The sequence below is a fragment of the Hordeum vulgare genome, chromosome 2H, assembly GCF_904849725.1.
Source record: "Hordeum vulgare subsp. vulgare chromosome 2H, MorexV3_pseudomolecules_assembly, whole genome shotgun sequence".
Taxonomy (NCBI): Eukaryota; Viridiplantae; Streptophyta; class Magnoliopsida; order Poales; family Poaceae; genus Hordeum; species Hordeum vulgare.
In genome coordinates, this window is record NC_058519.1 from 168693566 (window position 1) to 168765654 (window position 72089).

Genomic DNA, 72089 nt, shown 5'->3' on the forward strand with positions numbered 1-72089 from the left:
TCACAAAGCACATACCTTGATAAAGTTTTGAAGAGGTTCAAAATGGAACAGTCCAAGAAAGGGTTCTTGCCAGTTTTACAAGGTACGAGTTGAGTAAGACTCAGTGCCCAGCAACTGATGAGGATAGAGAGCATATGCACACCGTCCCCTATGCTTCAGCCATAGGTTCTATCATGTATGCAATGTTGTGCACTAGACCGGACGTTAGCCTGGCCATAAGTATGGCAGGTAGGTTCCAGAGTAATCCAGGAGTGGATCACTAGACGGCGGTCAAGAATATCCTGAAGTACCTGAAAAGGACTAAGGAGATGTTTCTCCTGTATGGAGGTGACGAAGAGCTCGCCGTAAAAGGTTACGTCGATGCAAGCTTTGACACAGATCCGGACGACTCTAAGTCCCAAACTGGATACGTATTTATTCTTAATGGGGGTGCGGTAAGCTGGTGCAGTTCCAAGCAAAGCGTCGTAGCAGATTCTACATGTGAAGCGGAGTACATGGATGCCTCGGAGGCGGCTAAGGAGGGTGTCTGGATGAAGCAGTTCATGACGGATCTTGGAGTGGTGCCAAGTGCACTGAATCCAATAACCTTGTTTTGGGACAACACGGGTGCCATTGCGTTAGCAAAGGAACCACGGTTTCACAAGAAGTCCAGACACATCAAACGACGCTTCAACCTCATCCGCGACTACGTCGAAGGGGAGGACGTAAATATATGCAAAGTGCACACGAATCTGAATGTAGCAGACCCGCTGACTAAACCTCTTCCACGGGCAAAGCATGATCAACACCAGAACTGTATGGGTGTTAGATTTATTACAATGTAATTCGCATGATGATGTGAGGGCTAGATTATTGACTCTAGTGCAAGTGGGAGACTGTTGGAATTACACCCTAGAGGCCATAATAAATATAGTTATTATTATAATTCCTGTATCAAGATAATCGTTTATTATCCATGCTATAATTGTATTGAATGAAGACTCATTTACATGTGTGGATACATAGACAAAACACTGTCCCTAGCAAGCCTCTAGTTGGCTAGCAAGTTGATCAAAGATAGTCAGTGTCTTCTGATTATGAACAAGGTGTTGTTACTTGATAACTGGATCACGTCATTAGGAGAATCACGTGATGGACCAGACCCAAACTAATAGACGTAGCATGTTGATCGTGTCATTTTGTTGCTACTATTTTCTGCGTGTCAAGTATTTGTTCCCATGACCATGAGATCATATAACTCACTAACACCGGAGGAATACTTTGTGTGTATCAAACGTCGCAACGTAACTGGGTGACTATAAAGATGCTCTACAGGTATCTCCGAAGGTGTTCGTTGAGTTACTATGGATCGAGACTGGGATTTCGGGGCCCACTCGGTAATACAACATCACACACAAGCCTTGCAAGCAATGTGACTTAGTGTAATTTGCGGGATCTTGTATTACAGAACGAGTAAAGAAACTTGCCGGTAAACGAGATTGAAATAGGTATACGGATACTGACATTCGAATCTCGGGCAAGTAACATACCGAAGGACAAAGGGAATGACATACGGGATTATATGAATCCTTGGCACTGAGGTTCAGACGATAAGATCTTCGTAGAATATGTAGGATCCAATATGGGCATCCAGGTCCCGCTATTGGATATTGACCGAGGAGTCTCTCGGGTCATATCTACATAATTCTCGAACCCGCAGGGTCTGCACACTTAAGGTTCGACGTTGTTTTATGCGTATTTGAGTTATATGGTTGGTTACCGAATGTTGTTCGGAGTCCCGGATGAGATCACGGACGTCACGAGGGTTTCCGGAATGGTCCGAAAATGAAGATTGATATATAGGATGACCTCATTTGATTACCGGAAGGTTTTCGGAGTTACCGGGAATATACCGGGAATGACGAATGGGTTCCGGGTGTTCACCGGGGGGGCAACCCACCCCGGGGGAGCCCATAGGCCTTGGTGGTGGCGCACCAGCCCTTAGTGGGCTGGTGGGACAACCCAAGAAGGCCCTATGTGCCATAGGAAGAAAATCAAAGAGGAAAAAAAAGAGGAGGTGGGAAAAGGGGGAAGGATTCGTCCTTCCAAACCTAGTTGGACTCGGTTTGGAAGGGGAGGGTTGCCCCCCTTGGCTCGGCCGACCCCCTTGAGGGTCCTTGGACCCCAAGGCAAGGCTCCCCCTCTTCCCCCTATATATACGGAGGTTTTAGGGCTGATTTGAGACAACTTTTCCACGGCAGGCCAACCACATATCTCCACGGTTTTACCTCTAGATCGTGTTTCTGCGGAGCTCGGGCGGAGCCCTGCTGAGATATGATCATCACCAACCTCCGGAGCGCCGTCACGCTGTCGGAGAACTCATCTACCTCTCCATCTCTCTTGCTGGATCAAGAAGGCCAAGATCATCGTCGAGCTGTACGTGTGCTGAACGCGGAGGTGCCGTCCGTTCGGCACTAGATCGTGGGACTGATCGCGGGACGATTCGCGGGGCGGATCGAGGGACGTGAGGACGTTCCACTACATCAACCGCGTTTCTTAACGCTTCTGCTGTGCGGTCTACAAGGGTATGTAGATCGAATATCCCCTCTCGTAGATGGACATCACCATGATAGGTTTTCGTGCGCATAGGAAAAATTTTGTTTCCCATGCGACGTTCCCAACACTCCATCATCACCTGCGCCGCACCATGATCTCCATCATCAAGATCTCAATTATCATGCCGCCATGGAGGTGGATGTGCTATCTATGGTGTTACTACTAAAGCTACTGTCTAGCGATACAACAAGAGCATATGCAAGCGCAAAATAAATTCAAAGACAACCCAATGACTTATGTCGGTTGTCGTCGCATGGATGTGCAAGTCAATATTTTAGTATTACAACATGATCATCTCATACATCGAATATATCATATCATGTCATTGGCCATATCATATCTGAAGCATACCCTGCAAAAACAAGTTAGACGTCCTCTAATTTGTTGTTGCATGTTTTACGTGGCTGCTACGGGTATCTCGAATGATTGCATCTTACTTACGCAAATCAACAATAGTGTACGCAAATTTCTATTTAACCTTCTCCAAGGACCGCCTCAGTCAAATCCGATTCAACTAAAGTTGAAGAAACAGATACCCGTAAGTCATCTTTATGCAACAAGTTGCATGTGAGTCGATGAAACCGGTCTCTCGTAAGCGTACGAGTAAAGTTGGTCTAGGCCGCTTCAATCCAACAATGCCGCTGAATCAAGAAAAGACTAAGGAGGGCAACAAATTGAACATCAACGCCCACAAACTCTTTTGTGTTCTACTCGAGATATCATCTACGCATGAACCTTGCTCATGATGCCACTGTAGGGGAACGTTGCATAGGAACCAAAAAAATTCCTACGCACACAAAAGACCTATCATGGTGATGATCATCTATGAGAGGGGAGATCGGATCCACATACCCTTGTAGATCTCTAAGTGAGAAGCGTTACGCGGTTGATGTAGTGGAACGTCTTCGCGATCCAAATCGTTGTCGTCCCACGATCCGTCCCGATCTAGCACCTAACGGACTGCACCTTCGCGTTCAACACACGTACAACTCGGCGATGATCTCCGCCTTCTTGATCTAGCAAGAGGGGGTGGATAGGTAGATGAGTTCTCTAGCAAAGCGATAGCGTGACGGCGATGGTGGTGGATCTAGTCCAGCAGGGCTTCGCCTAAGCATGTGGTGGTGAAACTAGACTAGAGGAGAATCGGATCTAGAGAGAGGGCAGCATGTGGCTCATTGTTGTCTCTCAAAACCCTCAAAACCTCTAGTATATATAGGAGGAGAGGAGTGGATGCAGCATTGGCCCCTACTCCAAGGAGAAGAGGTCGGCCGAACCAAGGAAGAGTCCACCTTCCCTTGTGGGAATGTGGACTACTTTGGGAGGACTCCTCCTTCCCTTCCTTTTAAAGGTCTTTTACCTTTTATCTCTTCTCTGTTGGGGCTCAAGGGAGAAATTCAAAAAATTTCCTACAAAACACCAAGATCAATCTAGAAGATGCTAGCAACGAGCAACGAGTAGAGCATATTCATACCTTTGAAGATCGCTAAGCGGAAGCGTTACTATGAACGCGGGTGATGGAGTCAGTCTCGCAGCGATTCAGATCGTGGTAGTTGGGATCCAAAGCGCCGAACAACGGTGCCTCCGTGTTTAACACACATGCAGCCCGGTGACGTCTACTCTACCTTGAGCCAGCAAGGGGAGTGTCGGGGGGATAACCCCGGGGTAGGCTCATCGAGCCTGCTCCTTCATCTCCTGCCCAAAAGGAATGACCAAGTATAATTCTCCAAGACCAAAGTCCTCTGGCCGGCTAGGCTGCGCCTACCGGCTGGAGGACAAGACGGCCAACTCTCTGGCCGGCCAGGAAACCCCTGCCGACTAGAGATGAGACGGATACCTCTTCCTAACCACCTTGGCCAAGCCAGCCGGCTAGGAACGAGGTGGCCGTGCCCAAGCCGGCTAGCCAAGCGGGCTAGCCGCCCGGGGACCTCAAGTCACATCAGATCGTAGGTCATGACGAGTCCCTACGATTAAAGGTGGCTACGCGTCAGCAAAGGTACTGGATTGGTGTGCACGGCAGGTACCAGCGTCGGTCGCCATGCGGCTGACCTACCCCGGCTCTGATCCATCACCCAGCATAGTGTCGGACCGTCAAACTCCCACTCCATTACTGCACTCGGCGTGGAAACAGTGGAGGCGGCCGTACCGTGTGCCCATGATGAATCTCGCTGGATGACGCCGGACGTACCGCGCGTGCCCTGCGTCAACCTTACGCGAGAGCTCCATCGGCTAGCCGGCGGGTCCCATGGCGAGACGGAACCTCGCAGCCGGCGGGCCCCTCAAGCGACAAGACAAGACCCTCGTGGGCCCCTCGCCAGCCGGCGAGGCTGCCAGCCGGGTCCCACACTTGTACCCTTTATCCATATTGTAGGCCGGTGGGTTCGTCTATAAAACCCCCCGGCCCCCCTCCATGCAGAGGGTCGAACAACAGATCACACACACACACTCACCAACCACATAGAGAGAGGCAGAGACGAGTCGGGTCCTCCCCTCTTCCTCCTCCTCAACAGAGCTCCAGGAGCAACCTTGTAATCCATCCATATACATCATACAATCCGGCAGGACTAGGGGTATCATCTCTATGGAGAGCCCTGAACCTGGGTACTTCGTGCGTTCCATGCTTTCACCAACCTCGCCCCCAGCGCCCTCCGTTGCCACTTCGGTTCTCATCGACTTTAGCCTACCTATGGCATATGTTGTGAGTATTCACCGACATTTGGCGCACACCGTGGGGCCGATCGCGGCATCGGCTGGCTTTACGCGATGGGCGGGGCCCCGCACCTTCACCACCGGGTGCATCGCGTCCGGGTCGATCTGCATGCCCGTGGAGCCCGCTTTCGATGAGGCAACACCGATGATGATCGACGTCCCCGTCTGCCATGCGGATTCGGACGAAGATTCCAATGACGAGGCGCCTCCTAGCATCGTTGTCGCTGCTATGGAAAACCTCAGCGTTCTCTTTAGCGACCTGTGTCTCAACGATCGTCCTCCCTACTTCGGCGAGGACTTCGATGTTGAGGCGCTGTGCGCCAGCTTCAGTAGGCTCTCTATCACTGAGATGCTTGCACGTGACGTGTACCACATCAACGTGCTCGTTTTCGACGGCCCTCCACCGTCGGTGGGGTTCTTCACCCCGTACCATGTCGCCACCGTCTCCAACGTCGTGGAGGTGATGGTCATCGGTGCTGGCACCAGCACGGCTTATGGCAAGGCATCAGCAGACGCTGGTGAGCATGCTGTTGTCACCGCTGACACTCTTCAGGACGCGCTTGTCGGCATGAAAACGCCCATCGCTGCCTCCACGAATCCTAACAACGACCGAGCCTCGCTGGAGGAGGCTCGCAAGCAGATCTTGGAGGAGGGCATTGCCGTCGCCTCGGCAAAGCGATGGATGGAGGCCACGCAGCGCGAGTATAACTCCGCATACGGCCTCACTCCGATTTCCGAGGCCCCTAGCCGGCTTGGATCGGTCCGCGGCCGCGGCCAGTTGATTGCCGAGATCCTAGGTGGCAACCAGCCCGTCTACAAGACCCCTGCAACCAACTTGCGAGCGGCGTAGGCGACCATGGAAGAAATGTCGAGCTTGGAGGGCGAGGAGCGCGCCTTCCAGGAGAAGAGGGTCAAGGATCCACTTAACGCTGCCAACGAGCAGCAGACACGGCTTGACCCCGGTAAGGCCCAATAAGAGTCTCCGGGACCCAACCCCGGAGCGTGCCGCAACCCTAGCGGTCATCACCATGCGGAGGGATCTTCCTCGCATCGCATCTCCGGCCGGAGGGGCGAGGGAAGTCAAGACAGGCGCTACGAGCGCCAGAGCGAGCATACTTCAAGCAGGCGTCGCGAAGGCGATGAGAGCGACTCGGTGTATGAGGTTCCTCGTCCGGGGAGGACCCATGCCACCGGTTCGCAAGGTGCCCTTCCAATCGCAGCTTGGATAGGCGCTCGTGTTCCCTAGGGCGACTAGGACGCCCGGAGGCGTCTCAACACCCTGGCCCAGTCAGCCCTCCTAGAGGAGGACGGTCCCATCGGTCCGGCCTGTTTCGGCCCCCGGATCCGAGGGCAGCCGTTTCCCCGAGGCTTTACCTTTCCTCGGGACACTCCCAAGTACAAGAGCACCGCCAAGCCAGAGGACTGGCTGATTGACTACACCGCCGCCATTGGCATTGCTAGGGGCAACAAGCAGGTAGCAGTCCCCTACGTGCCACTCATGTTGGCCGGCTCGGCTCGGACTTGCCTCAACAGCCTTCCAGCCGGCAGCGTCAACTCATGGGTGGACTTCGAGGAGGCTTTCGTCTGTAACTTTACTCGCACCTACAAGCGCCCTGGCCGGCCTCGCGAGCTGGCCATGTGCGTCCAGAGGCCCGACGAACCCCTTCGCGACTATGTCAGTCGCTGGACGGAGCTTCGCAACTCCCGCAAGGGGGTGCATTAGGTACAGGCCATCCAGTACTTCATCGACGGTTGCCGAGACGGCACCCTCCTCAAGCACAAGCTCATGTGCTCCGAGCCCACCTCTCTGGCGGTGATCATGTCCAAGGCGGACAAGTACGCCACGGCCGACTCGGCGATGTGAGTCAAGGTGACCGCCTCAGACAAGGTTTTCCCCAAGCCGGCTGGGGACAGTCCAGGCGGACAGAACAACAGCAAGCGCAAGGCGGATCAGCTAGATTCGCACGCCAACAACAAGTTGGTGGCCAGCATGGAGGGTGAGGCATCGGCTTCTCAAGCGAGCTCTCAACGGAAGCGGCCCAACAGGGGCAACACAAACTGGTTGCCCAAGCAGACCTTCGAGCACCTGCTTGACGCCCCGTGCAAGATACATTCTGGGGCACAACCTTCTACCCACACCCTTCGATAGTGCAATTTCGCACGATGGCTGTCGCAAGGGGAGGGCCTGCCGGCTGCCCCAGGTGCGCAGTCTGCGCCTCAAGCCCCAGCTCCTGGTCCTGCTCCGGCTCCACCGCCGCCGCCTCGTGACGACGGCTGCCTCCACGACGACTACCCCCATCAAGACGAAGCATTCGTCGTCTTCACCAGTGAAGGTGACAACAAGCATAGCCTGCGCCAGAGAAGGCGTGAGGTGAATGCCACGGTTCCCCTGGTTCCCCAATACATGCATTGGTCCGACAGACCAATCACATGGAGTCGGGTAGACCATCCTGCGGTGATGCCCAACCCGGGCTCACATGCGCTCGTCCTCGACCCCACCTTCGCCTCCAAGAGGCTCACCTGCCGGTTCTCCCGGGTGTTGGTTGATGGCATCAGCAGCATCAACATCCTCTACCTCGACACTCTTCGCAAGCTCGGGCTCAAGGAGACGGACGTCTTGCCGACCAACACTGTCTGCCACGGCATCGTGCCTGGGCAGTCCTGCTCGCCTATCGGCAAAATCCATCTGGACGTCCTCTTCGGCCACAAGACTCACTTCCGCCGCGAGTCCATATGGTTCGAGGTAGTGGACCTCAGCTGCTCGTATCACGCACTACTGGGCATACGGCTCTGGCCAAGTTCATGGCTATCCCGCACTACGCCTACATGAAGATGAAGATGTCGGGTCCGAAGGGTGTCATCACCATTGCCGGCGACTACAAGAAGTCGCTCGAGTTTGCCCAAGACAGCAGCCGCCTGGCTGACGCCATGGTGATTGCTGAGGAGAAGAGACAGATCGACCGGCTCATGGCTCGGGCTACCGAGAAGCCGACGATCCCCTCTCCTCCGTCCCAGTCAGCCGGCGAAGGCTCCTTCAAGCCGTCCAAAGAGACCAAGTAGGTGCCACTCGACCGTGCAAACCCCAAGCAGTGCGTCACCATCGGGGCTGGCCTCAGCCCCAAATAGGAAGGCGAGCTCGTCGACTTCCTCCGTGAGAATCGGGACATGTTTGCATGGTCCCTCAAAGACATGCCCGGTGTTCCGAGGAAGTACGCCGAGCACAAACTTCACGTGCGACCGGATGCAAAGCTAGTAAAACAACCTTTGCGCCGCTTTGCCAAGGGGAAGCAACGCACAATTTGAGAAGAGATCACCTGGCTCCTTGCAGCCCGCTTCATCATGGAGGTTTTCCACCCGGACTGGTTAGCCAATCTAGTCCTGGTGCTGAAAAAGAACAATACCTGGCAAATGTGTATTGATTACACTAGCTTGAATAAGGCCTGTCCGAAATACCCTTTCGTGTTGCCTAGGATAGATCAAGTGATCGACTCCACTGCGGGCTGTGAAATGCTGTCGTTTCTGGATGCTTATTCAGGCTACCATCAAATCAAGCTAAATCTATCTGATCGCCTGAAGACCTCCTTCATCACGCCCTTCGGGGCCTACTGCTACACCACCATGACATTCGGTCTGAAGAGCGCTGGTGCGACGTTCCAACGTTGCATGCAGCAGTGCCTACTAACACAGATTGGCAGAAACATCCACGTCTATGTGGATGACATCGTCGTCAAGACAAAGCAGCACTTCAGCCTCCTCGATGACTTGCGGGAGACGTTCGCCAACCTGCGCGAATACAAGATCCGGCTCAACCCGGAGAAGTGCGTCTTTGGGGTTCCAGGCGGCAAGCTCTTGGTGTTCTTCGTGTCTGCTCGTGGCATCGAGGCGAACCCCGAGAAGATCGGCACCATCGAGCGGATGGTGCGGCCGGCTCGTATCCTAGACGTCCAGAAGATCGTCGGCTGCCTGGCGTCCCTTAGCTGGTTCATCAGCCGGCTCGGCGAGAAGGCCCTACCACTCTACCAGCTCATGAAGAAGACGATGAAGTTCGAGTGGAACGAATAGGCGGATGAAGCCTTCCGCGACCTCAAGCGGGTCATCTCGAGCCTGCCAATCTTGGCAGCGCCGGCTGAAATGGAACCCAGACTCATATACATTGCAGTGACCACTCTCGTGGTTAGTCTAGTGTTGGTAGTTCAACGCAAGGAGGAGGGCAAGGTACTGTTAGTGCAGTGCCCTGTCTACTACCTCAGCGAGGTCTTGTCCGCCTCCAAGAAAAACTATCCCCACTAACAAAAAATGTGTTATGGTGTTTACCTTGTTGCAAAGAAGTTGAAGCAATACTTCCAAGAGCAATACTTGCAAAGAAGTTGAAGTAATACTGCTCCACTTTCAAAAATCATGGGCAACCGTGATGCAATGGGCAGGATCGCCAGGTGGTCCATCGCCATGGCGGACCATAATATCCGCTACGAGCCTCGCACCGCCATCAAATCTCAGGTGGTGGCCGACTTCTTGGTCGACTGGCCCGAAACCCAGTTCGAGCCACCACCTCCAGACTCTACGCATTGGCGTATGCACTTCGACGGCTCAAAGATGCGGACTGGTCTGGGAGCCGGCATCGTCTTGACGTCTCCAAAAGGAGACCAGCTCAAGTATGCTCTCCAAATCCACTTAACCACCTCCAACAACGTCGCCGAGTACGAAGCGCTCGCTCATGGCCTCCGGCGCGCCAAGGAGATTGGCATACGTTGGCTCATCTGCTTCGGCGACTCAGACCTAGTGGTGCAACAAGTTTCTGGCGAATGGGATGCCAACATGGAAAGCTACCGCTTCCTCATCCAGCAGCTCAGCGGGCCCTTCGAGGGTTGCGACTTCCACCATGTTCCAGGGCAGACAATGAGGCGGCTGATACATTGGCCAATATTTGCTCCATGAGACGAGATATCCCAGCCGACGTCTCCCTCGAGCAGCTCCACAAGCCGTCTATCAGGTCGTCTCCAGAGTCGGCATCGATCTTCGTGCCGAGTGATTCTTTGGTTCAAGCACCGTCGGCTCCACCAGCTACGCCGGGTACATCTCCTGTGCCGGCTACGCTGGCTCTGCCGACTCCAACTGCGGCACCGGCTGAATCTTCGGTACAAGCATCGTCGGCTCCACCAACTACACCGGCTACAGCTCCTGTGCCGGCTACGTTGGCTATGCCGACTCCAATTGCGGCACCGGCTAAATCTTCGATGCAAGCGCTGCCGGCTCCACTAGCTACACCGTCTACAGCTCCTGTGCCGGCTACGCTGGCTTTGCCGACTCCAATTGCAACATCGGCTACAACAGCAACTCCGGCTCCGCCCTGTCTCGAATCCTGTCGTCTCGACACCCAGTGGGTGGACGTAATGGAGGTACACTGTGAGCCAGCCGCCACGACGACATCAGAGACACCTTGTCTCGAGCCCACGACTACTGCTTCATCAAGCGCGGGGGCTGCAGAAGCCCCTGATAGTGAGGTCGAGACGGAGCCAGCCCTTGTGTTGGCTCTGTCATGACCTCAACCCATCCTGGCCTTCCTTCTTCGCGGCGAGCTTCCTCAAGACGAGGCGGAGGCGAGGCAGATCCAGCGCAGATCTGCAGCCTATGCCATCATCAATCGCGAGCTGGTTCGGCGCAGCGTGACTGGCGTGTTCCAGCGCTGCGTCGAATCAGAAAAGGGACATGAGATCCTCAGAGACATTCACCAGGGGGAGTGCGGGCATCATGCCGCCTCTAGAACCCTGGTGGCCAAGGCGTTCCGCCATGGATTCTACTGGCCCACGACCCTCGAGGAGGCCGTGGATCTGGTTAACAAATGCGAGGGCTGTCAATTCTTTGGCACACAGAGCCACATGCCGCCTTCGGCCCTCAAAACCATCCCCTTGTCATGGCCTTTCGCCATCTGAGGGCTGGACATGGTGGGGCCTTTCAAGTCGGCTCGTGGTGGCATGACTCGCCTCTTGGTAGCCGTCGACAAATTCACCTAGTGGATCGAGGCTAGGCCCATCAAGAAGCTTGATGGCCCCATGACTGTCAAGTTCATCGCGGACATCTCTGTTCGATATGGCGTCCCCCACAGCATCATCACTGACAACGACACTAACTTCGCCAAGGGCGCTTTGGCGCTCTACTGCTCCAAGGTAGGCATCCGGCTCGACTTGGCATCACTGGCACATCCCCAGTCCAATGGCCAGGTGGAGAGGGCCAACGGCCTGATCTTGGCCAGCATCAAGCCAAGACTGGTGGAACCACTTGTCAGGTCAGCCGGCTGCTGGATCGAAGAACTGCCAGCTATACTGTGGAGCCTCCGCACCATGCCCAACCGGTCAACCAGCTTCACTCCGTTCTTCCTTGTTTACGGGTCCGAGGCCATTATCCCTACGGATATCAAGTTCGACTCGCCTCGGGTCACCTTGTACACGGAAACGGAAGCGAAGGAGGCAAGAGAAGACGGTGTGGATCTCCTCGAGGAAGCACGGGACTTGGCCATGAGCCAGACGGCCATCTATCAACAGAAGCTGAGATACTACCACAGCAAGAAGATCAAGCCTCTCTCTTTTAGAGAGGGAGACTTGGTGCTCAGAAGAATCCAGCACACCACCGGCCAGCACAAGCTCTCATCCCCATGGGAGGGACCCTTCATCATCAGTAGGGCATTGCACAACAACGCATACTACTTTTGTGCATACTACTTGATCGATGCCCAGAAGCCAAGGAAGCGCGGGAGGGATGACTCCGGCCAGGAGACGGAACGTCCATGGAACGCGGCGTTGCTTCACCCATTCTATTGCTAAAAGGAAAGTATCAAATACGGAAAGAGAATGCACATATGTATCTTTCTCCCTCTTCAGGGATACCTAACGAATGCAATGAAGAGAGCATGCCTTATGCTTCTTTTTAAATTCATATCTAGAGTGCTCACTCTGTGAAGCCCCTTGCTGGCTCTAATAAGCTCGAGGGCTCGCTAGCCGCCCGGACGCCTTCCTTATGTTGTAGAAAAACATAGAGTGTACACCGGACCGATCCCTGGTCACCTCGTAACAGCTACGGACCGGCTACTGGCTGTCCGGCTAGCGAGTCGACGCCAGGTAAGGCCGGATGCATGCAAAGTTCGACTACAAAAAGGTTGCCGACTCGGGTTGGCTTGATCTATTTTATGATCTCATTCTAGCCGGCCTCTGCTGGTTTATGTCCGAATCTTTAAGTCTTGATAACTTCGAAAAATCTAAGTCTTATATTCTCAAATCAGAAACCTTGACCCAGTCACAGACCGGCTCCCGGCTGTCGGGCTGGCGTGGTGGAAGCTTGGGGGGTACAAGAATTGGAGAAAAAGAAGTCAAACAGGAGTCAAAGGATAAAGATATAAAACAACACGCATGGCAATACGAATATAATGTTGAATCCATATATTCAAAATGCATTGGACCACGGCCGAAGTTCATTACACCCCCAAGTGGGTGGAACTGTTGGACTCACAAGATAATTTAACACAACAAAAAGAAAAAACAGGATCGGCTAAGGGGCTGCGGCCTCATCGGTCACCCCGGCGGCTGCTCCTGAAGTGGTAGCTTCACCATCGCCGACTGCTCCCGAGGCGGTGGCGCCGTCTCCTCCGTGAGGGCTTCCGGCACTGTCCGCACCGGAGTCGGCGAATGCCGCGTCGCTGGAGGTGGCAGCACTCTCCACCTCATGGGCCGCCTCGTCGGAGCTGCCATCGGCGTCATAGGGCTGAAGGCCATGCAGATCCTCAGGGATCACATTGCTGCCTTCGCCTCGCTCCAAGTTGAGCTCATCCCAGGCGGCGTACGTGGCGATGTCGCTGGCCCTCACGCGCAGCACCTCCTCCACGGCCTGCAGCTCCAGCTCCGAGCTGTCGCACTGAGCGACGAGCTTGCCCAAGTCCTGGTTTCGGTACAAGGACTTGGCCAAGCGCAGGGCCATGTAGGCTCCGGCGCGTGCAGCCGAAGCGCGCGAGGAGTCAAGACGGTCCTCGCCAGCAGCAAGCCAGCGGGAGAGCCGGCTCATCGACGCCAGCTCCACGCAATCAGGCCACAGGGCTGCCACCATCGACGAGCCTGTGATCTGGAGCCGATCCACGGACTGTCCCAAGAGGTGCAGGCGGGCCCTAAGGCTCACCCCGATCTCCTCCACGCTCCAGCCGGAGGTAGCATCTACCTCCTGCCCGACCGCACGGCGCTCCTCGCGGCTCACCTCGACGGTCGTGTCGGTTGCGCCCTATGTCTCAAGGAAGAGGCCTCAGACAGGGGAGGGGGTGCAAAAAAGAGTAAGAAGAGGAGACGACGAAGAAAGTTCAAGACAAAACAAAAGAAGATTCAGGATTGAAGTCGCTATCAGTCTCATGGGCGCTCTCGAGGGCCTCGAGCTCCCGCACCTTGCTCGCTTGCGTGAGGCATGCGACTTCGTCCTAGAGGGCCGCCGCCGAGTCCAGGGCCTTGGCCAGCTGCATCTGCTTCTGGACCAGGGCGTCCTCCTTCTCCTTCAAGGCAGCGTCCTTGAGCTTCATCTCCCCGAGATGAAGCGTCTTAAGACGTTCCACGTCGACAGTATGGGAGGCGTCCTTCTCCTGCAGAGAGGCGTGCAACTGCTCCAGTTCGGCCCGGTTGGCCACCTCGAGCTCCTTCTTCTCCGTCTGGAGAAGAGTCAGCTGCTCCTGGAGCCGTTCGTCCGCGTCACGCAGGGCTTCCCGCTCCACGACAACCTCGCCCAGCCGGGCTTGAAGCTCGGCAATCCGGCCATCAGCCGCCTGGTTCTGAGCCCGCAGCATGTTGTAGGCATGCACCTGGGCATCATAAAGATCCTACAAAGCAAGGAAGAAGCAGAAGTAAGACTCGTCCTGGTTAAGTCATAACCAGCCCGATTCTCGGGGGCTACACCAAGTGGGTGCGCTAGCGCGCCCCCACTAAAGAAGCAAATCAAGAGAAGAAGCTCAAAACAGATTCGTCCCGGCCGATGCTCGGCCGGCCCGCCTCTCGCGGGCTACACCTAGTGGGTGCTCTGGCGCGCCCCCACTGATTCAAGAAGAAGAAAAGAAAAACCAAAGACAAAGATGAGGCACTTACCCTGGTGCTCTCCTCGAAGCGCTCCAGGTCGCCGCCCACCATGCGGGCCGCCTGGTTCACCTTGAACCGGCTGCTGGCAAACATCGACACCAGCTCCGGGATGTCGTGGAGCGCGGTGCCTGCGGGGACCTTCGAGCGCGCCATGTTGGCCGCTCGCCAAGTCTTCATGGGCCGGCTCCCGACCCTGGCATCGGCCCCTAGAGCAGCCGGACCGTTGTGGGAGACGATGATGGTGTCGTCTCCACGTGCCTCCTCAGTCCTTGGGGCGCCCCTCGAGGACGCCTTGCTAGTTGGCTCCTCCATGCGAGCACGCGTGGAGGGGTCATGTCTAGCCTTAGTACGCTTCTCCACCGGCTTCTCGGCCCGGCTGGGGCGAGACTGGCCCTCGGCCGTCTTCCCCGCGGCCGCATCCCACTGGTGTTTGGACTGCACCTTGAGCTCCTTCTGGGCAGCATCAGCCGCTGTCCAGCCGGCCCGTTCGGCTGCGGAGGCGGTGTCTTCCTCCACGTCTTCCGCCTCCCTGTCGGGCGATGTTTTGAGCAATGAAGCTTCACACAAGACAAAATAAAAAGAAGGAGAGGAACCCTTACCCTGCGACGATGGGCACCTACCTCCTGCCGCCACCACGGCGCTTCTTAGCGCCGCCTACTCGTGCTCCGGTTGGAGGACCCGTCGCCGGGCGCTTAGGGGCTGGCTTGGAAGCTGTGGCACCCTTGCCCTTCTTCCTGGCCGTCTCGTTAGGTCCGGTCGCCTCGTCCCTATGACGCCGTCCACGCGTCAAAGGCTGGCTGGTAACCTCCTCCACCCCGTCGGAGTCTTCCTCGAAGGCTGCATCAGATAAGGAGGAAGGAGTCTCATCATCATTCGTCCAATCTACGATGGAGGGCCGCAGATGCTCACCAGACGGCTCTGTCCCTTCCGACTGCAGCACATTCTCCGAGCCTTCAAAGGAGGTAGAGCGGGACTCGATCATGCCCTTATCCTTGATCTCTGAGGCGTCTGACATCACCACGTCAGGGGCAGGCGGGTTGAGTGCTGCCTGCAGCTTCTCGAACATATGAGTGAAGGAGTTTATGGCCGGCTCAGCGAGACGGCCGGTCGCAAGACAAACAGCAAGAACAAAACAAAAAAGAGTGCTTACCACCGGAGTCGGTCGGGACCTGCAGTAAGGGGTCATCCCCCACGACCAGTTCCCACTGTCGTCCATGCGGGCGGTGGAAATCTGGTTCACCACCCACGACACCGCGCTGGGGGTGAATCTATTGGTGGATGTCCGTCAGGGGTCGTGCCGGCCGCTCATCTAGCAGACCAGATGGGGCCGCCTCTGCAGCGGCAGAATCCTGCGGGTAACCATGGTGGTGAGCAGGTCGCGGCCAAGGAGGCTGCCTTTCTCAAAAATGTCGAGGTGGGCGCTGATCTGCGCCACCACGGGAATCGTCTTTGGGAACTTCGCCCCCCTAGTTCAACTTCGTCAGAGGGTTAATGTTCAACGGGGGCATGTTGAGGGTGTCGCGGGCAGGGTCGGCATTCTTCACGTAGAAGAAACCCTTCTGCCATGGCTTGATGGACTTCTGCAGCGGCAGCTGGGGGAAGCCGGATTTCGAACGATGATGCACCAGTGCGGCTCCGCACGGCGTCATCGGGCATGGCCCGACGTGCTTCTCCAGCATAGCCTTGTCCATTGCAATGGACTGCTGCTTGAAGAAAAACAAGCTTCGCCAGAGATCGAGGTGGGGCTCAATCCCCAGGAAGCCCTCGCTCAAGACCACGAAGGCCGACAGCTGCAAGATGGCGTTCGACGCTAGGTGGTGCGGCTGCAGGCCGAAGAAGTGGTGCCATTCGGAGAAGAAGGGGCTCATGGGGAGCCCAAAGCCCCTGTAGAAGTGCTCGTCGAAAACGACGATATCTCCCTCTACCAGTGTTGGCGCGGTCTCGTCGCCAGGAATCCGCACCAGCACCTGGTAGGCCGGGGGCAATAGCCGGTAATGGCGGAGCGCCTCGATGTGGCCTTCGCAGATCTCACTGCCAAGCCAAGCTCCCTGCGATGAGGTCTTCTTCGAGGAGGAGCCGTCGGCCATGACTGTGAGCGACATAAGCTCGGGAAGGCTGGTGGCTCGACGGCGGCGAAGAAGAAGAAGACGGAGAGGACGGGCTCTTTCTCTCTGGGCTCGGGGAGGAAGAGAGCGTCGATGCGGGGCGAGAAGGGGGCGAGTGGCCTCCTCGGAACCCCCACATCCCATTTAAATCCCATGAAGCATCGTTGGAAGGGGATCCGGTGCGCAAGGAACCGCACTAACCCCGTGTATTACGGGCAGTAACGCTTCCCGAAGCCCAACCATCGCGGAGTAAATCCGCAGAGGATCTTCTGCGCGGAGGCCGAGGGGCGTCGTGGCAGGACCCAGGGACCAGGCCATATCCCGTCACCAGTAATAACCATCATTATGTCAGGCCGAGCCTGGCATGTGGCGCGCTCTACGCGGCCTACGATGAAGCCAAGGCGTCACTTTGAAGCCAGCCGGTTTCGGAGCTCGCGTTTCCCTGCCGCGGATGGCCACAGGAACACAAAGATAAAAAATCAAGCCGGTGAGGACACCCGTCCGCAGACAGCGGGCCTCTCCAGCTTCGGGGACTACTGTCGGGGGGATAACCCCGGGGTAGGCTCATCGAGCGTGCTTCTTCATCTCCTGCCCAAAAGGAATGACCAAGTATAATTCTCCAAGGCCCAAATCCTCTGGCCGGCTAGGCTGCGCCTACCGGCTGGAGGACGAGACGACCAAGTCTCTGGCCGGCCAGGCAACCCCTGCCGGCTAGAGGCGAGACGGCTACCTCTTCCTGACTGCCTTCGCCAAGCCAGCCGGCTAGGAACAAGGCGGCCTTGATACATCTCAAACGTATCTATAAGTTTTGATGGTTTCACGCTGTTATCTTGTCATCTTTTTTGGGACTAACTTATTAATTCAGTGCCAAGTGCCAGTTCCTGTTTTTTCTGTGTTATTGACTCTTTTCAGATCTGATTTTGGAATGGAGTCCAAACGGAATAAAAACCCCGAAATGATTTTTTCCCGAACGGAACAAGATCAAGGGGCCTCTGGGCCAAGCCAGGTGGTCTCTAGGGAGCCCACAAGCTCCCACCCCGCCACCAGGGGGACGCGGCGGTGTCAGGGCTTGTGGCCTCCTTGGCCGCCCCCTGACCTAGATCCTTGGCCTATATATTCCCAAAAATTCAGCAAAAAATCACGGGAGCCTCGAAAATACTTTTCCACCGCCGCAAGCTTCCATTTCCGCGAGATCTCATCTGGAGACCCTTCCCGGCGCCCTGTCAGAGGGGACTTTGGAGTTGGAGGGCTTCTTCATCATCATCATCGCCCCTCCAATGACTCTTGAGTAGTTCACTTCATACCTACGGGTCCGTAGTTAGTAGCTAGATGGCTTCTTCTCTCTCTTGGATCTTCAATACAAAGTTCTCCATGATTTTCATGGAGATCTATTCGATGTAATCTTCTTTGGCGGTGTGTTTGTCGAGATCCGATGAATTGTGGATTTGTGATCAGATTATCTATGATATATATTTGAGTCTTTGCTAATTTCTTTTATGCATGATTTGATATCCTTGTAAGTCTCTTCGATTCTTGGGTTTTGCTTGGCTAACTAGATCTATGATTCTTGCAATGGGAGAAGTGCTTGGTTTTGGGTTCTACCATGTGGTGACCTTTCCCAGTGACAGTAGGGACAGCAAGGCACACATCAAGTAGTTGTCATCAAGGGTAAAAAGATGGGGTTTTCATCATTGGTTTGAGATTATCCCTCTACATCATGTCATCTTGCTTAAGGCGTTACTCTGTTCTTATGGACTTAATACACTAGATGCATGCCGGATAGCGGTCGACGTGTGGAGTAATAGTAGTATATGCAGAAAGTATCGGTCTACTTGTTTTGGACATGATGCCTATAGATATAATCATTGCCATAGATATCGTCACGACTTTGAGCGGTTCTATCAATTGCTCGACAGTTATTTATTCACCCACCGTCTACTTGCTTTCATGAGAGCAGCCACTGGTAAACACTGCGGCCCTGGGGTCTATTCACATCGATCATTTACACCTCCTGTTTTACTTTGCTTTGTTACTTTGTTGCTTACAGTTCTCACTTGGCAAACAATCTATAAGGGATTGACAACACCTTCATAGCGTTGGGAGCAAGCTTTTTGTGTTTGTGCAGGCTCTTGTGATAATCCTCCACTGGTTCGATACCTTGGTTCTCAAACTGAGGGAAATACTTACCACCGCTACGCTACATCACCCTTTCCACTTTGAGGGAACACCAACGCAAGGCTCCAAGGCCACGGGGGAAATCCTTTGCATACTTGACTAGGAAGTCCCCTAAGGAGTAGCCGCAACAGAAGTATTTCTGAGGAGGATCAAGTCAAGTATTCTCCCGTAAACGTGCCTATTTCTGGCGCTAATGGAAGGTCTTTTGTTGCAGTAGGAGAAGTATTTCTGGCACCGTTGCCAGGGAGGAGAGATCAAGATCTATCCAAGTAGTTCTCACAAACTCATGTCTTGCATTTACTTTTTTGCCAGTTGCCTCTCATTTTCCTCTCCCCCACTACACATTTGTCGTTTTCATTTGCCTTTCTCCTTTTCCTTTTTTGTTTTCCTTTTTCGTTTGCCTTTTCGTTCGCCCTTTTCTCTCCCTTGCTTTCTGTTCGCTTGTGTGCCATGTGCCTACAATATGCTTACATCTTCGCTTGCTGAAAATCTATTGATATGGATCCTCATCCACTAGCTAGTCTCTTTAAGAGACCCACTATTGTTGAACGAATTGCTAGTGAGTTGAGGACACTTGACTATCTTTATGGAGATTTTCTTGAGATGTGTGAATCTGAAAATTGTGTGGAAGAAACTTATGAAGTGATTCGCGAGGGCTCCTTGGATGAAAAGCATGATTGCAATGATTTCACTATAAATCCTATTAGTGACAATCATGCTAAAAATATGCAAAACCCTAAGCTTGGGGATGCTAGCTTTGCTATGTCCACTACTTGTTGCAATGATCATGAATGGGGTGACGATTTTTCTTATGATCTTGAAAAGCCTCATGATGAATATGATATTTGCAATAATATTGAAAGTGGGTTTGGAGAAGTCATGACTTTAGTTGATGATAATCCCACTATTTTTGAAGAGCGTCAACTTTGCATGCATGTGGATCATGAAAAGAATATCCTTTGTGATAGCTATTGTTGAATTTGATTATGATCCCACATGTAATTGCTATGAGAGAGGATCATATGCTTCTACTTATTGCAATAGTATCAAGCTTCCTCTCCATGTTTTGAAATTTTTGAAGCTATGCTTGTTTTGCCTTCCTATGTTAGTTGATTGTTGCTTCAACAATTTGTTTGTTCGCAAAATCCCTATGCATAAGAAGTGTGTTAGACTTAAATTTGCTAGCCATATGCTCCATGATTCTCTCCTTGTACTTCAATCCTTATCTTTTATGTGAGCATCATTGAATGTCTAGCTAAGGGCGTTAAACAAAAGCGCTTGTTGGGAGGCAACCCAATGAATCTATCCTTTTTTTATGTTTTGTATTTTCCACACTTTCATATTTCTGTTATGATTGTGTCTTTTGTGTTTCTTTTTGCGTTTGTGCCAAGCAAAACCGTTATGATTAGTCTTGGGGATGATCGTTTGGTCATGCTGGAAAAGACAGAAACTTTCTTCTCACGAAAAGAATTTTCATTTTTTTTCTGTAAGAGATTTTGAGTTGATTCTTTTTGCTGATTATTGGTACGAAAATTCTTCATACGTTCGTAATTGTTCAGAAATTTTGAAGTAACATAAGTATATGAAATATACAGATTCCTACAGACTCGTCTACTGTTAACAGATTGTGTTTTTGTTGTGTTTGTTGCTTATTTTGATGAAACTATGGATAGTATCGGGGGGTATTAGCCATGGAAGATTGAAAGTACAGTAACCCAACATCAGCACAAGTAGAATTTAAGTTTGCTACAGTACCTAAGGAAGTGGTGGTTTGCTTTCTTGTACTAATGTTATCACGAGTTTCTGTTTAAGTTTCGTGTTGTGAAGTTTTCAAGTTTTGGGTGAAGTTCTTATGGACAAAGAGATAAAGAGTGGCAAGAGCTCAAGCTTGGGGATTCCCAAGGAACCCTAAGAGATTCAAGGATGCCGTAAAATCCCAAGCTTGGGGATGCCCCGGGAAGGCATCCCCTCTCTCGTCTTCAATCCATCAGTAACGTTACTTGGGGCTATATTTTTATTCACCACATGTTATGTGTTTTTGCTTGGAGCGTCTTGTATCGTAGGAGTCTTTTATTTTTGTTGTGTCACAATCATCCTTGCTTCACACCTAGAGAGAGATACATGCACACACCGTGATTTTGTCGAGCTTCACTTATATCTTTTGGTAGACAATTCAGCTCACATGTGCTTCACTTATATCTTTTGAGCTAGATACTTTTGCTCTATCTGCTTCACTTATATCTTTTTAGAGGGAAGCGGTGCGTGTCTTGGTAGTTTATCTATGCTTTGAAAGTAGTCCCAAAAGGGGTATTTATCCAAAGGGATACGAAAACTTCCACCTTCATGTGCATTGAATAGTTAGAGAAGTTTGATTCATCTCAATTAGTTTTGAGTTGTGGTTATGTTAATATTGAAGTCATGCTAGTAAGGTGTTGTGGATCTAGAAATACTTGTGTTGAAGTTAGTGATTCCCGTAGCATGCATGTATGGTGAACCGCTATGTGATGAAATCTGAGCATGATTAGTATATTGATTGTCATCCTTTGCGTGGCGGTCGGGATCACGTGATGGTTTATACCTACCAACCCTTCCCCTAGGAGTATGCGTTGAATGCTTTGCTTCGATTACTAATAAAACTTTTGCAACAAGTATATGATTTCTTCATGACTAATGTTGAGTCCATGGTTTAGATGCACTTTCACCTACCACCATTACTATCTTCTTAGTGTCGTGCAACTTTCGCCGGTGCACAAAACCCACCATTAGCCTCCCTCAAAACATCCACCATACCTACCTACTATGGATTTTTCAAAGTCACTCCGAGATATATTGCCATGCAACTACCACCATGACATGTGCCACCACGTCTACATTGCCATTGCATGATCGTAAGATAGCTAGCATGATGTTTCCATTGATGTCTATGCCATGCTAGATCATTGCCACAGTACACTATCGAAGGCATTCCATATAGAGTCATAGTTGCTCTATGTTTTGAGTTGAAAGTGTGATGATCATCATTAATGGAGAATTGTCCCATGTGAGGAAATAAAATAGGCCAAAGAAGCCCACCAAAATAAATAAAAAATAAAAAAAGAGGCCAAAGAGCCCACCAAAATAAGAGAGAAGGGACAATGCTACCACTTTTTCCACACTTGTGCATATTAAGCACCATGATCTTCATGATTGAGAGTCTCTCGTTTTGTCACCACCATATAGCTAGTGGGAAATTTTCATTATATAACTTGGCTTGTATATTCCAATGATAGGCTTCCTCAAAAGTGCCTTAGGTCTTCATGAGCAAGCAAGTTGGATGCACACCCACTAGTTTTCTTTAAGAGCTTTCACATACTTGTAGCTCTAGTGCATCATTTGTATGGCAATCCCTACTCATTCACATTGATATCTATTGATGAGCATCTCCACAGCTCATTGATATGCCTAGTTAATGTGACTATCTTTTCCTTTTTTGTCTTGCAACCTCCACCACACTCCATACCATCTATAGTTCTATAACCATGGCTCACGCTCATGTATTGCGTGAGAGTTGAAAAGGTTTGAGAAAGTAAAGGTGTGAAACAATTACTTGGCCAATACCGGGGTTGCATGATTTAAATTCGTTGTGCAATGATGATAGAGCATAGCCAGACTATATGCTTTTGTAGGGATAACTTTCTTTTGGCCTTGTTATTTTGAAAGTTCATGATTACCTTGCTAGTTTGCTTGAATTATTATTGTTTCCGCGTCAATGGCAAACTATTGTTTATAATCTAATGGATCTGAACATTCACGTCACATAAGAGGAATTACAAAGGACACCTATGCTAGGTAGCAAGAAAGCATCAAAAATTCATTCTTTATCACTTCCCTACTCGAGGACGAGCAGCAGTTAAGCTTGGGGATGCTTGATACGTCTCAAACGTATCTATAACTTTTGATGGTTTCACGCTATTATCTTGTCATCTTTGGATGTTTTATGTACCTTTTATATCTTTTTTGGACTAACTTATTAATTCAGTGCCAAGTGCCAGTTCCTGCTTTTTCTGTGTTTTTGACTCTTTTCATATCTGATTTTGGAACAGAGTCCAAACGGAATAAAAACCCCGAAATGATTTTTTCCTGAACGGAAGAAGATCAGGGGGCCTCTAGGAGCCCACAAGCTCCCACCCCGCCACCAGGGGGAGGCGGCGGTGTCAGGGCTTGTGGCCTCCCTGGCCGCCCCCTGACCTAGATCCTTGGCCTATATATTCCCAAAAATTCAGCAAAAAATCAGGGGAGCCTCGAAAATACTTTTCCGCCGCCGCAAGCTTCCGTTTCCGCGAGATCTCATCTGGAGACCCTTCCTGGTGCCTTGCCGGAGGGGACTTTGGAGTTGGAGGGCTTCTTCATCATCATCATCGCCCCTCCAATGACTCGTGAGTAGTTCACTTCAGACCTACGGGTCCGTAGTTAGTAGCTAGATGGCTTCTTCTCTCTCTTGGATCTTCAATACAAAGTTCTCCACGATCTTCATGGAGATCTATTCGATGTAATCTTCTTTGGCGGTGTGTTTGTCGAGATCCGATGAATTGTGGATTTGGGATCATATTATCTATGATATATATTTGAGTCTTTGCTGATTTCTTTTATGCATGATTTGATACCCTTGTAAGTCTCTCCTAGTCTTGGGTTTTGTTTGGCCAACTAGATCTATGATTCTTGCAATGGGAGAAGTGCTTGGTTTTGGGTTCTACCATGTGGTGACCTTTCCAAGTGACAATAGGGGCAGCAAGGCACACATCAAGTAGTTGTCATCTAGGGTAAAAAGATGGGGTTTTCATCATTGGTTTGAGATTATTCCTCTACATCATGTCATCTTTCTTAAGGCGTTACTCTGTTCTTATGGACTTAATACACTAGATGCATGCTGTATAGCGGTCGACGTGTCGAGTAATAGTAGTAGATGCAGAAAGTATCAGTCTACTTGTTTTGGACGTGATGCCTATAGATATAATCATTGCCATAAATATCGTCACGACTTTGCGCGGTTCTATCAATTGCTCGATAGTAATTTGTTCACCCACCGTCTACTTGCTTTCATGAGAGAAGCCACTAGTAAACACTACGGCCCCCGGGTCTATTCACATCCATCGTTTACACCTCCGCTTTTACTTTGCTTTGTTACTTTGTTGCTTTCAGTTCTCACTTGGCAAACAATCTATAAGGGATTGACAACACCTTCATAGCGTTGGGAGCAAGCTTTTTGTGTTTGTGCAGGCTCTTGTGATACTCCTCCACTTGTTTGATACCTTAGTTCTCAAATTGAAGGAAATACTTACCACCGCTACGCTACATCACCCTTTCCGCTTTGAGGGAACACCAACGCAAGGCTCCAAGGCCACGGGGGAAATCCTTTGCATACTTGCCTAGGAAGTCCCCTAAGGAGTAGTCGCAACAGAAGTATTTCTGAGGAGGATCAAGTCAAGTATTCTCCTATAAACGTGCCTATTTCTGGCGCCATTGGAAGGTCTTTTGTTGCAGTAGCAGGCCGTGCCCAAGCCGGCTAGCCAAGCGGGCTAGCCGGCCGGGGACCTCAAGTCACATCAGATCGTAGGTCATGACGAGACCCTATGATTAAAGGTGGCTACGCATCAGCAAAGGTAATGGATTGGAGTGCACGGCAGGTACCAGCATTGGCGGTCATTCCGCTGACCTACCCCAGCTCTGATTCATCACCCAGCATAGTGTTGGACCATCAAACTCCCACTCCATTACTGCACTCGGCGTGGGGACAGTGGAGGCGGACGTACCGTCTGCCCATGACGAATCTCGCTGGATGACGCCGGACGTACCGTGCGTGCCCTACGTCAACCTTACGCGAGAGCTCCATTGGCTATCCAGCGGGTCCCATGGCCAGACGGGACCTCGCAGCCGGCGGGCCCCTCAAGCGACAAGACAAGACCCTTGTGGGCCCCTGCCCAGCCGGCAAGGCTGCCAGCCGGGTCTCATTCTTGTACCCTTTATCCATATTGTAGGCCAGTGGGTTTGTCTATAAACCCCGCCAGTCCCCCTCCATGCAGAGGGTCGAACAATAGATCACAAACACACACTCACCAACCACATAAAGAGAGGCAGAGGCGAGCCGTCTCCTCCCCTCTTCCTCCTCCTCAACAGAACTCCAGGAGCAACCTTGTAATCCATCCATATACATCATACACTCCGGCAGGACTAGGGGTATTATCTCTACGGAGAGCCCTGAACCTGGGTACATCGTGTGTTCCATGCTTGTACCAACCTCGCCCCCATCGCCCTCCGTTGCCACTTCGGTTCTCATCGACTTTAGCCTACCTATGGCATATGTTGTGAGTATTCACCGACAGGGAGAGGGAAGTTGATGGGGAGCTCCAGCAGCACGACGACGCGGGATGTGGTTCTCCGGCATGGCTTCGCCAAGCACCCCAGAGGAGTAGGAAGAGAGAGGGCAGGGTTGCGCCGAGGTGGATGGAAAACTCGGAGGGGGAGGGCTGGACGGCCACCCTAGGAAAGCCTAGGAGGGGCGGCGGCCACCCTAGATGGGAGGGGTGGCAGCCCAAGAGGGGGCGGCGGCTAGGTGGAAGGTGGCTCGCCTCCCAAGTTGGAGGTGGGCCACGTCCACACCCTAGGGTTGCCAGCCCTAGGCGCCTTGGGTCTTGGTGGGTGGCGCACCAGCCCATATAGGGGCTGGTTCCCTTCCACTTTTCGCCCACGTGGCCCTTCGGGGCTGGTGGCCCCTCCCGGTGGACCCCCGAAACCCTTCTGGTGGTCCCGGTACAATACAGATGATCCTCGAAACATTTCCGGTGTTCAAATCTTCACTTCCTATATATGAATCTTTACCACCGGACCATTCAGGAGCTCCTCGTGATGTCCGATATCTCATTCACGACTCCGAACAACTTTCAGTAACCACATACTATTTTCATTACAACTCTAGCATCATCGAACATCAAATGTGTAGACCCTACGAGTTCGGGAACCATGCAGACATGACCTAGACACCTCACTGTTCAATAACCAACAGCGGGATCTGGATATCCATGTTGTCTCCCACATGTTCCACGATGATCTCATCGGATGAACCACGATGTCAGGGATTCAATCAATCCCATCTGCAATTTCCTTTGTCTAACGATATATAACTTGTCCGAGATTCGATTGCCGGTATCTCCATACCTTGTTCAATCTCGTTACCAGCAAGTCTCTTTACTCGTTCCATAACACATGATCCCATGACTAACTCCTTAGTCACATTGAGCTCAATAGGATGATGTATTACCGAGTGTGACCAGAGATACCTCTCCGTCATACGGAGTGACAAATCGCATTCTCGATTCGTGCCAACCCAACAGACACTTTCAGAGATACCTGTAGTGCACCTTTATAATCACCTAGTTACATTGTGACGTTTGATACACCCAAAGCATTCCTACAGTATCCGGGAGTTGCACAATCTCACGGTCTAAGGAAATGATACTTGACATTACAAAAGCTTTAGCAGACGAACTGCACAATCAATGACATCCAATGTCCATGGTCAGGAAACCATGACCATCTATTGATCAACGAGCTAGTCAACTAGAGGCTCACTAGGGACATGTTGTGGTCTATGTATTCACACATGTTTTATGGTTTACGGTTAATACGATTATAGCATGAATAATAGAAAATTATCATGAACAAGGAAATACAATAATAACCACTTTATTATTGCCTCTAGGGCATATTTCTAACAGTCTCCCACTTGCACTAGAGTCAATAATCTAGTTACATTGTGACGAATCGAACACCCATAGACTTCTGGTGTTGATCATGTTTTGCTCGTGGAAGAGGTTTAGTCAACGGATCTGCGACACTCAGATCCGTATGTGTTGGGGAACGTTGCATGGGAAACAAAAAAATTCCAACGCACACGAAGACCTATCATGGTGATGTTCATCTACGAGAGGGAGATCAGATCCACATACCTTTGTAGATCGCTAAGCGGGAAGCATTAAGAAACACGGTTGATGTAGTGGTACAGCATCGTGATTCAAATCACCATCGTCCCACGATCCGTTCCGATCTGGCGCCGAACGGACGACACCTCCGCGTTCACCACACGTACAGCTCGATGACGATCTCCGCCTTCTTGATCGAGCAAGAGATATGGGGAAGTACATGAGTTCTCCGGCAGCGTGACGGCGCGCCGGTGATGGTGATGATCTATTCCTACAGGGCTCCGCCCAAGCTCTGTAGAAAACCGATCTAGAGAAAGAACTACGAAGTATAGGTTTGAGTTGCATGTGGCAAAGTTGTGTCTCAGAAACCCTAAAACCTCTAGTATATACTAGTCATCAACCCGTGCATCTGCACGGGCTAGCACTTTTAATATTAAATGTGAAAGATTTAGTAGAAATAGAAAATGTCTCACAATAATATGAATTGGTTGTTATGAACTATTATTATTATTATTATATTGTAGACAATGTAGTTACAAATTCAAAGTTGTTGCATGTATCATGTAATCGTGACATATAAGCTCAAGGAACATATAAGATCAAGTGACCTATTCTAACATTTATCTTCCTTTCTGTCCCCTTCTTAGAAAACTTACATTTTCCTTTTTTCCATGGAAGCACTATAGAATTGAACCTTACAACCCTTGATGAAATAATTTCACCTAGTTTTGTATGATTATAAAAATAATTTGTTTCCATATACAAAAATGGACATGCGCGGTTTTAACATATGTGATACTGTAACTAATTATAAGTTCTTGTCTTAATCAATACTATATTCTTACAAAATTTATTTCTTGATTTTCTAATACCTTAAGAGCCACAGATTATTCATATTTTATGTTTTTTAATCAATAAATATTTACATAATTTCTTTTGTGATTAAGTGGCTGGGAATTGTGTGGTAAATTATCCGGGTTTACGTATCCATACCAAAAAATAATTCAAGTTGTGTTTTGCGGGTTGATTCAAGGATTTCTTTTATGATTGTGCCTCGTTTTTATTACTATCTATCCTTACTACACACACGTACATAATCATATGTTTATTTGAGATATTTTTGACGAATGATAATATACCCAATTTTTGGCAAATGTAGTAATTTAGATGCTTTCAACACATTTTAATAGCTACACTTTTTCCTAATTTATAAGACTAAAACAGAGACATGGATATACTTACCACTAGTGGGGACACGGCCTATAGCCCCGGCCCGTAAGGGGCTTTAGTCCCGGTTCACCAACCGGGACTAAAGGGGCGGGACTAAAGGCCTAACCTTTAGTCCCGGCCCTGTTCCAAGCCGGGACAAAAGGTGCTCCACGTGGGCGCCTCGGAGCGCCCTCAGGGGCAGGCCCTTTAGTCCCGGTTCTTAACATGGACCGGGACTAAAGAGTTTCTGCAGATTTTGTTTATTTTAGGGTTTTAGGGTTTAGGTGTTCGGGAGATTAACGTGATGCCTCGTTTGGTGTTCGGGAATTAGTTTTCATATATTTCTAAATATACATGTTTATGCATATATATATATAAGATTAACTTATCTTTCAAGCGAGCATATATATACAATTATATGGAGATCTGAATTATCGGGACTAGAGCCTGTCTATTCTATTACATGGACCAACATCGGTAATGGCCCCTAGCTACACTAAATCGTCCTTTGTCATCTATAGCTTCCGTCCTCAGAAAGGTCGCAAGCTCCTCTGCAACAGCAATCGCGCGTTGCTCTGGTAGGGACTTCTCCCTCATGGCCGTGTACTATATAAGAAGAGGAGATGAATATGAATGTCAATCATGATAACAAAGAATGACGGGTAAAAATAGAGGTGTGAATGTTCATTGCTTACGTCGTATCTGTGATCCTTGTGCTCAGAGGTAAACGTGTGAATGGTCTCGCAAACATAGTATCCGCATAAATGCGTCCCCCGTGGCTGCTGGTCGCACTTTACGAGAATAGAATATATATAATCAAAATAATAATCTAGCATCATAAATGTATTGAAAATAGAAGTATATCATACTACTACTTACCTGAGCCGCTCTAAAGGTCAACTTCTCAGGCTCGATACGGGAGTCACGCACTTGAACCGCTTCCAAACCCTGCCCGACAACGAAAATGATTTGCTAAGTTTTTCATTAATTGATATATCAGAAAATCATCGAAAGAGACCGATAGAGCGCAAGAATGATTGAAATTACCCTTGGAGCATGTCCTGCAAGCTTTGGAACTGTTCCAAGGGTCTCGATAATGGGTCGAAGGCATCAACTCTTCCCTTATCAATTTGAATGTCCAACAGAATCCAATGGAAGCTGCACATGTATGTATATGTGTGTGTGTGTGTGTGTGTGTCAGTAACTTATCAATTACACTTATAAGTGAATAGACACAACAGAGTAAAGACCCTCACCTGAAGTTGTATGGAAACAGTATGTGGTCACAGAAATTTAGATCTGTTAGAAACCTTAGAAGGTTTTCCTCCGTCTCCTTGGGTTTATCAGTTAGCATCGCTATATGTATTTTATCTGGGTCAATAAACCCAATATTTAGGATGTTCCTACTTTTACATTCCAGAATCTTCATTCTACATAATAGAGTACAAGTTATATGTAGACAATGAATTGAAATAACTAAACAAGTTATATGTAGACAACAAATTGAAAAACTTATTGACAATAGCAACTCATAAGCGATTTGTCGAGGGCGTCGGCATTGTACATCTGGAAGAGTTCATCAAAGTCGACATGGATTTCTTCGGGGCGGCCGTAGTACTCCCGTGGGACACTCACCACGATCATCGTTCTCCCATTATTTGATTCACTTAAGTACCATGTATGCAAGTAACGCATATTTGTTGGGAGATCATCTTTGCTGACCAAAGGCGCTCCCATGACAAACTATGGCTTAGGGGCTACCACAGCCTTGGGTAACCTGTCGTCTTGGGAAGCCAGAACGCCTTCAACCGAGATACCCCATTCATCCGCCCACTTCTTTGCTAATTCCAAATCTTGCCCCTGCACTAGAGGGGGGACATTCTCGGGTAACACCCTGAGGGGTGGGATTGACTGTTTGGCCTGTTGTCCAAGGTGAGGAACGTCTGATCTTTTTTTGCTTGTAGTTGAAGTTGATTTGCTCCCACTTGCACTTTCACGTGATCTGCTCTTTTTCCCTTCCTTCTGCAATGTGCGTGTATAGTCATCAGGCTTATGGTGTAAGTCATACTGTGATGGAAGTTTCGTGAAGTATTTTGCATATGCTATTTGCTTCTCGGTGTATTCCGGGCGGGGCTCGGGTTCCTTCTTTTTCATCTGCGCATCATGATGTTCCTTTGCTATCCTGGCATTTTCCTTGGCGGTACGATCATAAGGTCTGATAGGAAGATTAGCATGAGGTACCTTTGGGAGGGGCGACAGTTTGCGCTTTGGGGAGCTCCATCGCTTAGAAATCATCGACGGAGCGTTCTTGCTGGCACGCTTCCGCTTAGTATCCGGAGCGGGCGGCGGCGGAGACGGACGACCCAAGTCCGGCGGCTGTGATCGAGACGGACTCGTGTTGTGCTGGCCGTCGTCATGTTGAGGGCTTGGAGGTGATGGAGGTGTAGGTGACCTGCGACGACTCGGAGGCGGTGTTGTCCTTGGGGCCAAGCCTGGAACCTTGATGTAGTTCTTGTCCCATAGGATGACTCCACCCAGTACTTCTCCGAGTGTCCTCTCATCTTCGGGTCCAGCTATGTCGAGCTCCATATCATGAAACCCCGCCATGATTTCATCCACCCCGACTTTAGCAAAGCCAGCTGGAATCTCACGACCATGCGAGCGTGCATCAGGGCCAGAAGGTAAAGCTTGTCCGACGGCCACCTTCATGGATATGTTCTTGAATTTCTTATGGAGTTCACATCATGTTGACTCCTTGATTCCATCCACGGGGTAGCCGGGACCGCCCTCTATCATTCTTCGTGCATCGTCGGGCGGGGCCTCAGATTCAGCCACGCTGCTTTTCTGCTTAGATGGGGCGCCGGTAATATCGAGTGCAGGATCTTCCTGGCGCGCTACTCCTCTAAGCTCATCAATCTGCTTCTGTTGCTCGTTAATCCTGGCAAGCAACTGGTTGAACTTGTCATTCTCCTCATCCTGCTGTCGCTTCTTTGCTCTCGCTCGGCTTCTGTAAGTGTCTTGGTCTCTGGCAAACCCAAGCCACCACGGGTAAGAAGGACCGAAGCCTCGCGTTCGTCCTCCATGTTCGTCATTGCCGAGGATCAGTGTGAGCAAATCTTTCTCTCTATCTGCAGTGAACTGTGTTTTTCCCTCCTTAATTTCTTTCACTATCTTTTTCCAATTCTCCCTGGGTATCCTAAGACCGTCACTGCAGATGAGGTCCCCTGTTTCTTCGTCGTACAAACCACCATGCGCAAGGAACCAATTTCTTGCTCTCAATTCCCACTCATCACGGAGTGGTTCACTTATGATGCCTTTAGCTAGCAGATCTTGCTCTTTCTTATCCCACTTTGGGATGGCAGTCTCATAGCCCTCTGGCCCCAACGTGTGGTGATATTTCTTCTTGTCGACATTTTTCTTGTTCTTTTCTGATAATGCCTTGGCATCTTCTGACTCCTTGTACTCTTAAAATGCCTTCCAGTGATTCGCCTGCTTGGCTAGATACCCCTCGAATACTGGCACTTTCTTTGTCTTCAGATAGTTTTTCCATAGCTTCTTCTTCCAGCTACGGAACAGTTCGGCCATCTTCTTTAGAGTCCACTACTTGACTTTGGCCCTCAGTTTTTTTGCGGCGTCTTCATTCTCACATTCTGGAAGTTTGAAATGTGACATGAGATCATTCCAAAGATTATCTTTGTACCTTTCGGCGACATAGTCACTATCGGCTGCCCCTTTGCGCTTGTTCCACTCCCGTACGTTGATCGGGACGTGATCCCTAACGAGAACTCCGCATTGCTTCTTGAATGTGTCAGCAGCATTCTTAGGAAGCTTGGGTTCGCCCGTAGGCAATATCACCTCAAAGGTGTTATGCGTCCGTGCATCCAACTTTTTAGTCGGGCCTCGTTTCGTAGCTTTGCTCGATGTGGAGGCCTAAGAGGGAGAAACATTCGTCAAATGAATGTATATGTATACAATATAGAGCTATCTCCAATATTTTTCACATATTACAAGTGATTGTCGAACTTCATATGTATACCTTGCCGGACTTTATTATTTCTCCACCGGCTTCTCCATCGGTGGAGCTATCACCTTCTCCGTCATTGGACCTATCTCCTGCCCCATCGGCTTCATCTTCGTGTTGGTCGACCTCCATTCCATATCCGGAGGGGTTTAGATATGACGACGGAGATTCAGCTGGTTCAACGTCGGGGCCGTCTTTGATTATATCTTCGAGAAGTTCTTCCTCTTCGAGGTTCCTGATATGTGGATCCATAGTTCTGCAAAAAACGGACATTTGATTAACTAATAAACTAACAAACTATATAAGAGGGGTTGGAAACTTCGGAGTGTCGTTTTATATAGGAGGACCTTTAGTCCCGGGTCTTGGCTAGAACCTAAACTCTAAAATATGTCTAACGGATTCTCTTAACCTTTAAGGATTTAACAAAATGGCGACATTCTAGATGTGTAGAAAATGATCCTATTTTTCCTGATCTCGTCTACCCTTCTATATGTCACATTGTCTAGTGTCAAAGGACTTTGTTGAACTTTGTACCAAAAAATAATTATTCTATCAGGAACTCCGTTCCAAAACAACTTTAGTCCCGGGTCGTGGCTCCACCCGGGACTCCTAGATTTCTCCATAGTATTCAAAGTAGGAGTAATTTTCCAATTTGAGCATTCAATAAGAAAAACCAAATCGTAAAATAAAGTAGTATTCAAATTAGCATGCATTCAATTATAAGCAAAACTACATCATCTCTTGTGTCCGTACATCGTCGAATATTATCACTAATACTCCTCGAATACTATCATACATATAGCATCACTAATACGGCTAGAACCGTAGCGCCCGACGGGTATTGTCGCGGGCGGTGGACACCCAAAGAGAAGGAACCATCACAGGATCATAGCTCCAGTGAGATCCCTGAAGAACCTGCCAGGTATGCTCGAACCTGCCCTCCAACGCAACCATGTAGCGACGGACGTGCTCATCCTCCTCGCTGACACGGTGACGTACCACCTCCGCGGTGTCCGGAAGCCTCGGCGCCGTCACTGGCCCACGCGACAGCCACCAAACAAGGATCGGGTCAACAACAGGCTGGCTCCTCACCAACCTACGCCCCCTGGAAGGTAGCCGGGCGGAGCCCAGTCCCGGACATGGCCCCTCTGATCCTTGTAGGTGTCCTCCGATGAGTCGACGACGAGGATGCGGGATAGGCATCGTAAAATGAACTAAAAATAAACTAGTTCTATTAATTTTCTTGCTTAAAATAAACTAATTGTATATATATAGTAAAATAAAGTACTTTTATTAAATCAACTAGTTCAACTATATATTAATTAACACTAACTACCTAACCCTTATAACACAAATTTAAATAACACAAAAATAACACGAATAACCTATTTAACACTAACCTACCTAACCCTAAATTCACCAAATAGTCTACAAATAACACTTAAGCATATACAATAGCAAAATTAAGCAATAATCTAAAAAACACTAATTAAGCATCTATATACGTAATGTCTTCTTCTTCTTCTTCTTCTTCTTCTTCTTTCTTATTTTCTTCTTCGCTTCTTCTTCTCCTATTTTTCTTCAACTTCTCTTCTTCTACTTCTCCTCTTCTTCTATTTTTCCTCTTCTTCTCCTCTCCTCCTCTTCTTATTCTCCTTTTTCTTCTTTTCTTCACCTCCTCTTCTTATTTTCCTTTTTCCTAATCTTATTTTCTTATTTTTGTTCATCTTTCTTCTTCTTGTAACCATAACCTAATTCTAAATATTACTAACCCTAATAATCTAGCACAAACCTAATAACAATAGGAATTAAATGACAAAAAAATCTTTTCTTCTTTTCTTCTCCTTTTTCTTCTTTTCTTCTCCTTTTTCTTCTTATACTTCTCCTCCTCACCGGCACAAACCTAATAACAATAGGAATTAAATGACAAAAAAAATCTTTTCTTCTTTTCTTCTCCTTTTTCTTCTTTTCTTCTCATTTTTCTTCTTTTCTTCTCCTTTTTCTTCTTTTCTTCTCCTTTTTCTTCTTCTACTTCTCCTCCTCACCTGGGACGGCGGCGGTGGCGTCCCCGCCGGTGGGCGCCGGCGGCTCGTCTACTGTACGTGTTGGGGAGGAGGGGGCGGGGGGCTTACCGACCGGAGTGGGAGGGGAGGGCGTCGACGACGGCGAGAGCGAGGCGGAGGAGGTCGGCAGGGCGACGGCGAGGAGGACGGCAGGCGGCGGCGAGGAGGACGGCGGGCAGCCTGGGGCGTCGCGCGAGTTCGTGTCGCGCCGGGCAGGAGAGAGTCCGAGGAAGAAGAGAAATGGCGATTTGGATTGGAAATTTCCAACTCCCTCTTATATAGTAGGATCTTTAGTCCCGGTTCGGGGCTCGAACCGGCACTAAAGACACCCTTTAGTCCCGGGTGGAGCCATGACCCGGGACTAAAGACCCTTTTTCGGCAGACCAAAAGGCGGGAAGCACGGACCTTTAGTCCCGGGTCGGGGCTCGAGCCGGGACTAAAGACACCCTTTAGTCCCGGGTCTAGCCATGACCCGGGGCTAAAGACCCCTTTTCGGTAGGCGGCACGCGAGGGGCTTTAGTCCCGTGTCGTGGCTCCACCCGGGACTAAAGCCCGTCCGCTCGCTACACGATAAGTTTAGGTTTAATTTTCTCTATAAATTCTCATATAGTTTCATTTTTTTCTATTTTCAAAATTAATTATTTTGACTATCCAAACTATTAACTATTTTGTTATTTTCAATTAAAAACTATGTTTATTAAAATTCTTTTTGCATATTTGAGAATTTGATAAAACTATGAAAATGAAAAGTGTTTGAAATTGAATAAATAATTCAAAACTATTTTGTATTTTCAAAATTAATTATTTTGACTATCCAAACTATTAACTATTTTGTTATTTTCAATTAAAAACTATGTTTATTAAAATTCTTTTTGCATATTTGAGAATTTGACAAAACTATGATAATGAAAAGTGTTTGAAATTGAATAAATAATTCAAAACTATTTTCTATTTTCAAAATTAATTAATTTGACTATCCAAACTATTAACTATTTTGTTATTTTCAATTAAAAACTATGTTTCTTAAAATTCTTTTTGCATATTTGAGAATTTTGACAAAACTATGATAATGAAAAGTGTTTGAAATTGAATAAATAAGTCAAAACTATTTTCTATTTTCAAAATTAATTATTTTGACTATCCAAACTATTAACTATTTTGTTATTTTCAATTAAAAACTATGTTTATCAAAATTCTTTTTGCATATTTGAGAATTTGACAAAACTATGATAATGAAAAGTGTTTGAAATTGAATAAATAATTCAAAACTATTTTGTATTTTCAAAATTAATTATTTTGACTATCCAAACTATTAACTATTTTGTTATTTTCAATTAAAAACTATGTTTATTAAAATTCTTTTTGCATATTTGAGAATTTGACAAAACTATGATAATGAAAAGTGTTTGAAATTGAATAAATAATTCAAAACTATTTTCTATTTTCAAAATTAATTACTTTGACTATCCAAACTATTAACTATTTTGTTATTTTCAATTAAAAACTATGTTTCTTAAAATTCTTTTTGCATATTTGAGAATTTGACAAAACTATGATAATGAAAAGTGTTTGAAATTGAATAAATAATTCAAAACTATTTTCTGTTTTCAAAATTAATTATTTTGACTATCCAAACTATTAACTATTTTGTTATTTTCAATTAATAACTATGTTTATCAAAATTCTTTTTGCATATTTGAGAATTTGACAAAACTATGATAATGAAAAGTGTTTGAAATTGAATAAATAATTCAAAACTATTTTCTATTTTCAAAATTAATTATTTTCACTATCCAAACTATTAACTATTTTGTTATTTTCAATTAAAAACTATGTTTATTAAAATTCTTTTTGCATATTTGAGAATTTGACAAAACTATGATAATGAAAAGTGTTTGAAATTGAATAAATAATTCAAAACTATTTTCTATTTTCAAAATTAATTATTTTGACTATCCAAACTATTAACTATTTTGTTATTTTCAATTAATAACTATGTTTATTAAAATTCTTTTTGCATATTTGAGAATTTGACAAAACTATGATAATGAAAAGTGTTTGAAATTGAATAAATAATTCAAAACTATTTTCTATTTTCAAAATTAATTATTTTCACTATCCAAACTATTAACTATTTTGTTATTTTCAATTAAAAACTATGTTTATTAAAATTCTTTTTGCATATTTGAGAATTTGACAAAACTATGATAATGAAAAGTGTTTGAAATTGAATAAATAATTCAAAACTATTTTGTATTTTCAAAATTAATTACTTTGACTATCCAAACTATTAACTATTTTGTTATTTTCAATTAAAAACTATGTTTCTTAAAATTCTTTTTGCATATTTGAGAATTTGACAAAACTATGATAATGAAAAGTGTTTGAAATTGAATAAATAAGTCAAAACTATGTTCTATTTTCAAAATTAATTATTTTGACTATCCAAACTATTAACTATTTTGTTATTTTCAATTAATAACTATGTTTATTAAAATTCTTTTTGCATATTTCAGAATTTGACAAAACTATGATAATGAAAGTGTTTGAAATTGAATAAATAATTCAAAACTATTTTGTATTTTCAAAATTAATTATTTTGACTATCCAAACTATTAACTATTTTGTTATTTTCAATTAAAAACTATGTTTATTAAAATTCTTTTTGCATATTTGAGAATTTGACAAAACTATGAAAATGAAAAGTGTTTGAAATTGAATAAATAATTCAAAACTATTTTCTATTTTCAAAATTAATTATTTTGACTATCCAAACTATTAACTATTTTGTTATTTTCAATTAAAAACTATGTTTATTAAAATTCTTTTTGCATATTTGAGAATTTGACAAAACTATGATAATGAAAGTGTTTGAAATTGAATAAATAATTCAAAACTATTTTGTATTTTCAAAATTAATTATTTTGACTATAAAACTATTAACTATTTTGTAATTTTCAATTAAAAACTATGTTTCTTAAAATTCTTTTTGCATATTTGAGAATTTGACAAAACTATGATAATGAAAAGTGTTTGAAATTGAATAAATAATTCAAAACTATTTTCTATTTTCAAAATTAATTATTTTGACTATCCAAACTATTAACTATTTTGTTATTTTCAATTAATAACTATGTTTATTAAAATTCTTTTTGCATATTTGAGAATTTGACAAAACTATGATAATGAAAAGTGTTTGAAATTGAATAAATAATTCAAAACTATTTTCTATTTTCAAAATTAATTATTTTCACTATCCAAACTATTAACTATTTTGTTATTTTCAATTAAAAACTATGTTTATTAAAATTCTTTTTGCATATTTGAGAATTTGACAAAACTATGATAATGAAAAGTGTTTGAAATTGAATAAATAATTCAAAACTATTTTCTATTTTCAAAATTAATTACTTTGACTATCCAAACTATTAACTATTTTGTTATTTTCAATTAAAAACTATGTTTCGTAAAATTCTTTTTGCATATTTGAGAATTTGACAAAACTATGATAATGAAAAGTGTTTGAAATTGAATAAATAAGTCAAAACTATTTTCTATTTTCAAAATTAATTAGTTTGACTATCCAAACTATTAACTATTTTGTTATTTTCAATTAATAACTATGTTTATTAAAATTCTTTTTGCATATTTCAGAATTTGACAAAACTATGATAATGAAAGTGTTTGAAATTGAATAAATAATTCAAAACTATTTTGTATTTTCAAAATTAATTATTTTGACTTTCCAAACTATTAACTATTTTGTTATTTTCAATTAAAAACTATGTTTATTAAAATTCTTTTTGCATATTTGAGAATTTGACAAAACTATGATAATGAAAAGTGTTTGAAATTGAATAAATAATTCAAAACTATTTTCTATTTTCAAAATTAATTAATTTGACTATCCAAACTATTAACTATTTTGTTATTTTCAATTAAAAACTATGTTTATTAAAATTCTTTTTGCATATTTGAGAATTTGACAAAACTATGATAATGAAAAGTGTTTGAAATTGAATAAATAAGTCAAAACTATTTTCTATTTTCAAAATTAATTATTTTGACTATCCAAACTATTAACTATTTTGTTATTTTCAATTAATAACTATGTTTATTAAAATTCTTTTTGCATATTTGAGAATTTGACAAATCTATGATAATGAAAAGTGTTTGAAATTGAATAAATAATTCAAAACTATTTTCTATTTTCAAAATTAATTATTTTCACTATCCAAACTATTAACTATTTTGTTATTTTCAATTAAAAACTATGTTTATTAAAATTCTTTTTGCATATTTGAGAAGTTGACAAAACTATGATAATGAAAGTGTTTGAAATTGAATAAATAATTCAAAACTATTTTCTATTTTCAAAATTAATTACTTTGACTATCCAAACTATTAACTATTTTGTTATTTTCAATTAAAAACTATGTTTCGTAAAATTCTTTTTGCATATTTGAGAATTTGACAACACTATGAAAATGAAAAGTGTTTGAAATTGAATAAATAATTCAACACTATTTTTTATTTTCAAAATTAATTATTTTGACTATCCAAACTATTAACTATTTTGTTATTTTCAATTAAAAACTATGTTTATTAAAATTCTTTTTGCATATTTGAGAATTTGACAAAACTATGAAAATGAAAAGTGTTTGAAATTGAATAAATAATTCAACACTATTTTTTATTTTCAAAATTAATTATTTTGACTATCCAAACTATTAACTATTTTGTTATTTTCAATTAAAAACTATGTTTATTAAAATTCTTTTTGCATATTTGAGAATTTGACAAAACTATGATAATGAAAGTGTTTGAAATTGAATAAATAATTCAAAACTATTTTTTATTTTCAAAATTAATTATTTTGACTATCAAACTATTAATTATTTTGTTATTTTCAATTAATAACTATGTTTATTAAAATTCTTTTTGCATATTTGAGAATTTGACAAAACTATGATAATGAAAAGTGTTTGAAATTGAATAAATAATTTAAAACTATTTTCTATTTTCAAAATTAATTATTTTGACTATCCAAACTATTAACTATTTTGTTATTTTCAATTAATAACTATGTTTATTAAAACTCTTTTTGCATATTTGAGAATTTGACAAAACTATGAAAATGAAAAGTGTTTGAAATTGAATAAATAATTCAAAACTATCTTGTATTTTCAAAATTAATTATTTTGACTATCCAAACTATTAACTATTTTGTTATTTTCAATTAAAAACTATGTTTATTAAAATTCTTTTTGCATATTTGAGAATTTGACAAAACTATGATAATGAAAAGTGTTTGAAATTAAATAAATAATTCAAAACTATTTTCTATTTTCAAAATTAATTAAGTTGACTATCCAAACTATTAACTATTTTGTTATTTTCAATTAAAAACTATGTTTCTTAAAATTCTTTTTGCATATTTGAGAATTTGACAAAACTATGATAATGAAAAGTGTTTGAAATTGAATAAATAATTCAAAACTATTTTCTATTTTCAAAATTAATTATTTTGACTATCCAAACTATTAACTATTTTGTTATTTTCAATTAAAAACTATGTTTATTAAAATTCTTTTTGCATATTTGAGAATTTGACAAAACTATGATAATGAAAAGTGTTTGAAATTGAATAAATAATTCAAAAATATTTTCTATTTTCAAAATTAATTATTTTCACTATCCAAACTATTAACTATTTTGTTATTTTCAATTAAAAACTATGTTTATTAAAATTCTTTTTGCATATTTGAGAATTTGACAAAACTATGATAATGAAAGTGTTTGAAATTGAATAAATAATTCAAAACTATTTTCTATTTTCAAAATTAATTACTTTGACTATCCAAACTATTAACTATTTTGTTATTTTCAATTAAAAACTATGTTTCATAAAATTCTTTTTGCATATTTGAGAATTTGACAAAACTATGAAAATGAAAAGTGTTTGAAATTGAATAAATAATTCAAAACTATTTTCTATTTTCAAAATTAATTATTTTGACTATCCAAACTATTAACTATTTTGTTATTTTCAATTAAAAACTATGTTTATTAAAATTCTTTTTGCATATTTGAGAATTTGACAAAACTATGATAATGAAAGTGTTTGAAATTGAATAAATAATTCAAAACTATTTTGTATTTTCAAAATTAATTATTTTGACTATCAAACTATCAACTATTTTGTTATTTTCAATTAAAAACTATGTTTCTTAAAATTCTTTTTGCATATTTGAGAATTTGACAAAACTATGATAATGAAAAGTGTTTGAAATTGAATAAATAATTCAAAACTATTTTCTATTTTCAAAATTAATTATTTTGACTATCCAAACTATTAACTATTTTGTTATTTTCAATTAATAACTATGTTTATTAAAATTCTTTTTGCATATTTGAGAATTTGACAAAACTATGATAATGAAAAGTGTTTAAATTTAATAAATAACTCAAAACTATTTTCTATTTTCAAAATTAATTATTTTCACTATCCAAACTATTAACTATTTTGTTATTTTCAATTAAAAACTATGTTTATTAAAATTCTTTTTGCATATTTGAGAATTTGACAAAACTATGATAATGAAAAGTGTTTGAAATTGAATAAATAATTCAAAACTATTTTCTATTTTCAAAATTAATTACTTTGACTATCCAAACTATTAACTATTTTGTTATTTTCAATTAAAAACTATGTTTCGTAAAATTCTTTTTTGCATATTTGAGAATTTGACAAAACTATGATAATGAAAAGTGTTTGAAATTGAATAAATAAGTCAAAACTATTTTCTATTTTCAAAATTAATTATTTTGACTATCCAAACTATTAACTATTTTGTTATTTTCAATTAATAACTATGTTTATTAAAATTCTTTTTGCATATTTGAGAATTTGACAAAACTATGATAATGAAAGTGTTTGAAATTGAATAAATAATTCAAAACTATTTTGTATTTTCAAAATTAATTATTTTGACTATCAAACTATTAACTATTTTGTTATTTTCAATTAAAAACTATGTTTATTAAAATTCTTTTTGCATATTTGAGAATTTGACAAAACTATGATAATGAAAAGTGTTTCAAATTGAATAAATAATTCAAAACTATTTTCTATTTTCAAAATTAATTATTTTGACTATCCAAACTATTAACTATTTTGTTATTTTCAATTAAGAACAATGTTTCGTAAAACTCTTTTTGCATATTTGAGAATTTGACAAAACTCTGGTAATGAAAAGTGTTTGAAATTGAATAAATAAGTCAAAACTATTTTCTATTTTCAAAATTAATTATTTTGACTATCCAAACTATTAACTATTTTGTTATTTTCAATTAATAACTATGTTTATTAAAATTCTTTTTGCATATTTGAGAATTTGACAAAACTATGATAATGAAAAGTGTTTGAAATTGAATAAATAATTCAAAACTATTTTCTATTTTCAAAATTAATTATTTTCACTATCCAAACTATTAACTATTTTGTTATTTTCAATTAAAAACTATGTTTATTAAAATTCTTTTTGCATATTTGAGAATTTGACAAAACTATGATAATGAAAAGTGTTTGAAATTGAATAAATAATTCAAAACTATTTTCTATTTTCAAAATTAATTACTTTGACTATCCAAACTATTAACTATTTTGTTATTTTCAATTAAAAACTATGTTTCGTAAAATTCTTTTTTGCATATTTGAGAATTTGACAAAACTATGATAATGAAAAGTGTTTGAAATTGAATAAATAAGTCAAAACTATTTTATATTTTCAAAATTAATTATTTTGACTATCCAAACTATTAACTATTTTGTTATTTTCAATTAATAACTATGTTTATTAAAATTCTTTTTGCATATTTCAGAATTTGACAAAACTATGATAATGAAAGTGTTTGAAATTGAATAAATAATTCAAAACTATTTTGTATTTTCAAAATTAATTATTTTGACTATCAAACTATTAACTATTTTGTTATTTTCAATTAAAAACTATGTTTATTAAAATTCTTTTTGCATATTTGAGAATTTGACAAAACTATGATAATGAAAAGTGTTTGAAATTGAATAAATAATTCAAAACTATTTTCTATTTTCAAAATTAATTATTTTGACTATCCAAACTATTAACTATTTTGTTATTTTCAATTAAAAACTATGTTTCGTAAAATTATTTTTGCATATTTGAGAATTTGACAAAACTATGAAAATGAAAAGTGTTTGAAATTGAATAAATAATTCAAAACTATTTTCTATTTTCAAAATTAATTATTTTGACTATCCAAACTATTAACTATTTTGTTATTTTCAATTAAAAACTATGTTTATTAAAATTCTTTTTGCATATTTGATAATTTGACAAAACTATGATAATGAAAGTGTTTGAAATTGAATAAATAATTCAAAACTATTTTGTATTTTCAAAATTAATTATTTTGACTATCAAACTATTAACTATTTTGTTATTTTCAATTAAAAACTATGTTTCTTAAAATTCTTTTTGCATATTTGAGAATTTGACAAAACTATGATAATGAAAAGTGTTTGAAATTGAATAAATAATTCAAAAGTATTTTCTATTTTCAAAATTAATTATTTTGACTATCCAAACTATTAACTATTTTGTTATTTTCAATTAATAACTATGTTTATTAAAATTCTTTTTGCATATTTGAGAATTTGACAAAACTATGATAATGAAAAGTGTTTGAAATTGAATAAATAATTCAAAACTATTTTCTATTTTCAAAATTAATTATTTTCACTATCCAAACTATTAACTATTTTGTTATTTTCAATTAAAAACTATGTTTATTAAAATTCTTTTTGCATATTTGAGAATTTGACAAAACTATGATAATGAAAAGTGTTTGAAATTGAATAAATAATTCAAAACTATTTTCTATTTTCAAAATTAATTACTTTGACTATCCAAACTATTAACTATTTTGTTATTTTCAATTAAAAACTATGTTTCGTAAAATTCTTTTTGCATATTTGAGAATTTGACAAAACTATGATAATGAAAAGTGTTTGAAATTGAATAAATAAGTCAAAACTAGTTTCTATTTTCAAAATTAATTATTTTGACTATCCAAACTATTAACTATTTTGTTATTTTCAATTAATAACTATGTTTATTAAAATTCTTTTTGCATATTTCAGAATTTGACAAAACTATGATAATGAAAGTGTTTGAAATTGAATAAATAGTTCAAAACTATTTTGTATTTTCAAAATTAATTATTTGACTATCAAACTATTAACTATTTTGTTATTTTCAATTAAAAATTATGTTTATTAAAATTCTTTTTGCATATTTGAGAATTTTACAAAACTATGATAATGAAAAGTGTTTGAAATTGAATAAATAATTCAAAACTATTTTCTATTTTCAAAATTAATTATTTTGACTATCCAAACTATTAACTATTTTGTTATTTTCAATTAAGAACAATGTTTCGTAAAATTCTTTTTGCATATTTGAGAATTTGACAAAACTATGATAATGAAAAGTGTTTGAAATTGAATAAATAAGTCAAAACTATTTTCTATTTTCAAAATTAATTATTTTGACTATCCAAACTATTAACTATTTTGTTATTTTCAATTAATAACTATGTTTATTAAAATTCTTTTTGCATATTTCAGAATTTGACAAAACTATGATAATGAAAGTGTTTGAAATTGAATAAATAATTCAAAACTATTTTGTATTTTCAAAATTAATTATTTTGACTATCAAACTATTAACTATTTTGTTATTTTCAATTAAAAACTATGTTTATTAAAATTCTTTTTGCATATTTGAGAATTTGACAAAACTATGATAATGAAAAGTGTTTGAAATTGAATAAATAATTCAAAACTATTTTCTATTTTCAAAATTAATTATTTTGACTATCCAAACTATTAACTATTTTGTTATTTTCAATTAAAAACTATGTTTCGTAAAATTATTTTTGCATATTTGAGAATTTGACAAAACTATGAAAATGAAAAGTGTTTGAAATTGAATAAATAATTCAAAACTATTTTCTATTTTCAAAATTAATTATTTTGACTATCCAAACTATTAACTATTTTGTTATTTTCAATTAAAAACTATGTTTATTAAAATTCTTTTTGCATATTTGATAATTTGACAAAACTATGATAATGAAAGTGTTTGAAATTGAATAAATAATTCAAAACTATTTTGTATTTTCAAAATTAATTATTTTGACTATCAAACTATTAACTATTTTGTTATTTTCAATTAAAAACTATGTTTCTTAAAATTCTTTTTGCATATTTGAGAATTTGACAAAACTATGATAATGAAAAGTGTTTGAAATTGAATAAATAATTCAAAAGTATTTTCTATTTTCAAAATTAATTATTTTGACTATCCAAACTATTAACTATTTTGTTATTTTCAATTAATAACTATGTTTATTAAAATTCTTTTTGCATATTTGAGAATTTGACAAAACTATGATAATGAAAAGTGTTTGAAATTGAATAAATAATTCAAAACTATTTTCTATTTTCAAAATTAATTATTTTCACTATCCAAACTATTAACTATTTTGTTATTTTCAATTAAAAACTATGTTTATTAAAATTCTTTTTGCATATTTGAGAATTTGACAAAACTATGATAATGAAAAGTGTTTGAAATTGAATAAATAATTCAAAACTATTTTCTATTTTCAAAATTAATTACTTTGACTATCCAAACTATTAACTATTTTGTTATTTTCAATTAAAAACTATGTTTCGTAAAATTCTTTTTGCATATTTGAGAATTTGACAAAACTATGATAATGAAAAGTGTTTGAAATTGAATAAATAAGTCAAAACTATTTTCTATTTTCAAAATTAATTATTTTGACTATCCAAACTATTAACTATTTTGTTATTTTCAATTAATAACTATGTTTATTAAAATTCTTTTTGCATATTTCAGAATTTGACAAAACTATGATAATGAAAGTGTTTGAAATTGAATAAATAGTTCAAAACTATTTTGTATTTTCAAAATTAATTATTTTGACTATCAAACTATTAACTATTTTGTTATTTTCAATTAAAAATTATGTTTATTAAAATTCTTTTTGCATATTTGAGAATTTTACAAAACTATGATAATGAAAAGTGTTTGAAATTGAATAAATAATTCAAAACTATTTTCTATTTTCAAAATTAATTATTTTGACTATCCAAACTATTAACTATTTTGTTATTTTCAATTAAGAACAATGTTTCGTAAAATTCTTTTTGCATATTTGAGAATTTGACAAAACTATGATAATGAAAAGTGTTTGAAATTGAATAAATAAGTCAAAACTATTTTCTATTTTCAAAATTAATTATTTTGACTATCCAAACTATTAACTATTTGTTATTTTCTATTAATAACTATGTTTATTAAAATTCTTTTTGCATATTTCAGAATTTGACAAAACTATGATAATGAAAAGTGTTTGATATTGAATAAATAAGTCAAAACTATTTTCTATTTCCAAAATTAATTATTTTGACTACCAAACTATTAACTATTTTGTTATTTTCAATTAATAACTATGTTTATTAAAATTCTTTTTGCATATTTCAGAATTTGACAAAACTATGATAATGAAAAGTGTTTGAAATTGAATAAATAAATCAAAACTATTTTGTATTTTCAAAATTAATTATTTTGACTATCCAAACTATTAACTATTTTATTATTTTCAATTAAAAATTATGTTTATTAAAATACTTTTTGCATATTTGAGAATTTGACAAAACTATGATAATGAAAAGTGTTTGAAATTGAATAAATAATTCAAAACTATTTTCTATTTTCAAAATTAATTATTTTGACTATCCAAACTATTAACTATTTTGTTATTTTCAATTAAGAACAATGTTTCGTAAAATTCTTTTTGCATATTTGAGAATTTGACAAAACTATGATAATGAAAAGTGTTTGAAATTGAATAAATAAGTCAAAACTATTTTCTATTTTCAAAATTAATTATTTTGACTATCCAAACTATTAACTATTTTGTTATTTTCAATTAATAACTATGTTTATTAAAATTCTTTTTGCATATTTCAGAATTTGACAAAACTATGATAATGAAAAGTGTTTGAAATTGAATAAATAATTCAAAACTATTTTCTATTTTCAAAATTAATTATTTTGACTATCCAAACTATTAACTATTTTGTTATTTTCAATTAAAAACTATGTTTATTAAAATTCTTTTTGCATATTTGAGAATTTGACAAAAGTATGATAATGAAAAGTGTTTGAAATTGAATAAATAATTGAAAACTATTTTCTATTTTCAAAATTAATTATTTTGACTATCCAAACTATTAACTATTTTGTTATTTTCTATTAAGAACTATGTTTCGGAAAATTCTTTTTGCATATTTGAGAATTTGACAAAACTATGATAATGAAAAGTGTTTGAAATTGAATAAATAAGTCAAAACTATTTTCTATTTTCAAAATTAATTATTTTGACTATCCAAACTATTAATTATTTTGTTATTTTCAATTAATAACTATGTTTATTAAAATTCTTTTTGCATATTTGAGAATTTGACAAAACTATGATAATGAAAAGTGTTTGAAATTGAATAAATAAGTCAAAACTATTTTCTATTTTCAAAATTAATTATTTTGACTATCCAAACTATTAACTATTTTGTTATTTTCAATTAATAACTATGTTTATTAAAATTCTTTTTGCATATTTCAGAATTTGACAAAACTATGATAATGAAAAGTGTTTGAAATTGAATAAATAATTCAAAACTATTTTCTATTTTCAAAATTAATTATTTTGACTATCCAAACTATTAACTATTTTGTTATTTTCAATTAAAAACTATGTTTATTAAAATTCTTTTTGCATATTTGAGAATTTGACAAAAGTATGATAATGAAAAGTGTTTGAAATTGAATAAATAATTCAAAACTATTTTCTATTTTCAAAATTAATTATTTTGACTATCCAAACTATTAACTATTTTGTTATTTTCTATTAAGAACTATGTTTCGTAAAATTCTTTTTGCATATTTGAGAATTTGACAAAACTATGATAATGAAAAGTGTTTGAAATTGAATAAATAAGTCAAAACTATTTTCTATTTTCAAAATTAATTATTTTGACTATCCAAACTATTAATTATTTTGTTATTTTCAATTAATAACTATGTTTATTAAAATTCTTTTTGCATATTTCAGAATTTGACAAAACTATGATAATGAAAAGTGTTTGAAATTGAATAAATAATTCAAAACTATTTTCTATTTTCAAAATTAATTGTTTTAACTATCCAAACTATTATTTGGTATTTTTCGTGCATTTACTTATTCTTTTGAGGTGGTTGACCCTAAAATTGAAAAGCACTACCAATGAACTCTGAAAATGTTGAAAGTTGGCATGTTATCATCATTTCACCCACGTAGCATGTCTTAAAAAGAAGAGAGGGCTAGGACAAAAACTAGATGCACTTCGTGTACAAAACAGACAATCTCTCTCGAAGTATGAGGGTTTCGAACGAGAACTCATCTGTTACAAAGGGATTTCATTTTTTGAACTTATTTGAACTCCATACTTTTTGTGTGTTTAAAATGCACCATTCAAAGGCACATCACAAATTTTCAACAATTTCTGACTTAATTTGGTATTCTTCATGCATTTACTTTTGTTTTTTGGGCTAGTTGACCCTGAAATTGAAAAGCACTACAAATGAACTGTGAAAATGTTGAAAGTTGGCATGTTATCATCATTTCACCCACATAGCTTGTGTTAAAAAGTTGAGAGGGCTACGACAAAAACTCGATGCACTTCGTGTACAAAACGGACAATCTCTCTCGAAGTATGAGGGTTTCGAACGAGAACTCATCTCTTACAAAGGGATTTCATTTTTTTGAACTTATTTGAACTCCATACTGTTTGTGTGTTCAAAATGCACCATTCAAAGGCACATCACAAAATTTCAACAATTTCTGACTTCATTTGGTATTTTTCGTGCATTTTCTTTTTTTAGCTAGTTGACCCTAAAATTGAAAAGCACTACAAATGAACTCTGAAAATGTTGAAAGTTGGCATGCTATCAACATTTCACCCACATAGAATGTGTTAAAAAGTTGAGAGGGCTACGACAAAAACTGGATGCACTTCGTGTACAAAACGGACAATCTCTCTCGAAGTATCAGGGTTTCGAACGAGAACTCATCTCTTACAAAGGGATTTCATTTTTTTGAACTTATTTGAACTCCATACTTCTTGTATGTTCAAAATGCACCATTCAAAGGCACATCACAAAATTTCAACAATTTCTGACTTCATTTCCTAATTTTCGTGCATTTACTTAATTTTTTTGAGCTAGTTGACCCTAAAATTGAAAAGCACTACAAATGAACTCTGAAAATGTTGAAAGTTGGCATGCTATCAACATTTCACCCACATAGAATGTGTTAAAAAGTTGAGAGGGCTACGACAAAAACTGGATGCACTTCATGTACAAAACAGACAATCCATGTCGAAGTATCAGGGTTTCGAACGAGAACTCATCTCTTACAAAGGGATTTCATTTTTTTGAACTTATTTGAACTCCATACTTTTTGTGTGTTCAAAATGCACCATTCAAAGGAACATCACAAAATTTCAGCAATTCTGACTTCATTTGGAATTTTTCGTGCATTTACTTATTTTTTTTAGCTAGTTGACCCTAAAATTGAAAAGCATTACAAATGAACTCTGAAAATGTTGAAAGTTGGCATGCTATCATCATTTCACCCACATAGCATGTGTTAAAGAGTTGAGAGGGCTACGACAAAAACTGGATGCACTTCGTGTAAAACAGACAATCTCTCTCGAAGTATCAGGGTTTCGAAGGAGAACTCATCTCTTTCAAAGGGATTTCATTTTTTTGAACTTATTTGAACTCCATACTTTTTGTGTGTTCAAACTGCACCATTCAAAGGCACATCATAAAATTTCAACAATTTCTGACTTCATTTGGTATTTTTCGTGTATTTACTTATTTTTTTTGAGCTAGTTGACCCTAAAATTGAAAAGCACTACAAATGAACTCTGAAAATGTTGAAAGTTGGCATGATATCATAATTTCACCCACATAGCATGTACTAAAAAGTTGAGAGGGCTACGACAAAAACTGGATGCACTTCGTGTACAAAACACACAATCTCTCTCGAAATATCAGGGTTTCGAAAGAGAACTCATCTGTTACAAAGGGATATCATTTTTTGAACTTATTTGAACTCCATACTTTTTGTGTGTTCAAAATGCACCATTCAAAGGCACATCACAAAATTTCAACAATTTCTGACTTCATTTGGTATTTTCGTGCATTTACTTATTTTTTTTGAGCTAGTTGACCCTAAAATTGAAAAGCACTACAAATGAACTCTGAAAATGTTGAAAGTTGGCATGTTATCATCATTTCACCCACATAGCATGTCTTAAAAAGATGAGAGGGCTAGGACAAAAACTAGATGTACTTCGTGTACAAAACAGACAATCTCTCTCGAAGTAAGAGGGTTTCGAACGAGAACTCATCTGTTACAAAGGGATTTCATTTTTTGAACTTATTTGAACTCCATACTTTTTGTGTGTTTAAAATGCACCATTCAAAGGCACATCACAAATTTTCAAAAATTTCTGACTTAATTTGGTATTCTTCATGCATTTACTTTTGTTTTTTGGGCTAGTTGACCCTGAAATTGAAAAGCACTACAAATGAACTGTGAAAATGTTGAAAGTTGGCATGTTATCATCATGTCACCCACATAGCATGTGTTAAAAAGTTGAGAGGGCTACGACAAAAACTCGATGCACTTCGTGTACAAAACGGACAATCTCTCTCGAAGTATGAGGGTTTCGAACGAGAACTCATCTCTTACAAAGGGATTTCATTTTTTTGAACTTATTTGAACTCCATACTTTTTGTGTGTTCAAAATGCACCATTCAAAGGCACATCACAAAATTTCAACAATTTCTGACTTCATTTGGTATTTTTCGTGCATTTTCTTATTTTTTAGCTAGTTGACCCTAAAATTGAAAAGCACTACAAATGAACTCTGAAAATGTTGAAAGTTGGCATGCTATCAACATTTCACCCACATAGAATGTGTTAAAAAGTGGAGAGGGCTACGACAAAAACTGGATGCACTTCGTGTACAAAACGGACAATCTCTCTCGAAGTATCAGGGTTTCGAACGAGAACTCATCTCTTACAAAGGGTTTTCATTTTTTTGAATTTATTTGAACTCCATACTTCTTGTTTGTTCAAAATGCACCATTCAAAGGCACATCACAAAATTTCAACAATTTCTGACTTTATTTCCTAATTTTCGTGCATTTACTTAATTTTTTTTAGCTAGTTGACCCTAAAATTGAAAAGCACTACAAATGAACTCTGAAAATGTTGAAAGTTGGCATGCTATCAACATTTCACCCACATAGAATGTGTTAAAAAGTTGAGAGGGCTACGACAAAAACTGGATGCACTTCATGTACAAAACAGACAATCCCTCTCGAAGTATCAGGGTTTCGAACGAGAACTCATCTCTTACAAAGGGATTTCATTTTTTTTGAACTTATTTGAACTCCATACTTTTTGTGTGTTCAAAATGCACCATTCAAAGGCACATCACAAAATTTCAGTAGTTCTGACTTCGTTTGGAATTTTTCGTGCATTTACTTATTTTTTTTAGCTAGTTGACCCTAAAATTGAAAAGCATTACAAATGAACTCTGAAAATGTTGAAAGTTGGCATGCTATCATCATTTCACCCACATAGCATGTGTTAAAGAGTTGAGAGGGCTACGACAAAAACTGGATGCACTTCGTGTAAAACAGACAATCTCTCTCGAAGTATGAGGGTTTCGAAGGAGAACTCATCTCTTACAAAGGGATTTCATTTTTTTGAACTTATTTGAACTCCATACTTTTTGTGTGTTCAAAATGCACCATTCAAAGGCACATCATAAAATTTCAACAATTTCTGACTTCATTTGGTATTTTTCGTGTATTTACTTTTTTTTTGAGCTAGTTGACCCTAAAATTGAAAAGCACTACAAATGAACTCTGAAAATGTTGAAAGTTGGCATGATATCATAATTTCACCCACATAGCATGTATTAAAAAGTTGAGAGGGCTACGACAAAAACTGGATGCACTTCGTGTACAAAACACACAATCTCTCTCGAAATATCAGGGTTTCGAAAGAGAACTCATCTGTTACAAAGGGATATCATTTTTTGAACTTATTTGAACTCCATACTTTTTGCGTGTTCAAAATGCACCATTCAAAGGCACATCACAAAATTTCAACAATTTCTGACTTCATTTGGTATTTTCGTGCATTTACTTATTTTTTTTGAGCTAGTTGACCCTAAAATTGAAAAGCACTACAAATGAACTATGAAAATGTTGAAAGTTGGCATGCTATCATCATTTCACCCACATAGCATGTGTTAAAAAGTTGAGAGGGCTACGACAAAAATTGGATGCACTTCGTGTACAAAACAAACAATCTCTCTCGAAGTATCAGGGTTTCGAACGAGAACTCATCTGTTACAAAGGGATTTCATTTTTTGAACTTATTTGAACTCCATACTTTTTGTGTGTTTAAAATGCACCATTCAAAGGCACATCACAAATTTTCAACAATTTCTGATTTAATTTGGTATTCTTCGTGCATTTATTTTTGTTTTTTTGGGCTAGTTGACCCTGAAATTGAAAAGCACTACAAATGAACTCTGAAAATGTTGAAAGTTGGCATGCTATCATCATTTCACCCACATATCATGTGTTAAAAAGTTGAGAGGGCTACAACAAAAACTGGATGCACTTCGTGTACAAAACGGACAATCTCTCTCGAAGTATCAGCGTTTCGAACGAGAACTCATCTCTTACAAAGGTTTATTAAAATTCTTTTTGCATATTTGAGAAATTGACAAAACTATGAATATGAAAAGTGTTTGAAATTGAATAAATAATACATACATGCACTACATAAAAGGTTTAATACATTATTACATCACTGCACCAATATTCCTATCTATTATTTCTGTTTTCTTCTGGGTCATAGCCATGGAGAATCTTCATCATTCAGTAGGATGCTTGGGTCAGTTTTCACTTTGAAGGGTGGAATTTCATGAAACTTATTATAATCTACTCACATGTCTGTCTTGTCATCTACTCCCACGATGTTTCTTTTCCCTGAAAGAACTATGTGGCATTTTGGCTCATCGGACGATATCTTCTTTTGCTGATTTCTTTTTCTCGTTTTTGTAGACATGTCCTTCACATAGAAAACCTGAGCGACATCATTGGCTAGGACAAATGGTTCGTCCATGTACGCAAGATTGTTGAGATCCACTGTTGTCATGCCGTACTTTTGGTCTACAACTACCCCGCCTCCTGTCAGCTTCACCCACTTGCACCGAAACAAAGGGATCTTAAAACTATGTCCATAGTCAAGTTCCCATATCTCCTCTATGTACCCGTAATATGTTTCCAAACAGTGCCCATTCTCGTCTGTTGCATCAAAGCGGACACCACTATTTTGGTTGGTGCTCTTTTTATCTTGGGCAACCGTGTAAAATGTATTCCCATTTATCTCATACCCTTGGAAAGTACATATAGTCGAAGATGGTGGCCTGGCCAAACAGTACAGCTGATCTCCAACGGTGTCGTCATTCATGAGATGTGTCTGCAACCAACTGCCGAAAGTCTTCTCGTGTTCCCCTTTAATCCAAGAGCCAGCCTTCCCCGGGTTTTCGGAGCGTAGAATATTCTTGTGTCTCACGATATACGGAGCTACCACGGTGGAATTGTGTAGAACTATGTAGTGTGCTTGAGAGAAAGAATGGCCGTCCATACATACTTTTGCTTTCCTTCCTAATGTGCCTTTTCCTGTCAGCCTACCCTCATACCGAGATTCAAGAATACCAATTGGCTTAAGGTCAGGAAGAAAGTCCACACAAAACTCAATGACCTCCTCTGTTCCATAGCCCTTGGAGATGCTTCCTTCTGGCCTAGCACGGTTACGAACATATTTCTTTAAGACTCCCATGAACCTCTTGAAGGGGATCATATTGTGTAGAAACACAGGACCAAGAATTCTAATCTCTTCGACTAGGTGAACTAGGAGGTGTGTCATTATATTGAAGAAAGATGGTGGGAACAACAACTCAAAACTGACCAGACATTGGACCACATCAATGTGTAACCGTGATAGGCTTTCTCGATTGATTACCTTCTGAGAAATTGCATCGAGGAATGCACATACCTTCACAATTGCCAGGCGAACATTTTCCGGTAGAATTCCCCTCAATGCAACCGGAAGCAATTGCGTCATAAGCACGTGACAGTCATGAGACTTTAGGTTTTGGAATTTTTTGTCTTTCATATTTACGGTTCCCTTTATATTCGACGAGAAGCCAGTCGGGACCTTGATACTGAAAAGGACTTCAAAGAAGATTTCCTTCTCTTCCTTAGTAAGAGCGTAGCTGGCACGCCCTTGAAACTGTCCTGGATGCATGCCATCTCTTCCTTTATGACGTTCCTAGTCCTCCCGTGCTTCCGGTGTATCTTTTGACTTCCCATACAAGCCCAGGAAGCCTAGAATATTCACGCAGAGATTCTTCGTCAGGTGCATCACGTCCATTGCCGAGCGGACCTCATGGACTTCCCAGTAGGGTAGCTCCTAAAAGATAGATTTCTTCTTCCACATGGGTACGCGCTTATCAGGGCCGTTAGGAACAGGTTGGCTGCCAGGACCCTTTCCAAAGATTACTTTTAAATCTTTGACCATATCGAATACTTTAGCACCAGTACGTACGGATGACAGGCTTCCCCCGGGGTTCTGCCTTGCCATTGAAATGCTTGCCTTTTTTCTTTAAGGGATGCTTGGGCGGAAGAAAACGACGATTGTACGGGTACACATTCTTCCTACATTTGTCCAGATATATACTTTCTGTCTGATCCAAACAGTGCATGCATGCATTGTATCCCTTGTTTGACTGTCCTGAAATGTTACTAAGAGCAGGCCAATCATTGATGGTTACGTAAAGCAACGCTCGAAGGTCAAATTCCTCTTGTTTGTGCTCGTCCCACACACGTACACCTGGTTCGGCCCACAGCTGTAAAAGTTCATCAACTAATGGCCTTAGGTACACATCAATATCATTGCTGGGTTGCTTTGGACCTTGGATAAGCACTTGCATCATAATGAACTTCCGCTTCATGCACAACCAAGGAGGAAGGTTGTAGATACATAGAGTAACGGGCCAAGTGCTGTGAGTGCAACTCTTCTCCCCAAAAGGATTCATGCCATCTGTACTCAGACCAAACCATAAGTTTCTTGCGTCAGCTGCAAATCTCGGGAACTCTCTCTCGATTTTTCTCCACTGCCGACCATCAGCGGTGTGCCTCAACTTATCGTCTTTCATAAGATCTTCCATGTGCCATCGCAAAAACTTCGCATGATCTTTATTTCTGAACAGACGTTTCAACCGTGGTATTATAGGAGCATACCACATCACCTTGGCAGGAACCCTCTTCCTGGGTGGCTCGCCCTCAATATCACCAGGGTCATCTTTTCTGATCTTATAACGCAATGCAGTGCATACCGGGCATTTATCCATATTCTCATACTTCTCACCGCGGTAGAGGATGCAGTCATTAGGGCATGCATGTATCTTCTACACGTCTAATCCTAGAGGGCAGACAAGCTTCTTTGCTTCGTACGTGCTGGCGGGCAATTCGTTCTTTCTTGGAAGCATCTTCTTCATCAGTACCAACAACTTTTCGAATGACGAGTTAGTCACACCGGTCTCTGCCTTCCACTTCAGCAATTCCAGTGTGCTACCCAGCTTCTTCTGGCCATCTTCACAAGTTGGGTACAACAATTTGTTGTGGTCCTGTAACATCTGCTCGAACTACAACCTCTCCTTTTCTGTGTCGCAACCTCGCCGTGCATCAGAAATGACCCGGCCAAGATCATCAGCGGGCTTATCCGGTTCCCGTTCTTCATCCTGATCTTCTTCTTCATTGTCTTCCATTGCGGTATCAGCATACTCAGGGAACATAGATCGGTAGTTGTCATTATCGTTCTCTTCTTCTTCATCGTCGTCTTCCATCATAACCCCTCTTTCTCTGTGCTTGGTCGAAACATTGTAGCCCGACATAAAACCGGACCGAAGCAGGTGGCTCTGAATGACTCTTGAGGAAGTTTAATCCTTCTCATTCCGACATTCAACACATGGACAAAACATATAGCCACCACCATGCTTGTTCGCATCGGCTGCATCTCGAAAAGAATGCACGCCTTCTCTGTAAGCGGCTGTGCGTCGATCACCGTATATCCATGGTTGGCTCATCTGCGTTATACGACAGTATATCAAATACAATCACGATCCTAAAAATTAGTACCGCACGGCCTAAACGAGGAAATATAGTTGCTAACCTTTTAGAATAAGTAGAAATAAAGAGGAAGAGGTTTAAGCATGGCTCGGGCATCTCATATCGTAGTTGTGTTCGGTGAACTGAAGCGGCATCGCTCTAACACACATTTCAACAAACACCTCTAGTGCATCCAAAAAAAATGGAGAGCTAGCACACACCCACACTCTTCCATCCAAGAAAAATGCAAGGAAGAGGCGAGAGGGGGGCTATGGCCAATATATATAGGCAGAGGACTTTAGTCCCAGTTTAAGACACAAACCAGGACTAAAGGTGACGCACATGCGGGCTGCACACCGCGTAACCCTTTAGTCCCGGTTTGAGACACAAACCGGGACTAAAGGCTTCTTACGGGCCGGGACAAAAGCCTCGTGGGCAGCATTGTGATTTGGGGCGACGTGGCCGGGCCTTTAGTCCCGGCCCAGAGGGTGGCCCGGACTAAAGGGTCCAGGCCAAAGGCCCGTTTTCCACTAGTGTACCATATACACAAATAGGAAGTATTAATAATGTACACCTATGAAGAATCATGTGAATCAATCACAACCATGCGAAGTATACATGCCTCAAAAATACTATTATGTGCGTGCATAACAATAATAATGTAATCAATGCTCGAGCTAATTTAGCGTATCTAGACTTAACTATTACGACACCACTACCTTGTACCAGGCAAAATCGGATGCAGCTAGCGCCCCGAGGCGTACAACAGGAGCTTTTTGAGCCGATCATTACACAGTGTTGCTTCATGAAAATGAGTCGCTCCATCGTGAGTGTTTCATGTTTTTCGGGCGAAACATGCTCATCCACATGCTGACCAATTAGTTAGTGAAGCAGATCAGTTTTCCCTTGCGGAACAACGACATGATCCCTTGCAAAAGAGTAGTAAGCATAGAAGTACAAATATCGACTGGAATCAAATTTGTCAAAAAAACTTGTGGAGATGCAGGATGTAGATCTAAATTTTGTTAGGTTACATGGTTGTTATTTGCTATATTCAATATCATAGACACGTGTAATAATAAAAATGTCACCTGCTGACTTTGATTTTGTGTACCACACCCATCAAATCGTGTTTGCTTGTACACTCTATTTGAGAAACATTATCTGATGTACTACTCATTCTTGGGACATTGATCGACTGCCCCTGTGCTAGCTCCACCAACAAAACTCGCCAATGAAAATTGAATCACAATTTAAGTGTCCCAATATGGCCAACCCAAGAGGTCACAATTTAGTTTGATTCATCAAAAATAAATAAACAGAAAATACCACCCAAACCTTCTTCTAACCTGATTTCCTAGGTTGTTCATCTCGTTGAGTGTATCCATTAGTATTCAGTCTTGACTTGATCCAAGTCTTTCCTTGCCGCACTCCACCCGGTGCCATCTAGCCGCCGATCTCGACGCCCTCCACGTCTGTACTTCACATATATAATTGTACAGTTCTCTTGCCATACAAAATCAATTATTGTGGAGGGGAATAAAATAATTGCGATTGAAAGGTCAAAGAGGAATACGATCAAGAGATCTAGATATGCATGTCTTAATGGATTGTACATGCTAAATTAACATATCATTGGTAAAATCGTGTAATGTAGTATATATAATTTGATTGCTTGACTGAGTAGTACTCCCTCCGTCTAAAAATAAGTGACCCAAAAATGACTCAGTCTTGTACTAACTTTAGTATAAAGTTAAGTCACTTACTTTTAGACGGAGAGAGTACCTGCTAAATCAGTATCATGATATATAATCATGTACGTAGACATGACGGATTGCTGTAGTTGGAAATTGAAATTCATACGTTGAGTTTAATATACCTGATGGGTTGGTGAAGTTGAAAAAAGAGATTGAAATGATTGATATATACGAACAACATTGAAGAGCCGAGAACACTTGATATGACGTAGGAAATAATCACGGCCACAAGAACATAGGTAGGACACGACGATTTAAGGGGAGGAGGTAACGTCCATGTAGAGGACTCCATGGAGATTTTAACCGGCAGAATATTATTTTATTGAGATGGAGGCTTTCACGGGCAATCAATGGGATTGTTATTTTTTCCTTTTTCATTGTAAGCTTTTTACGTAATAACGCTTTCCTTTTTTATTTTGAGGGAACGGCTGGAAGCTTTTTTTTTTTTGGTTGTTTCACCAACGTTGGACGTGTCAGGTCCTTTTTAATAGGACGGGGCCATTTGTGTTACGGAAGTTTTCATTCTATCGTGTACGTAAATTCTAAAATCCAACGATGTAAGTAATTTGATGATGTGGATTAATTAGAATACTTGAAAGGTGCCTTCAATAAGTAATAAAAAGATAGGGAAAGGGGAGGGGCTAGCCTTGGGGCTCAAGAGAGCCCCAAGGACGTCGGCCGAGAGAGGAGAGGAGGAGTCCAACTCCAATTCGGTTTGGGGAAGGAGGAGTCCTCCTCATCTTTCCCACCTCCATCTTTTTTTCTATTTGGTTTTTTCCTTAGCCGACATAGCCCACTTGGGCTGGCCTCACCAGCCCACTAGGGGCTGGTGCATCATTCTTGGGCTATTAGGCTCACTCCCGGGTAGGTGGGCCCTTCCCGGTGAAAACCCGGAACCCATTCGTCACTCCCGGTACACTGTCGGTAATGTCCGAAATCTTTCGGGAGACCAAATGAAACCATCCTATATATTAATCTTTGTCTCCGGACCATTCCGGAAATCCTCGTAACGTCCGCGATCTCATCCGGGACTCCGAACAACCTTCGGTCACCGACACCTATAAATCAACTATACCGAAACGTCACCGAACCTTAAGTGTGCAGACCCTACGGGTTCGAGAACTATGCAGACATGACCTGAGACACTTCCCGGTCAATATCCAATAGCGGGACCTGGATGTCCATATTGGATCCTACATATTCTACGAAGATCTTATCGGTTGAACCTCTATGCCAAGGAATCATATAATCCCGTATAACATTCCCTTTGTCCTTCGGTATGTTACTTGCCCGAGAATTGATCGTCGGTATCCCTATACCTATTTCAATATCGTTACCGGCAAGTCTCTTTACTCGTTCCGTAAGACAAGATCCCGTGACTAACACTTGAGTCACATTGCTTGAAAGGCTTATATGTGATGTTGTATTATCGAGTGGGCCCCGAGATACCTCTCCGTCCCACGGAGTGACAAATCCTAGTCTTGATCCATGCTAACTCAACGGACACCTTCGGAGATACCTGTAGAGCACCTTTATAGTCACCCAGTAACGTTGCGACGTTTGATACACACAAGGTATTCCTCCGGTGTCAGTGAATTACATGATGTCATGGTCATAGGAATGAATACTTGACACGCAGAAAACAATAGCAACAAAATGACATGATCACATGCTACGTTTATTATTTGGGTCTTGTCCATCACATCATTCTCCTAATGATGTGATCCAGTCATCAAGTGACAACAATTGCATATGGTCAGAAAACCTTAACCATCCTTGATCAACTGGCTAGTCAACTAGAGGCTTACTAGTGACATTGTTTTGTCTATATATCCACACATGTATCTATGCTTTCATTCAATACAATTATAGCATGGATAATAAACGATTATCTTGAAACAGGAAATATAATAATAACTATTTTATCATTGCCTCTAGGGCATATTTCCAACAGTCTCCCACTTGCACTAGAGTCAGTAATCTAGTCTCACATTGCTATGCGATTTACATTAGAATGAATCTAACACCCATGCAGTTCTGGTGTTGATCATGCTTCCCCCGTGGAAGAGGTTTAGTCAACAGATCTGCAACATTCAGATCCGTGTGCACTTTGCAAATATTTACGTCCTCTCCTTCGACGTAGTCACGGATGAGGTTGAAGCGTCGTTTGATGTGTCTGGTCTTCTTGTGAAACCTTGGTTCCTATGCTAAAGCAATGGCACCAGTGTTGTCCCAGAATAGAGTTATTGGATTTAGTGCACTCGGCACAACTTCAAGATCCGTCATGAACTGCTTCATCCAGACACGCTCCTTAGCTGCCGCCGAGGAAGCCATGTACTCCGCTTCACATGTAGAATCTTCTACGACGCTTTGCTTCGAACTGCACCAGCTTAACGCACCCCCATTAAGAATAAATACGTATTCGGTTTGAGACTTAGAGTCATTCGGATCAGTGTCAAATCTTGCATCGACGTAACCCTTTACGACGAGCTCTTTGTCACCTTCATTAACGAGAAACATTTCCTTAGTCCTTTTCAGGTACTTTAGAATATTCTTGACCGCCGTCCAGTGATCCACCCCTGGATTACTTTGAAACCTGCCTGCCATACTTATGGCCAGGCTGACGTCTGGTCTTGTGCACAGCAATACATACATGATAGACCATATGGCTGAAGCATAGGGGACAGTACTCATTTTTTCTCTATCTTCCGCAATTACAGGACACTGAGTCTTAATCACCTTCATACCTCGTAACACTGTCAAGAACCCCTTCTTGGACTGCTCCATTTTGAACTTCTTCAAAACTTTATCAAGGTATGTGCTTTGTGAAAGTCCTATTAGGCGCCTCGATCTATCCCTATAGATCTTAATGCCTAATATGTAAGCAGCTTCTCCTAGGTCTTTCATTGAAAAACATTTGTTCAAGTAATCTTTTACACTCTCTAAAAACTCCACATTGTTTCCAATCAGCAATATGGCATCCACATATAATATTAGAAACGCTATAGAGCTCCCACTCACTTTCTTATAAATACAAGATTCTCCAACAACTTGTATAAACCCAAATGCTTTGATCACCTCATCAAAGCGCTTATTCCAACTCCGAGATGCTTGCACCAGTCCATAAATGCATCGCTGGAGCTTGCATACTTTGTTAGCATTCTTCGGATCGAAAAAACCTTCGGGTTGCATCATATACACCTATTCCTTAAGAAAACCATTAAGGAACGCTGTTTTAACATGATCTGCTAGATTTCATAATCGAAAAATGCAGCTATTGCTAACATGATTCAGACGGACTTAAGCATCGCTACCGGTGAGAAAGTCTCATCATAGTCAACTCCTTGAACTTGTGAAAAACCCTTTGCCACAAGTCAAGCTTTATTTCTTCTTAAAGATCCATTTGTTCTGAATAGCCTTGTGACCTTCAGGTAATACTTCCAAAGTCCACACTTTGTTTGCATACATAGATCCTATCTCGGACTTCATGGCCTCTAACCATTTTTTGGAATCCGGTCCCATCATTGCTTCTTCATAATTCACAGGTTCATTGTTGTCTAACAACATGATAGATAAGACATGATTCCCGTACCACTCGGGAGTAGTACGTGATCTTGTCGACCTGCGAGGTCCGAAAGTAACTTGATCAGAAGCTTCATGATCATGATCATTAGCTTCCTCCTCAACCGGTGTTGCCTCGACAGAGATTTCTCTCTGCCCTGCGCCACAATCCAGAGGGAGCAGAGGTTCCACAACCTCTTCAAGTTCGATCTTCCTCCCACTCAATTCTTTTGAGAGAAACTCCTTCTCAAGAAAAGCTCCGTTCTTACCAACAAACACTTTTCCCTCGGATCTGAGACAGAAGGTGTACCCAACTGTCTCTTTTGGGTAACCTATGAAGACACACTTTTCTGCTTTGGGTTCCAACTTTTCAGGCTCAAGCTTTTTGAAATAAGCATCGCATCCCTAAAGTTTAAGAAACGACAACTTTGGCCTCTTATCATGCCATAGCTCATATGGTGTCGTCTCAACGGATTTTGATGGTGCCCTATTTAAAGTGAAAGCAGATGTCTCTAATGCATAACCCCAAAACGATAACGGCAGATCGATAAGAGACATCATAGATCGCACCATATCTAACAAAGTATGATTACGATGTTCGGACACACCATTACGTTGTGGTGTTCCAGGCGGCGTCAACTGTGAAACGATTCCACATTGTCTTAAGTGAGCACCAAACTCGAAAATCAAATATTCACCCCCTCGATCAGATCGTAGGAATTTGATCTTCTTGTTACGATGATTTTCAACTTTACTCTAAAATCGCTTGAACTTTTCAAACGTTTCAGACTTGTGCTTCATCAAGTAGATATATCCATACCTACTCAAATCATGAGTGAAGGTGAGAAAATAACGATATCCGCCGCATGCCTCCACACTTATTGGACCGCATACATCAGTATGTATGAATTCCAATAAGTCACTTGCACGCTCCATTGTTTTGGAGAACGGAGTCTTAGTCATCTTGCCCATGAAGCCTGGTTCGCAGGTGTCAAGTGGTTCGAAATCAAGTGACTCCGAAATCCCATCAGCATGGAGTTTCTTCATGCGCTTTACACCAATATGACCTAAGTGGCAATGCCACAAAAAGGTGGCGCTATCATTGTTAACTCTACATCTTTTGGTCTCAATGTTATGTATATGTGTGTCATCACAATCAAGATTCTATATGAACAAACCTCTCACATTAGGTGCATGACCATAAAAGATATTACTCATAAAAATAGAACAACCATTATTCTCTGACTTAAATGAGTAACCGTCTCGCAATAAACAAGATCCATATATAATGTTCATGCTTAAGCAGGCATCAAGTAATAATTATTTAAGTTCATAACTAATCCTGATGGTAACGGAAGTGAGAGTGTGCCGACGGCGATTGCATCAACCTTGGAACTATTTCCCACACGCGTCGTCACTTCATCCTTTGCCAGCCTTCGTTTATTCCGCAGTCCCTGCTTTGAATTGCAAATATGAGCAAAATAACCGGTATCAAATACCCAGGCACTACTACGGGAGTCAATTAGGTACACATCAATAACATGTATATCACATATACCTAGTTTGGCGTTGGCCGCCTTCTTATCAGCCAAATACTTGGGGCAGTTGCGATTCCAGTGTCCCATCCCCTTGCAATAATAGCACTCTGTTTACGGCTTAGGTCCAGCCTTGGGTTTCTTCATTGGATTGGTAACAGTTTTGCCGCTCTTCTTGGAGTAAGACTTCTTGCCTTTGTCATTTCTCTTGAAACCAGTGGTCTTATTGACCATCAACACTTGATGTTCTTTCCGTAGTTCTGACTCTGCGACTTTCAGCATAGCGAATAACTCGCCGGGTAACTTGTTCATCCCTTGCATGTTATAGTTCAACACAAAGCTCTTGTAGCTAGGTGGCAGTGATTGAAGAATTCTGTCAGTGATAGCCTCTTGCGGGAGTTCAATCCCCAGCTCAGCTAGACGGTTTGAGTACCCAGACATTTTGAGCACATGTTCCTTGACAAACGAATTATCCTCCATTTTGCAAGCATAGAATTTATCGGAGGTCTCATACCTCTCGATCCGGGCGTTCTTATGAAAGATAAACTTCAACTCCTGGAAGATCGCATATGCTCCATGACGTTCAAAGCGTCATTGAAGTCCCGGTTCCAAGCCATACAAGACTGCACATTGAACTACTAAGTAGTCCTCCATACGTGATTGCCAAGCGTTCAAAACATCTTGGTCAGACGTAGCGGGTGGTTCATCTCCTAGCGCAGCATCACTGACATAATTCTTTTTCCCAACTTGTAGGATGAGCCTAAGATTATGAGCCCAGTATACAAACTTGCTACCATCATCTTTCAGCTTAGCTTTCTATAGGAACGTATTGAAATTCAGGGTTGCTACTGCGTGAGCTATTGATCTACAACATAAAATATTGCAAACTTTAACTAATCAAATTGCTAATAAACTCCCACTCAAATAGACATCCCTCTAGTTACTTGAGTGTGTCATGGTCCAAATTCACTAACTCAAATCCGATCATCACGTGAGTTTAGTGTAGTTTCAGTGGTAAACATCTCTATGCTAATCATATCAACTATACAATTCATGCTCGACCTTTTGGTCTCTTGTGTTCCAAGGCCATGTATGCACATGCTAGGCTCATCAAGTTCAACCCGAGTGTTCCGCGTGTGCAACTGTTTTGCACCCGTTGTATGTGAACGTTGTGTCTATCACACCTGATCATCACATGGTGTCTCAAAACGACGAACTTTCGCAACGGTGCACAGTCGGGGAGAACACAATTTTATCTTGAAATTTTAGTGAGGGATCACCTTATAATGATACCGTCATTCTAAGCAAGATAAGGTGCATAAAAGGATTAACATCACATGCAATTCATAAGTGACATGATATGGCCATGATCTTGTGCTTTTTAATCTCCATCACCAAAGCACCAGCATGATCTTCATCGTCACCGGCGCCACACCATGATCTCCACCATCATGATCTCCATCATTGTGCCGCCATCGAGGTTGCCGCGCTATCTATGTTATTACTACTAATGTTGTAACCTAAGAATATAGTAAACACATCTGCAAACACAAACGTTAGTTTAAAGACAACCCTATGGCTCCTGCCTGTTGCCGTAGCATCGACGTGCAAGTCGATATTAACTATTACAACATGATCATCTGATGACCCACAAGTATAGGGAATCAATCGTAGTCCCTTAGATAAGTAAGAGTGTCGAACCCAACGAGGAGCACAAGGATCTGACAAGTGGTTTTCAGCAAGGTAAAATCTGCACGCACTAAAATTGTCGGTAACAAGTGATTGTGTGGTGAGATGATTCGTAGCAAGCAACAAGTAAAAAAAAGTAGCAACGGTGCAGCAAAGTGGCCCAATCCCTTTTGTAGCAAGGGAGAAGCCTGGACAAGGTCTTATAGGAGGAAAAACGCTCCCAAGGACACACGGGAATTCCTGTCATGCTAGTTTTCATCTTGTTCATATGATTCACGTTCGTTACTTTGATAGTTTGATATGTGGGTGGACCGGCGCTTGGGTACTGCCCTTACTTGGAAAAGCATCCCACTTATGATTAACCACTCTTGCAAGCATCCGCAACTACGAAAGAAGAATTAAGACAAAGTCTAACCATAGCAGTAAACTAGTGTATCCAAATCAGCCCCTTACGAAGCAACGGATAAACTAGGGTTTAAGCTTCTGTCACTCTAGCAACCCATCATCTACTTACTACTTCCCAATGCCTTCCTCTAGGCCCAAATAATGGTGAAGTGTTATGTAGTCGACGTTCACATAACACCACTAGAGGAAAAACAACATACAACATATCAAATTACCGAACGAATACCAAGTTCACATGACTACTATTAGCATGACTTATCCGATGTCCACACGAACAAAAGTAACTACTCACAAAGCATAATCATATCCATGACCAGAGAGGTAATGAGTAACATCAAGGATCTGAACATAAACTCTTCCACCAAATAATCCAACTAGCATCAACTACAAAGAGTAATCAACACTAATAGCAACCTTACAAGTACCAATCGGAGTCGAGAGACGGAGATTGGTTACAAGTGATGAACTAGGGTTTCAAGATGAGATGTTGCTGATGAATATGTTGATGGTGAAGAGTCCCGTCCGATGAGAGGAGTGTTGTTGATGACGATGGCGACGATTTCCCCCTTCGGGAGGGAAGTTTCCCCGGCAGGATCGTCCTGCCGGAGCTTTAGATTGGTTCTGCTCAAGTTCCGCCTCGTGGCGGCGGCGAAACCACGAAAAAGCTCCTCCTTGATTTTTTCCTGGATGAAACCCTCCATATAGCAAAAGAGGGGGGCTAGTGGGCCTACAGGGTGCCCAGAAGCCCCCATGGCGCGACCTAGGGGGTGGCCACACCGTGCAGGCTTGTGGCCACCCCCTGGTGCCCCTCTGGCGCTTCTTGGGTCCAGTATTTTTCATAAATCCGGAAAAAAAATCCTCGTTGATTTTTACGGCGTTTGGAGTTGCGCAGAATAGGTATCTCAAACTTGCTCCACTTTCAGGCCAGAATTCCAGTTGTCGGCATTCTCCCTCTTCATGTAAACCTTGCAAAATAAGAGAGAAAAGGCATAAGAATTGTATCGTGAAGTGAAATAACAGCCAAAGAAGCGATAAATATCAACATGAAAACATGATGCAAAATGGACGTATCAACTCCCCCAAGCTTAGACCTCGCTTGTCCTCAAGTGAAAGCCGAGCTCAACAAATATGTCCACATGTTTAGGGAGAGAGGTGTCGACAAAACAAGATACGAATATGCATGCATCAAGGTCATGATCAGAACAGCAATACCAACATATAATCTCTCATGCTAAAGTGATAATTCCTTCACAAAGTAAAGGATGGATCAAGAAACTTACCGAGAAGTAACAACCGATAGCCTTTAGTCATGGAAGCAATTGCAATTTATCACAACATCAGAAAGAGTCAAATAAGAGCTTGTAAAGCAAATCCACATACTCAATCATTCTTTCGTTCTCTACAATTGCTACAACTCACGTGGTACTCATGAGATCAAAGTTTCTGCTGGACACAGAGAAAGATAGGGGCTTATAGCTTTGCCTCCCAACTACTTACCTCAAGGGTAATGTCAACAATAATAATTCATGAATACTTACTTCCAAGTTGACATATGAATATAAATCTTTCCCAAGCATATGACGTTAGCCAAGATAAAGGCGAGATAAGAAATTGGTGAAGATCACCATGACTCTTTCAAGGGAAAAAAGTAAAGGTACAAGATAGGCCCTTCGCAGAGGGAAGTAGAGGTTGTCATGCGCTTTTGAGGTTTGGATGCGTGTCCTCTTAGTGCGGAGGAACGTCACTTTATATTGCCCCCTGTGATAAAGAACTTTATTATGCAGTCTGTCGCTTTTATGTCTTCCTCATCACAGTTTCGTACAAAGCTTATTTTCCACACACTAATAGATCATACATATTAGAGGGCAATATTTATTGCTTGCACCAATGACAACTTACTTGAGGGATCTTATTTAATCCATAGGTAGGTATGGTGGACTCACATGGCAAAACTGGGTTGATGGTTTATGGATGCACAAGTAGTATCTCTACCTTGTGCGGGAGTTTTGGCTAATATGAGGTGGAAGCAATCGTCACACGCTAAGGGATCTCTAATCATATAACATTGTTCGGAACCAAGCAAACACAATTCATTATGTTGTCTTCCTTGTCCAACATCTACTTCTAGGCATGCAATAGTTTAGTGAGTGTTCACAATCATAGATGGTGTCAGAGATGATATATTTATATGTGAACCTCTCCTTCTTTATCACTTCCAATTAATTGCAACAATGACCAAGGTCTACGTTTTCCTACCCTCAACAAGTTTCAATCCTCATTCTTTTTATAGGTGAAGCCATCACTTCCCATAAGATCATTATATGATCTTTCATGCTTTTGTTTTACTCTCACTCTTTTGATCATGGCAAGAGGCAAAGCCCTTCAACTAAGACACTCTTTATTATATGGCTCACGAGTTCGAATACATCGGGGGTGACAAAAAGAAAAACTCAAGACTAAAACACTAAGACTTTTAGTCTACTAGACAAAGAAAAAACTGAAAAGGAAAACTAAAACAAAGGTAAAGGCAACATATGTGATGGTGATACGATACCGGGGCAAATCCCCCAAGCTTGGCACAAGCTATGGGGATTGCCCATACCAATGCTCAGTTGTCTTCCTTTGGTGGTGATAGTGGAGTTGTTGCAGTCTTTGACTCCAAGAGGGCCATTAATTTTTGATTTATACCTTGGAGATCTGCGATATGTTTTTCCAGCAAAACAATTTCATGAGTGAGACAGGTATTGCGAGCATGAGTTGTTTCACAAAACCTCAAGAATTCAATCAAAGATGGAGATAGTAGGTGGAGGTATGGTTGAAGTAAATCCATTTCTTCAACTTCTTCCTTGTTGAGCTCAGATTGCACTTCGTCCCATGCCTGATCCTTCTCCTTAGCTTTGTCCTTGGTTTCTTTAGGTAGCCTTTCTTTAGCCTCCATGACCTCCATCCTTTTCAGATCAGCATGAACTTCTCCATAGATTTGACGGAGGTTGTTCTCCCCCACAGATTCCTGGGACGACATCTTGACATAGATCTGCGGCACAAAACAGGCTCGAAACGAAAAACAGAGGAAATCTGTGTGATGCAGGGGTCAGACAAAACGGGAGTATTTACAATGAATTTTTTTAGACCAGAAGGAGTACCCCGCACGAAAACGGAGTCCGGGAGGCGCACGAGGTGTCCACAAGCCCTCACGGCCCGGTCAGGGGGTGGGCCCGTGCCGTGTAGGCTTGTCGCCTCCTCGCGCACTTTCCGGACTAATTCCAATTTTTTTATTTTTTCAAATATTCCAAAATAGAGAAAATTTCCTACTGGAAAACTTTTGGACTCTGTTTCTTACCGAATCACATCCTCTTCGTTTTCGGAGTCTGAAATAGGCTGATAAACATCCCTTAGGTATTCCTCCGGAGTTATGGTATTGATGATATTGCTTTCAACATTTATTGGAGTACGTGAGATATAATGCTTGATTCTCTTCCCATTTACCACTCTCGGACAATTACCTTCCGTGTTGTTGATCTTGATAGCACCGGAACGATATACTTCCTCAACAACATAGGGACCTTCCCATTTAGAGAGAAGCTTGCCTGCAAAGAATCTTAGACAAGAGTTATATAGCAAGACATAATCACCTACATTGAACTCACGCTTTTGTATCCTCTTATCATGCCACCTCTTAACCTTCTCTTTGAACAATTGGCATTCTCATATGCCTGAGTTCTCCATTCATCAAGCGAGCTAATGTGAAATAACCTCTTCTCACCGGCAAGTTTGAAATCAAAGTTGAGCTCTTTGATTGCCCAATAAGCTTTATGTTCTAGCTCAAGAGGTAAATGACATGCTTTACCGTACACCATTTTGTACGGAGACATGCGCATGGGATTCTTATAGGCAGTTCTATAAGCCCACAGTGCATCATCGAGTTTCTTAGACCAATTCTTTCTAGACCTGTTGGCAGTCTTTTGCAGAATTAGTTTAATATCTCTGTTGCTCAGATCTACTTGACCACTGGACTGAGGGTGGTAGGGAGATGCAATTCTATGGTTGACATCGTACTTAGCAAGCGTTTTACGGAAAGCACCATGAATGAAGTGTGAACCACCGTCGGTCATTAGATATCTAGGGACTCCAAATCTAGGGAAGATAACTTCTTTAAGCATCCTGATAGAAGTGTTGTGATCACCACTACTAGTTGGGATAACTTCTACCCACTTAGTGACATAATCAACAGCAACTAGGATGCGAGTATACCCATTGGATTTTGGAAAAGGTCCCATATAATCAAAGCTCCAAACATCAAATGGTTCAATGACAAGTAAATAGTTTATAGGCATTTCCTGACGTTCACTAATATTTCCTATTCTTTGACATTCATCACAAGACAAGACAAACTTACGGGCATCCTTGAAGAGAGCGGGCCAATAGAAACCTGATTGCAATACCTTGTGTGCAGTTCTATCTCCTGAATGGTGTCCTCCGTAGGCCTCGGAGTGACACTTCTGTAGGACCTGTCCCACTTCATGTTCAGGTACACAACGTCTAATAACACCATCTAGTCCTTCCTTATAAAGGTGAGGATCATCCCAAAAGTAGTGTCTGAAGTCAAAGAAGAATTTCTTCTTTTACTGGTACCTGAAACTAGTTGGTATGTATTTGGCAACAATATAGTTTGCATAATCAGCATACCACGGTGCACTACGTGAAGCATTGATGACATTCAGTTGCTCACCGGGAAAGCTATCATCAATAGGTTGTGGGTCATGAAGAACGTTCTCCAACCTAGACAAGTTATCTACTACTGGGTTATCAGCACCCTTTCTGTCAACAACATGCAAATCAAATTCTTGTAGCAAGAGAACCCATCTGATAAGTCTAGGTTTAGCGTCCTTCTTCTCCTTGAGGTACTTAATAGCAGCATGGTCAGTGTGAATAGTGACTTTGGAATCAACTATGTAAGACCTGAACTTTTCACATGCGAACACGACTGCTAAAAATTCCTTTTCCGTAGTAGCATAGTTTCTATGGGCACTGTCTAGAGTTTTACTAGTGTAGTGAATAACATTCAACTTCTTATCGACTCTTTGCCCTAGAATAGCACCAACAGCATAATCACTAGCGTCACACATGATCTCAAAAGGCAAGTTCCAATCAGGTGGTTGAACAATAGGTGCAGTTATCAAAGCCCTCTTAAGTATTTCGAAGGCTTCCTCACAATCATCGTCAAAAACAAAAGGAATATCCTTTTGCAAGCGATTGCTAAGAGGCCTAGAAATCTTAGAGAAGTCTTTAATGAACCTTCTATAGAAACCAGCATGACCAAGGAAACTTCTTATACCTTTGATATCTGTGGGGTATGGCATTTTCTCGATTGCATCAACCTTAGCCTTATCGACTTCAATACCTCTTTCAGAAATTTGATGTCCTAAGACGATGCCTTCATTAACCATAAAGTGGTACTTCTCCCAATTCAAGACAAGATTGGTGTCTTTACATCTCTGTAAGACTCGATCAAGGTTGCTGAGGCAGTCATCAAAGGAAGACCCGTAAACGGAGAAGTCATCCATGAAAACCTCGACAATCTTTTCACAAAAGTCAGAGAATATAGCCATCATACATCTTTGAAAGGTGGCAGGTGCATTACATAATCCAAAAGGCATACGTCTATAAGCAAAGGTACCGAAAGGGCAAGTGAAAGTGGTTTTCTCCTGATCATATTGTGCAACTGGTATTTGGGAGAAACCAGAATAACCGTCTAGAAAGCAGAAGTGTGTGTGTTTGGACAGCCTTTCTAGCATTTGGTCGATAAAAGGCAAAGGGTAATGATCTTTCCTAGTGGCTTTATTCAATTTCCTAAAATCGATCACCGTCCTATAGCCAGTAATAATCCTCTATGGGATCAATTCATCCTTATCATTAGGGACAACGGTAATGCCTCCCTTCTTAGGAATGCAATGCACCGGACTCACCCAATCGCTATGTGCAACGGGATAGATAATACCCGCTTCCAGGAGCTTTAGTATTTCTTTTCTTACTACTTGTTTCATCTTAGGATTCAATCTCCTTTGATGATCAGCAACTGGTTTGAAATCAGGATCAGTTTTGATCTTGTGCTGGCACAGAGTGGGACTAATGCCCTTAAGATCATCAAGAGTATATCCAATAGCAGCACGGTGCTTCCTCAGAGTTTTTAGTAACTTATTTTCTTCAGGCTCTGAGAGGCTAGCACTAATGATGACAGGATATATCTCCTTTTCATCAAGATAGGCATACTTAAGAGTATCTGGCAACTGTTTAAGCTCGAACACAGGATCACCCTTTGGTGGGGGCGGATCCCCAAGCAGTTCAACAGGCAGATTATTCTTAAGGATAGGGTATTGTTCTAAGACAATTCTATCTATCTCATCCCTTTCATTCCTATGCATATCATTTTCATGCTCAAGCAAGTATTGCTCTAAGGGATCTGTAGGAGGCACGGCAATATATGCTAAGGCAATAGTTTCATCCTTACTAGGCAACTCCTTTTCATGAGGTTGTCTACCAAACTTGGAGAAATTGAACTCATGTGACACACCTTCAAAGCCAACTGTGATAGTTTGCTTCTCACAATCAATATGAGCATTGAAAGTATTGAGAAAGGGTCTGCCAAATATGATGGGACAAAAGCTATCTTGTACGGTAGCAAGAACGAGGAAATCAACAGGATACTTCATTTTACCACACAAGACTTCAACATCCCTAACAATTCCCACAGGGCAGATAGTATCTCTATTGGCAAGCTGAATAGTGACATCTATAGGTTCTATCTCAACAGGTGCAATCTCATCTTTGATTTCATCATATATGGATTGAGGTATTGCACTAACACTAGCACCCACGTCACATAAACCATGATAACAATGATCTCCTATCTTAACAGAAACCACAGGCATGCCAAGGACAGGCCTATGTTTGTCTCTAGCGTGAGGTTTAGCAATTCTAGCCGCATCTTCACATAAGTGAATATTATGTCCCTCAACATCGTCGGACAGAAAATCTTTGATGATAGAAATTCTAGGTTCAACTCTAATTTGCTCAGGTGGTGTAGGTCTTCTAATGTATCCTCTACGTATCACAGTTGAAGATTTAGAATGATCCTTTAGCGTAACAGGGAAAGGTGGTTTCTCAATGTAAGCACTGGGAACCACACGATCATTATAGGCAATGACTTTCTCTTCAACTGGAGTGGGTTTAACTACATTGACTTCTAAAGGAGGATGATATTTGAACCACTTCTCTTTGGGGAGATCAATATGAGCAGCAAAGGATTCACACAGTGAAGCTACTATCTCAGAATCAAGTCCATACTTAGCGCTAAAGTCACAAAAAGTATTTGTCTCAGCAAAGGATTTAACGCAATCAAACGTGAAATTCATACCTGACTCCTTACCTTCTTCAAGCTCCCAATCTTCAGAGTTGTGTTTAATTCTCTACAATAAATTCCATCTGAAGTCAATATCTCTCTTCATAAAACAACCGGTACAAGAAATGTCAAGCATGGTGCGATCATCATGAGAAAGCTGAGCATAGAAGTTCTGAATGATAATTTATCTCGAGAGCTCATGATTGGGGCATGAATATAACATTGATTTAAGCCTCCCGAAGCTTGAGCGATGCTTTCTCTGTCACGAGGCCAAAAATTTTAAATATAATTTCGATCACGATGTACTAAATGCATAGGATAAAGCTTTTGATGAAATTCCAATTTCAACCGATTGTAGTCCCATGATCCAGTA